The sequence below is a fragment of the Cucurbita pepo genome, chromosome LG11 (assembly GCF_002806865.2).
Source record: "Cucurbita pepo subsp. pepo cultivar mu-cu-16 chromosome LG11, ASM280686v2, whole genome shotgun sequence".
Classification (NCBI taxonomy): Eukaryota; Viridiplantae; Streptophyta; class Magnoliopsida; order Cucurbitales; family Cucurbitaceae; genus Cucurbita; species Cucurbita pepo.
In genome coordinates this window covers 9,103,844-9,173,795 of record NC_036648.1, presented here as the reverse complement: position 1 = coordinate 9,173,795, position 69,952 = coordinate 9,103,844, and the positions used below count along the sequence as shown (strand labels likewise).

Sequence of the window (69,952 nt, the reverse complement as noted above, 5' to 3'; positions counted from 1 at the left end):
CAAGTTTTGATGATTTGTTCGATATTTGTTAGGCATCTAAAGAGACGGATGCTTTCAATCTCGAACGCTCTATTGTTCATGCAATTAACCATATGTTAAAAACTTCAAATTTACTAATTTGCTTCAGTAATTGTATTCATTTACTCTCATCTTCTCTTGTTTTCCAGCTCAATTTTCCGGAAGAAATTCAAATTAATAAACTAAATTATAATTATTCAATTGTTTGATAGAAATTTTTTTTAGTACTAATAATAATTTTAATAAAATAATAATAATAATAATAAAGGAAACTCCCTTAATTTCAAGATTTGTAGGCCGATAATGGACGACAAATCTCTTAATTGAGAAGAAAAAGGCAAATCATTTTATACTCCAACCTAATCCGTTAGCCGCCATCCTTGTAAGGGACAAAATCCTGTTTCTTCTAGAATGCTCGACCATAGCCCTATTACTTTTTTTTTTTATTATTATTTTTAAGCTTAATTTAATAAAAATATCTTATATTTGTTTAAAAAAATATTCATATATTAAAAAAAAAAAAAAACAAAATTCAAGAGTATTTTTAGTAATTTCACCTTATTTTATTTTCATTATTTTTTTTCTTCCTTTTGCTTTATGGCTATAATCTTACGAAATTGATTATGATTTATCTACAATTTTTCTGAATGGATTAAATTAATATTGATTATTCTTTGAAGAATAAATTTTAATTTTAATTATTGTTTATTTTATCCGTAAATTATATCTTATTTATCAATTCAAGTTTATGCGTGGAACTAAAATTTAAGCAATTTCATATTGTAAACGTTTTATATCTTTAATATTTAAATTTGAAGAGGAATCTTTGAAATTTAAATTTTGGTATACATAAATTTTACATTAAATAGCAATAGTATAAATATAAATTTTCAAGCATAGGTAGAAACTCAATTTTTTAGCTCAATCAAAACTTAATTCATATTTGAAAAATAATTTAAAATGAAAAAATGTAAATTTTTTAAAAAGTGACTTTAAATTTTTTAACAAAAGTTAAAAATATTCTTATAAGAGTTGNAAATTTTCTTAAAAAAAAAAAAAAAAAAAAGAAAGATAATTTTGGATTTTAAAGGTTTTTTTTTTTACTAAAATATTAAGAGATTCTATTTTAAACTTTTATTTTTAGTTTAGGATATTTTTTATAAAAACTATGAAGATTTTGTTGGATTATGAAAGTCCCACGTCCGCTAACCGCTAATTTAGGGAAGGATCATAGGTTTATAAGTGAGAAATACTAACTCACAATATCATACCATTGCCGAGATTTGAGTATTTTTTTAAATTTATTAATTTAGCCTTATTAATATTAAAATTATTATTGTCTTTTGTTTTTTTTTTCCTAGTTTAAAGGTTGACTGATGTTGATGGTGGTTGGTGGTTAGAGAAATGTAGGTGAATAATTTTGACTGGCCACTCATATCATCCAACCAACTCCTGCCTGTTACACAAACAGGACTCTCCAGAGGTATGATATTGTCCACTGCATAAGCTCTCATGGCTTGTCAATGGAATAAGTATTCCTCACTTATAAATCAATGATCTAAAACATGTAATATAATAATAATAAATAGAACGCACGTGTCAGGGAAAAGTGTTTTGACAAGTCTTGCTCTGTGACCCCACGCTGATTCGACCCAATAACGAGGGGATAAGCGTTATAGTTTACCAGCCACGCCAGCAATTTTTTTCTCTCTTGTAGACTAGGTGGCACTCGCAAGCCGACAGTGGATGAAAATCCACGTGGTATAAATAAGGTCAAATGCCACGTTGGATGACAGCGAAAACCTTGTGAGATGGTGGGGCCTCCCCTCTCGATGTTGCCTTTCTACATGCTTCCTCTCTGCTCCCCACACTTTTTGTTACTTTTTTTTTGGGTCCAAAATACCCCTTTGCCTTCTATTTAATGGCCCCACTTCTTATTTTCTTCCAATTTAGGGCCTATTTGGTCTACAAATATTAACGATTAGAATGGAGTTGTAGGTGGTTAGAAATCACGACTCTCCACAATAGTATGATATTGTCTACTTTGAGTATAAGCTATCATGACTTTGTTTTGGGCTTTCTCAAAAGGACTTATAAACACATGATCTTTCACTAAATTAACCAATGTGGGACTCAACTCTGAACAATCCTCAACATAGATGTTGTAGAGTCTGTCTTTTTAGATCTAATCCAATTGTTCAGTAATAAATTTTTTCAATTCTAATAATTCCATTTTTTTTTTGTTGTGTTAGCTTAGGTTGTTTGGGTTATCTATACAAATTTTTATTTTTGATAGAAATAATGTTGTAAAACGTTAATTTTTAAATATTTAATTAAAATTTACAATTTGAATATATCATTTTAAATAGTCAAAATTATTTTTTTAATGGTATATATTGGAACCTTTGAAAGAATTAAGGCGTATTTGAAGGGATTATTATTTTTAATATTTGTAATTTAGTCTAATAAATAGGAAAAAGAAAATAAAATAATTTTATTAAAAAATTCAAATGGAAGGGTAATAATGTCAATTAGAGAATAGTTTCCTATCCACAAGCTGACATCACGACTATTTTAAGTAAAAAAAGAAAAGGCATTAAATAAATACGAGTGGCGACAGCGTAAACTTCAGGCCCATATGCTCTCTATAAATACGCCATTGTCGCAACCGCCATTCCCCCAATTCCGTCCTTCTTCGCTAATCCTTTTTTGTCTCTCTCTCTTTTCTTAAATCCCTCCGCCCTCTGGTCTCCGCCCTAATGCCCTCTGCTTTCTCCGCAGCACACGCTTCACAGTCGACACAACTCTGCCTCGGAAACCGCCGCAAAACCAGTTTTCGAACGCGGTGCTTGCTGATGATCAAGCAACAGAAAACCAGATTCTATATTCTTGCCCGTTGTATCTCCATGCTTCTGTGTTGGAACGATCGCGATATTCCTGATTAAAGCACCTATTCCACCGTCGATTGTTGTTTCTTACCTCCGAAATCGACGATCAACGTCCTGTTTAGTCCGCGTGAGTTTCTGATCGGAATTGAACTCCGATTTGAACGGATTGGAGTGGAGGAATGCGGTTTAGGTATGACGTTGGATCGAAGATATACGATTTAATTTCTCGACAGCCGGTAAAACGCATCGCCGTGGTTCGTCCGCTTGGAATAGATTTCTCCTGTTCGGCAGGGAAGAGATAAATTGAAGGCAAGAACAAGCGTTGTTTTGTTCATTTTTGCTAATTTTACTGTGATATTGAACTGTTGATGAACTTCACTGGACGGATACTTGTACATAAACTGCTGAGAAAATTAGGTTTTCTTTTGTTTTGATATTGGACTCTGTTTTCGAGATCGATGAATTGAATCTTATTTGTGAATTTTGTTTAGGCATTTTGTTGAGATATAAACCATGAGATACGTTCTTGTCAAGATGGATTCATTTGTAAGAAGTCTCAAATTCTGAAGGAAATCAACTTCTGTGTTCTCTGTACAGAGCTTAGAATTATAATCTTAATTTGATGATTGTGCGATGGAAATACGAACAGAAGATTACAGTTCTTTTTCCTTTTATGGCATTTGATTCTAGAACTATGCGACATTGGAATATACTGTTGTTGTTGAAGGCCTGTATTGTTTGCAATTGGAATTGTTGATTTGATTTGATTTAGTGTGCAAATATGAGTGCTGTACTCTGTTGAGATATCCTTTCCTGGCTGAGAAATTATTCAATGCTCATATGGTAAGTATTATATTATGAGGGCTTAGAAATGGGGTTTTGATAATGCTAACAAATCGGATCGAATGCTTAGCTTGTTTTATGATTTAGTTAGGACTTTGTTTGTCTCCTGTTCGTTATCTTTCACTCCCCTTGTATAGGTTGGGGAAGGGCCGAGTGGATTACCTTTGGGAGCTAAGTTGATGATCTCGGTGGTCTTGTTAGTTGTTGATAAACTACGATTGCAGTTTTCTTTAGTAAGTCCCGGCTTAAGATAAGAGACAAAGAAAATGGTTGAAAACCGATTTAGTTTTTAGAACTTTAGTGTGACCTCTTATAGCGGAAGTTAGTCTAAAATGGAATTTTGTGTCCATGGTAGCGACAAGGGAAGACTTTCAGAAAAAACCAAAATTATACCACCAAAAAGAATAGAAAAAAGGGGAAAACCGATTTTCGGTCCTCTAGGCATGGTTTATGCCATGATCAGTATAAATGATTTCTTATTTAGGCTCATCATATGTTTACTGTGGGCTTAGACGTTGATACCCGTGCTTGGGTATGCGCAAGAGCCCTTGACAGGCACTCCAAGACCTGGCAACGCTCATGAAAACCCGGGTCAAAAGTCTTAGTGAGTAGCCCTCTCCTATCTAAGACTATTTCCACTAGTCTCTTTATATTTTTTAATTTTGTAATAATTTAGTTTTTACCGTAATAAAACGTTCTAATTTTTAATTGTTACATATATTACATTAAATTAAAATAAATGATTATAGCTATCAATTTTAATAAGTTTATTTTTTTTAAAAATATCAATGAATATTGAAAATTTATCCGTATTTTGATGGATATTTTACTTCACAAAATTTCCGTTGGAATACTCCCAAAACGACGTCGTGTAATCCAGAAGAGGACTACTAGTATTAGCTTAAACCTTAGTCTTCACGCAGTCTCCGGCGACAGTTCGCTTGCATCTGAAGCTGTGGGCGAGGGACGTTTGTAAGGCCGCCATTAAAACACTGAACAGTTCTTTCTTCATTTTCCAGCTGAAGTAGATTGTTCTTGTTCAACATTTTCCAGCTGCTTAATTGATCATGTGATTATGAACCTCCCCCCTTCTGCCTTACATTTTCTTGGTACCAGTGGGCTTTTTCTTTTGAATTTCATTTCTATTATTCCCGTTGTCTTACCATATTTCTCGTAATTGTGAGATCCCGCATTGATTGGAGAGGAAAACGAAACATTTCTTATAAGAGTGGAAATTTCTCCCTACCATGTTTTAAAACTTTGAGAGGAAGCTGGGAAGCTCAAAGAGAACAATATCTACTAGCGGTGGGGTTAAGTTGTTACAAATGATATCAAAGCCAGACACTGTGCCAGTGATGCTGGCCCTCAAATGCGGTGGATTGTGAGATCCTTATACCGGTTTGAGAGGGGAACGAAGTCATTCCTTATAAGGGTGTAGAAACCTCCCCCGTTCAGACCCGCTTTAAAACTTTGTGGGAAAGTCCAAAGAAGGGAAAGCCCAAAGAAACAATTCTCATTAACAGACGTGCTTTAAAACTTTGAGGGAAATTCCAAAGAAGGGAAAGCTCATATTTTGGATGTCTTATTTCCTTCCTTCCAAATGGAATTCTTTATTCTAAGTTCTGTAGTCTTTCTCCCTTTCTTCATGGATACCAATGGCTCGGTTTTTTTCGAGGCGTAATAGCCAAAGTCTACCCGCTATCATATATTGTCCTTTTCGGGTTTAGGCTTTTTCTTTTGAGCTTCCTCTCATTCTCCTCTTCAACTGAAGGTGGATCTCACAATCCACCCACCGTCGAGGTCCAGCGTCCTCGTTGAAACTTGTTCCTCTCTTCAATCGATGTGGGATCTCACAATTCACTCCCCTTTGGGGTCCAACGTTCTCGCTAACACACCGCTATGTGTCTTGGTTTGATACCATTTGTTACAACCCAAACTCGTTGCTGTTGAGGATTATTGGACGTGGGTCCCACATTGGCTAATTTAGAAAATGATCATCGGTTTACGAGTGAGGAATACTATCTTTATTGGTACGAGGCATTTTGGGGAAGCCCAAAGCAAAGCCATGAGAGCGTATGTTCAAAGTGGACAATATCATACCATTGTGGTGATCCGTGATTCCTAACAGTTGTTAGCAGATATTGTTTTCTTTAGACTTTTCCTTTCGGGCTTCCCTTCAAGGTTTTTAAAACGAGTCTGTTAGAGATAGGCTTCCACACCCTTATAAAGAATGTTTCGTTCTCCTCCTCAACCGATGTGGGATCTCACAATCCACCTACTTTCGGACATTCTCCTCTCCAATCGATGTAGAATTTCTACGATGGTCTTTTATCTTTTTCCACTCAATTATCTTACTTTTTTCTGTATCCGTGACTATAATTTGTTCAGTTTAATTACATTTACGGGCTCAATCAAGAGGAAGTACGGGAAGGGCTCCCTCCCTGGATTCACTCTTATTGCTTCATGCCACCAAACAAAAATCGAACATTTTATTATTTCGGTATGTTTACGGTTCAGATTGTTGGGAGTAAGTCCCACATTGACTAATTTAAGAAATGATCATGAGTTTATAAGTAAAGGAATACATGTTCATTGGTACGAGGCTTGAGTCGTGATTCCTAACATTTACGCCACACATAACATCATACCAAGCTATTATATTCGTTTTTCTGATTCGCTCATGCAAGAATTTCTTAGTTCTCACGTCGTCGTCTCTTAGATATAGAAGCTAGACCTATAATATGATATGCCAGCACTTAGGTGTTCTGGTTTCAAAGGCAAGATCGGCTTAGCTGCCCGTCGTCGTCTCTTAGATATAGAAGCTAGACCTATAATATGATATGCCAGCACTTAGGTGTTCTGGTTTCAAAGGCAAGATCGGCTTAGCTGCCCGTCGTCGTCTCTTAGATATAGAAGCTAGACCTATAATATGATATGCCAGCACTTAGGTGTTCTGGTTTCAAAGGCGAGATCGGCTTAGCTGCCCGTCGTCGTCTCTTAGATATAGAAGCTAGACCTATAATATGATATGCCAGCACTTAGGTGTTCTGGTTTCAAAGGCGAGATCGGCTTAGCTGCCCGTCGTCGTCTCTTAGATATAGAAGCTAGACCTATAATATGATATGCCAGCACTTAGGTGTTCTGGTTTCAAAGGCGAGATCGGCTTAGCTGCCCGTCGTCGTCTCTTAGATATAGAAGCTAGACCTATAATATGATATGCCAGCACTTAGGTGTTCTGGTTTCAAAGGCAAGATCAGCTTAGCTGCCAAATATTTCGATTTAATTCCATTAGTAATAACTTAACTTTGTACAAAAACCAATTATATTCGACAAAATGAGCTTGTCATGTTTTCTTTTCGAGCATCAACTTTAGTCAACCATCTCGAGAGACATTCAACTTTTCTACAGAGAACCTCTCTTTCTAGCTAACTCGTGGAAAAACAATATTATTTATTTATTTATTATTATTATTTTGGTAATAAATGGAAAAAGAAAAAGTGGTTTTATTAATAACTTTTTGAGAAGATAACACCATTTTTTTTCCTTTTATAAAGAGATAAACTTTGGGAAAAAGAGCAATAGAGATTAGAAGAAAAAAAAAAAAAAAAAAAAAAAAAAACATTACACATAGACTTGGGCTGGAAAGTTGCCTATTTAGTGCTTTCTTTTTCAACCCTTCTTCGTAAAGTAGTAAATCAAATTTCATATATATATATATATATATATATATTGGAAACCATGTTACTCGATAATCATCGAGCATATAAAAATAAAAGTTGATACACTGATTTTGTGACGCCCGAATATAATATATGAATGAACCGAGACTACATTCAAATGAAAAAGATCATAAGAATATGACGATGATCATAGTAACTCTAAATCTTGATCAGATTCTCGAGGAACAAACATCATTTAATAATTTCTTAGTAAGTAAATGAATTAAAGTTTAAAAATTTAAAATTAAAAAATAATTTATTATAATGAAAAAAGAGTGACTTATGATTGGTCGATTTTCTTTTAAATGTATAATTGAATTAAAAAAGGTTATGATATGGAAATAAAATGTGATAAATATTCCTAAGATTCCACCACTTATGTAATCAACAATTAATTTATTTCTGGCATTACCTAAAAATCTACACCTTTATTTATTTCCACTTTGTAAGCAGCTTTTTTGAGTCCCTTTCACACACACATATATATATATTTTTTAATAAAAAACCTAAAAGAAAAAAAAATTATGACTTTTCTAAAAATTAAAATATTTGGGCGTGGAATTTGAGAGATTAAGGCTCTAAAAAAGATTTATCTTCGACTTTAAATAATATTTTTGAGTTATAAATACGACTTTAAAAGAAGTAAAAATCATGTTTTATCTAGCTGACGATGTAAAGTTGTGGTGTAAATAATCACGAAATTAGATTATTAACGAAATATTCTTTATAAGGGTATGAAAACCACTCCCCAATAGACGTGTTTTAAAATCATGAGGCTAAAAGGGATACGTACAGAGCTAAAGCGGACATTATTGACTTTCTCATCGAAATTTGGAAAAAAAAAATTAAACTACGAACACAACTCTCCACAATGATATGATATTGTCTACTTTGATCATAAGCTCTCATGGCTTTACTTTGAGCTTCCCCAAAAGGCCTCATACCAATGGAGTGAATATTCCTCACTTATAAACCCATGATCATTCCCTAAATTAGCTGATGTGGGACTTTCATTATGTCCAACCATAAGTACTAATTTCACCCTTCAAAATTCAAAAACTACAAAATAAAATAATAATAATAATAATAAATAAATAAATAAAAGATAAAATTTAACTAAATACAAGAAATAAACATAAATTTAAAAAGGAAATTGTGTTTTTTTATTATTTATTTTAATTTATACGTATCTGATTATTATTATTATTTATTTATTTATTTATTTTTGTAGGAAGCAGCTCACGAACAAAAAGTGGCATTAACTGAATAACTGAATTAAGTAACGATTTATGTATTTATTTATTTATTTATTTCATTCCTTCTTCTTTTTCTCTGTGAGGCTCCATTTTTTTTCCCTTCCTCATGAAGCTCTTCTAAATCCAACTCCAACCAACACTCCATTTCCAGAGTCCTCTGGTTTCTTACTCCTTCCTTCTCGATTCCATCTTTATCAAAAACATTCCGATTCAAAGATTCGAGCCAATCAGAGATCGAATCGGCAAAAAAAGAGGAAAAAAAAAGAAGAACAATGTCGGAATCTGTGTTACGATTCCACAGAAATTGGATATTCAGAGCTTTGATTTTGTTGTTGTTGACGGTTGTTCCAAATGGATTTAGTGTTGGAGTGAACTGGGGAACTATGGCTACTCACCAGCTTCCTCCAGAGAAAGTTGTTAAAATGCTTCAAGAAAATGGGTTTCGTAAGTTGAAGCTTTTTGAAGCTGAGGATCGGATTTTGGAAGCCCTAATTGGGACTGATATTGAGGTTATGTTGGCTATTCCTAATTCAATGTTGCAGGTTATGAGTGAAGATCCTGAGGCTGCAGCTCTTTGGGTGGATTCTAATGTTACTGCTTACACTTATCATGGTGGTGTTAAAATCAAGTTGAGTATTGATTTACTTTGGTTTTTGTTCTTCATTTTTTGTGCACTTAAGGTGTTCGATGAAATTCCCACTTCATGGTTTCTCTGTTTTGAATTGTTCTTTTCAAGCCTGGCTTTGAAACTTCACATGAAATCTTTAGAAAGCGATTGAATTAGCCAAAAATAAGTTTAGGTCATCTTTTGTTTTAGTTGGTTTGATCGATCACTTCATGAGGAAGGATTTTTTATCATTTGGTCATTGTTTTTCTTTTTTTTTTTTCATGAGAAAGTGACGTTAGATTTCAAAACTATGGAAAGTAACCAAATGCCACTCTCAAATGATGGTCATTCATTGGTCCGTTATTGGGTGTTGCATATGTAATAGCCCGAGCTCACCGCTAGCAGATATTGTCCTCTTTGGATTCTCCCTTCCGGGCTTTCCCTCAAAGTTTTTAAAACACATCTGCTAGGGAGAGGTTTCCACACTCCTATCAAGAATGTTTTGTTCTTCTCTCCAACCGATGTGGGATCTCACAATAATCCACCCCTTTGGGGCCTAGCGTCCTTTCCACACCGTTATAAAGCATATTTCGTTCCCCTCTCTAACCGATGTGGGATCTCACAATTATCCACCCCCTTCGGGGCCTAACGTCCTCTCCACACCGTTATAAAGAATGTTTCATTCCTCTCTCCAACCGATGAGGGATCTCACAATTATCCACCCCTTTTGGGACCTAACGTCCTTTCCACACCCTTATAAGGAATGTTTCGTTCCTCTCTCCAACCAATTTGGAAACTCACAATAATCCACCCCTTCAGGGCCCAGCATCCTCATTGGCACTCGTTCCTCTCTCCAATCGATGCGGGATCTCGTAGCAACCTTCTAGACCGAAAGAATTGAAATTTGTTAATGCATTTTTAGAAGTTTAAGAACCCGAGTTTACGAATGTGAAGTTAGCTTAACAAGCATATTGGTTCTCTCTGTCTCCTATAAACTTCCATTGGAAACTGATTTTGCAGGTATGTTGCTGTAGGCAATGAGCCCTTTCTTAAGTCCTACAACGGCATCTATCTTCAATCAACGTTACCTGCCCTGAGGAATATCCAGCAAGCCTTAAACGATGCAGGACTTGGATCAAAGGTCAAAGCTACTATTCCTTTCAATGCTGATACTTACAATTCCCCGGACTCAAACCCGGTTCCATCTGCAGGCGATTTTCGGCCAGACGTCCGAGACTTAACAATCGAGATCCTACACTTCCTATCCATAAACAATGCACCATTCACAGTCAACATCTACCCCTTCCTCTCCCTATATGGCAATGACTACTTCCCCATCGACTTCGCCTTCTTTGATGGAACATACAAGTCCATCAAAGACGGAGATCTAACATACACAAACGTGTTCGATGCAAATTTCGACACTCTCGTTTCAGCTCTAACAAAAGCAGGATACCCCAACATGAAAATCATAGTAGGAGAAGTCGGCTGGCCAACCGACGGCGACAAACACGCCAATATCCAAAACGCAAAACGATTCAACCAGGGATTATTGAGGCATGCTCTAAGTGGGGAGGGAACCCCAGCAAGGGTAGGCATAATTGACATCTATCTCTTCAGCTTAATCGATGAAAATGCCAAGAGCATAGAGCCAGGGAGCTTTGAAAGGCATTGGGGAATATTCGAGTTCGATGGTAAGCCAAAATATGAGCTAGATCTGTCTGGTATAGAAGCCCAAAAGGGGCTGATAGCAGTAGAGGGAGTGAGATATATGGTGAAAAGATGGTGTGTTTTGAACCCAAATGTGAAGGATTGGGAAGGCTTGGCTTATAGTGTTGATTATGCTTGTAGCCTATCAGATTGCACTGCTTTGGAGTATGGATCTTCTTGCAATCAGCTAAGTGCAGAAGGGAATGCCTCTTATGCGTTTAATATGTACTATCAAATGAACAGCCAGAAGAGCTGGAACTGTGATTTTTCTGGTATGGCTGTGGTGACTCAAGAGGATCCTTCTTATGGCAGCTGCCAGTTCCCTGTTATGATTGATTATACCTTTTCTTCTTCTTCTTCTTCTTCTTCTTCTTCATTTCTGGATCTTCTGGTTGCAGGTTTCATGGGCTTTTTGGTGTTTTTGTTTCTGGATTGATTCATAATGGATTTGAGAATGATTTTTGTGAATTTGGGAAAGAGAAGTATAAGTTAAGATTGAAGCTGTTCATCATGTTTTTTTTTTTTTTTCCATGATCCGATGAAATTTGCGTTGGATGCTCGTGAAAATTTGTTTCTATACACGAGCCTTCTATGTCTACGTAGATATAACATCACTACGTGTTTCTCGTTCAAGTTGGAATTTTTCGTTTAAACAGTGAATGAAGAGGAAGTGGGAGATATCCCAGTCTCGTCTCAAGTTACTTTTATACATAGTATATTATATTTTTAGTTATGAAATATTATTTGATTTAGTTCTAAATAATATATATGGTCCGTTTTGGCTCGTTACGTATCACCGTCAATCTCATAACATTCCACGCTATTGTAAATGTAATCTTTTAACCTTTTTTAGTTTCAAAGGTATTTTTTTTAGATTCTTTTTTTTATTTTTTTTTTATTTTTTTTTTATTTTTTATTTTTATTTTTTTTAAGTTTAAGGTATTATTGAAGCTTTCGGAAGTTTAACATTTTATTTATTTATAAATTTTATTTGAGCTCAAGAAGCTTCTAGTTGTACCCGTCGAACTCTTTCGGATAAGCAATATTAAACTGTCAAAGTTGTTGGTTTGCTTTCAATATTAAACCGTGAAATTTGCGTTGGATGCTCGTGAAAATTTGTTTCTATACACGAGTCTTCTATGTCTACATAGATATAACTGTTGGATGATGGAAGTCCCACATCGACTAATTTAGGGAATGATCATGGGTTTATAAGTGAGGAATGCTAACTCTATTGGTATGAGGTCTTTTGGGGAAACCCAAAGCAAAGCCATGAGAGCTTAGGCTCAAAGTGGACAATATCATACCATTGTGGAGAGTCGTGTTCGTCTAACAATAACATCACTACGTGTTTCTCGTTCAAGTTGGAATTTTTCGTTTAAACAATGAATGAAGAGGAAGTGGGAGATATCCCCGTCTCTCGCCTCACATTACTTTTGTTCATAATATATTATATTTTTATTTATGAAATATTATTTGATTTCGTTCTAAATAATATATATGGTCCGTTTTGGCTCATTTGACCGTCAACTTCATAACTTTCCTATGTATTTTTCTTTTAACCTTTTTTAGTTTAAAAGATATTTTTAAATTTTTTAAATTTTTTTTCTTTTAAAAGTTTAAAGGTATTATTGAAACTTTCGAAAGTTTCGCCTTTTATTTATATATAAATTTTATTTGAGCTCGAGAGGCTTCTAGTTGTACCCGTCGAACTCTTTCGGATAAGCCGTATTAAACCGTCGAAGTTGTTAGTTTGCTTTTAATGCAGATAATAATAATAATAATAAATAAATAAATAAATAAAAATAAAAGGTTCACCTCAAAATTCACATTCATAATATATGGTATGAAACTTAGATATGACCAATAATATTTATGGTGCCGAATTGTTAGATTTATAAAATATAATGGATTTATTGCTTCCATGAGTATACCATAATTAATTAATACAAAACTCGATTTTTTTTTTAAATATTTTCCTTTACATTTTCAATGTTCCATTAATATAATAAATAATAAATAAATAATTATTTTTAAAAAACAATCCTCAATTTTAATTTTTTTTAGTATAAAATGCTAAGTTCACTCTAACATTTTTAAAATAATTTCATTGGTAATTTAATTTATGAAATATTTTACTCCTCAAACCAATTTCTTGATGGAACGTTTATTTTTAATTAATTTTCAAGGAATAAAATGTTAATTAAAAAAAAAAAAAAAAAAAAAAAAAAAAAAAAAAAAAAAAAAAAAAAAAAAATCATAATTAACACGTCTACGTCACACCAAATTATTTAGCTTAACTAGAAAAAAGGAAAAAATTGATACCTAAACCTAAAATATCTATGCTGTTTACATCACCGTGTTATGTTTTGGTGGCGTTGGTAGAATTTTATTTAGGGGGTGGATTGTGAGATCTCACATCGATTGGAAATGGGAACGAAACATTTCTTGTAAACGTGTGGAAACCTCTCCCTAATAGACATGTTTCAAAACTGTGAGCCTAACGAGGATACGTAACGAGTCAAAATGGACACTTATTGCTACACAATTGTCCGCTTTGGACCATTACACAATTACTGCTAAACGATGCTCATGTTGCCTCGTACATATAATACTCGAATAAAGGAAGGGTATAGGACTGTGACTGTGATGTCCCACATTGGTTGTGGAGGAGAACAAACCACCATTTATAAGGGTGTGAAAACCTTCTACTAGCATATGCGTTTTAAAGCCTTGAGGGCAAGCCCGAAAGGGAAAGTTCAAAGAGGACAATATCTGCTAGCTGTGGATCTGGGTCATTACAAATGGTATCAGAGCCAGACACCGAACGATGTGCCAGCCTTCTCGCTGTTCCCCGAAGGGGAGTAGACACGAGGCGGTGTGCCAGTAAGGACGCTGGGCCCCAAAGGGGGGTGGATTTGGGGGTGGTTCCACATCGATTGGAGGAAGGAAAGAGTGCCAGCGAGGACACTGGGCCCCGAAGGGGGGTGGATTGTGATGTCCCACATTGGTTGAGGAGGAGAACAAACCACCATTCATAATGATGTGGAAACCTTCCCCTAGCAGATGGGTTTTAAAGCCCCTTGAGGGCGAGCCCAAAAGGGAAAACCCAGGACAATATCTACTAGTAGTGGATCTGGGTCGTTAGCGTTTTAAAGCCTTGAGGGCGAGCCCAAAAAGGAAAACTCAAATCTGGGTCGTTAGCGTTTTAAAGCCTTGAGGGCGAGCCCAAAAAGGAAAACTCAAAGAGGACAATATCTGCTAGCGGTGGATCTGGGTCGTTACAGTGACATGTACACCCAAAGAGGACAATATCTGCTAGTGGTGAATCTGGATCGTTACAGTGACAAGTGCACGTAATTCGATAGATATTTATAAATTTAATTTTAAAAAATAAAAAGCTAGACGGGTAGCGGATGAGGTTTTAATTATTTGAATTCTAAATAATATTTCAATACGTAATGTATTCCATTGATAGCGACTTTATCTATATATATATATATATATATATATATATATATATATATATATATATGTATTTTTGCATGCATTAAAATTCTACTATAGTTAGGCTATTGTCACTCCTAAGAATATAGCTCACGGTTAATGTATATTTAATGTGATTTAATGGGAATTTATTACTTTAAGAGATACGTGAAAAGTAACTTTGAAAATTTATCCATAGTAACAAATATAATTTCATATAAATTAATATAGATTATATTAATTTAAGCCTAATTTAACTAAATAGCTAAATTAATAAAAATAAAAATTTCTAAATTTTTAATAATTTTTTTAAATTTAAAAAAAGTTTAAGAATGCTCTTAATTTGAAAAAATGAAACTAAATTATTAAATTTTAAGATTTTGATTGTTATTTACTTTAATATCTGATTTTTTTTAAAAAAAATTAATGGTAACCAAATACCTATTTTGTCCTTCAACTTTCATAAAATTATAAGATTTTTAGCGGTAATAATTAAATTAATATAAATTTGAAATAAAAGAATAATATTACTCCAACTTTAATGGATTAAACTATTTTAAACTAAATTATTATAAATAGAGATGTCCACGTGGCAGGATAGAGATCGGGAAGCGTTTCCCATCCCTGTCCCTATTCCCGCCTCTTATTTCAATATCTATTTCTGCAAAAAAAAAAAATTATTTATTTTTTATGATGATCATTTGTAAGGATCGAGTTCCAGTAAAAAAACATTCATATATATATTTTTAAAAATATATTAATTAAATAATTTTTAATAGATAATTCTCATTATATATATTTATATAGAAAGTGAGCAAGGCGGACGCTAATCGGGAGATATCTCTCTACACTCCTTTATCTATTCTCAATTTATTCACTGAGCGTTAAATACAGTTCTCTAATTATAAATTAAAATTAATTTTTTTTTATAATTTTATTCGAATTTTCTAGTATATATATATAATAAAATGTCAATACAAAATTAATATTGTAATAAAGAAAAAAAAAAATCCAAGTCTCGAACGATAAATGCGAGCAATAATTCAAGTTGAGCAGGTTGTAAGAAAAGGACGAGAAGGGCAAAATGGTAAATAATGGAAAAGAGGTGGCTGAATTTGGAAATTTGAAAGAAAAGGCGGGACCGGGACAGGTGGTTCCTATAAATTTCGGGCAGGGACTGGGATCTCTCATTCGTTTCCGCATTGTTCTTCCTCTTTCTGTCTCTCTTGTGTTGTAATCGAATATCGAGGGGTAAAGATTGCAAACCCTAAAAATCGACGAGGACAAGGGTTTATTGATCTGTAATGACGCTGTAGCCATTTTGCTGCACTTTTCTGTTGCTGTGGATTTGGATTCTTCCGCCATCGTTACGAATCCTATTCGTTTCAGCATTTTCTTGTGTGTTCAAGGTATGCATTCGTTGTTGTATTCTCTTTTGAGATTGGCGTTTTATGTTGTTGCGGGAGGAAAGTTTGGTTTGAATCAGAGAATGTGAGGGATGTAGTGTTCATTTTGTTTGGGAGAATTGGAACTTGATATATTCTGGAATTATGATGTTGTCCTGGGACTTTTGGTTTTTGAGTTGAACTTATTCCATTTGTCTACTAATTTTTGGTTGTGTCTTTTCATTATATTGCGGAATAACTTCACATTCGTCGTTCTGGAAACTGTTTTCTTGCTGTCGACGTGTTTATGCGTAGTTTCGCATTTCTCGGTTGTAAGTACATTCGTCGTTTTGGAATGATTTTTGCTTGCTGTTGGCCGTTTAGGAGCCGTCCAATCACAAGGACCTTTAATTATTCGGTCAAGAATTTTGCTACACTTCAATCGTTAATTTTGCTTTCCATTTCTTCAATTCCTATCTAATTAGGTGCTAGTTTCACTTGATATGCACTCTATATCTTAAAGAATCTGTTATTTGCTTCCCGTTGTTCTTAATCTTTCACTGATTAGCAGCAAATCTTTCGTTCAAGCTTTTTATTGATATACTGAAGTGTTTGATTTTGTTTTTTGAAGTTCATCATGGTAGCAACTGCTGCTACATCCGCGTTTTATCCTATTTCTTCTTCGTCTTCGTCTTCTGACCCTAAAGTAAAGAACACCAAAATTGGAGGTGGCTCTGGGAATTTGGGGGGGTTCAAGTCTAAATCTGTGTCTTCTGGAAGTCTTCGGGTGAAGACTAATGCCCAAGCCCCTTCCAAAGTAACTGGAAGCTCAACTGGCTTCAAGGCTGGGGATGACTTCATATCATCTCACCCACGAACTTTTATTAATCAGCTGCCTGACTGGAGCATGCTCCTTGCTGCTATTACTACTATCTTTTTAGCAGCTGAGAAGCAATGGATGATGCTCGACTGGAAACCTAGACGGCCGGACATGCTTATAGATCCGTTTGGTTTGGGAAGGATCGTTCAGGATGGTTTTGTGTATACCCAAAATTTCTCTATTAGATCCTACGAAATTGGTGCTGATCGTACAGCTTCTATAGAGACTTTAATGAATCATTTACAGGTACAATTAGCTTGTTGCCTTCTTGTGTTTTTATGAATAGCTATTAGCTGTAATTCTATGTATGCTTATGAAATGGAGATAAGTTATTCCAGTCGATGACATTGTGTGCAGGAAACTGCCCTTAATCATGTTAAGACTGTTGGGCTACTTGGAGATGGATTTGGTTCTACGCCAGAAATGTGCAAAAAGAACCTGATATGGGTAGTTACCAAGATGCAGATTATGGTAGACCGTTACCCTACTTGGTAAATTTAAGTTCTTCCATATGATGTATACGCTTCTAAAGATTGATTCAATATGTCTCTAGTGATTTTACTTGGGTGCACGATAACAGAATTGAGTTAAATGCAATAGTTTACGTTTGTTTTATCCCCTTAAGTAACATTTCTAGTATGGCACTGTTCCTGTNACGTTTGTTTTATCCCCTTAAGTAACATTTCTAGTATGGCACTGTTCCAACTATGTAACCTATTCATCTCTCTTTCACCTTCCAAAATTAAGTGATAAAAAAAGCATTGAACTGTTCACAGTCTAACAAGTCACTGAAATGGCCTTCAATTTACATTTTTCTTTTTGAGGTGGAAGTTTTTGGAGCCTGGCTGTGTGTCTTCTGCCTTAGACGACTTTTGCTTTCTTCTTTTATACAGGGGTGATACTGTTCAAGTAGACACTTGGGTCAGTGCTTCTGGAAGGAATGGCATGCGCCGTGATTGGCTCGTGTATGATTGCAAAACTGGAGACAATTTAACAAGAGCCTCCAGGTTGGTTACTTCACCCCATTCTGATGAAAATGTGGTATCATCTTTCATCATGCCTGTTGTGAACTTTTTTTCTCAACCCATGAATTATAAAATTAACCAGCTGCGGTTGAACCCATGATTGAGGAATTCAGGTTATAGGTTATGAAAGTTCTTGAATAGCTTGTGAATTTCTAATGTGTGTTTCATAAAGAATAGAAACAAATTTCGGTAAACTACATAGACTTTTTTTTCAATCTTAATTCTAATTGATCTTTGCATTGAGATTGTGGATTATGGTTGCAATCAATTTTCTACTATCAAGCCATTTTACATTTAGTGACCATAATTTACTGATATTGTCTTGTAATTTGCAATGTGAAGTACCTGGGTTATGATGAATAAACAGACAAGAAAGTTATCAAAGATTCCTGAGGAAGTGAGGAGAGAAATAGAGCCTAACTTTATGAATACTGCTCCTGTTATCGAAGATGATGGCAGGAGACTTTCAAAAATCGATGACGATACAGCTGATTACGTTCGAATGGGTTTGACTGTAAGTTGTTTCTTTTAACTTACCGGATCTCTCTGTGTGTTTCATTGTTACTGTTAAAATTTGGTTCAATAATGTCGACATTTCCATACTACTGCAGCCTAAGTGGAGTGATTTAGATGTCAACCAGCATGTTAACAATGTGAAGTACATTGGGTGGATTCTGGAGGTACACAAAACTAACCTTTCCATTCCTTCTCATCTATTACTAGTGTTATCTTCTAAAGCTTGGTTATATATCTCTTCGATTGTTAAATTATACTGGTCGTCAACAGAGCGCCCCGCCACCGATATTAGAGAGTCATGAACTTTCATCCATCACGTTGGAATACCGGAGGGAATGTGGGAGGGACAGTGTGCTGCAGTCCCTCACTGCTGCCACTGGCACGGACAGTGCAACTTCGTCAACTGCTGGTGTCGTTGACTACAATCACTTGCTTCGGTTCGATGATGGGACCGAGGTTGTGAGAGGAAGAACACAGTGGCGACCCAAATTTGGCAACAAATTTACCATCCTAGACCATATTTCAGCCGACCATGGAATTTAAGCTGCCTCGCTAGACCTCTCAACAGACCACAATCCATGGTTTGTGCAAAATTCTGCTTTTAATCCTTACATATACATACATCCTTACATATACATACATACATACATATACATACATACATACATATACATACATACATACATATACATACATACATACATATACATACATACATACATATACATACATCCTTACATATACATACATACATACATATACATACATACATACATATACATACATACATACATATACATACATACATACATATACATACATACATACATATACATACATCCTTACATATACATACATACATACATATACATACATACATACATATACATACATACATACATATACATACATACATACATATACATACATACATACATATATATATATATACACACACACACAAAAGAAGGGGAAAAAGGTTTGATTTAATTGTGTACTTGGCTCTAATGTGTATTAATTTTCGCACTTGTCCCCAGAAGGCTAACTTTATATAATGTGGGTGTTGCTCAGCCTGGTCGGTTGCTATACAATCAATGTATACCAACTGCCGGCTGACTGTCTCAGAGCAGGTTGGAAAATATATGTTTGTTTGAAAATTGATTATATTTTTTTTATTTTTACTTTCAGGGGATGGGATGGGATCAGGTCGGGTTCGGGTTCTTCTTGGAGAATTTTTCGTTTCTACTGGAATTAATGAGACGAGTCTTAAGATATATAAATATTTTGACTTACTGTTTAGTTTTTAAATTTAATGTAATTATTGAAATCTTATACTTTTAACATTAACCACCGTTATATTTCTTAAATTTTTATCACAATATATATTGACGTATATTGTATGTCATTAGTGAACTTTAAAAAAAAAATGAGACAAGAATTAGTGTGAACATGACCAACTTTATTTTTTAAAAAAACAATTGTTTTTATTTTTAATTTATTATTTAAATGTTTTTATTAATTATATCCAGTTGCGTTTGTGGGAATGGGAAAAGTAGGGAGTCCTTATCAAATAAAAGGGAAAAAGAAAAAGGGTTGATTTGTGTAAATTCAACATCACTTTGTAAAAGCAATTTGGTCAAATTAAGACGAAATATTGCATTAATAATTGGCCTAAATTCAATGGAATCCTAGGCTTTATTGTACCTTAATATATATTTTTTAATAAACTTTTTGGGCATATTAAAATTATGTTTTAATTTTTTCCTAAATTAAATTATACTATTTTTTTAATTATTTTTTAACGTTGAAATTTGTTCAAAAAATATATTTGGAGGTCGGAGACAAAGTGACATTTAATTTCGTTAAAAAATTAGTTTAAATATAAGTCTAAGACAACAATTAAAATTTTACTTTTATAAGACAAAATTAAAAAAATTTAAAAATTTAATAAACATTTTATAAATTTTATAAACATGTCCGAGCAATTAAAATAGTCGGAATATTTCCTTTTTCAAATTAATCACTTCACTGGAGAGAACTCGAGACATGAGCGATCGACCTACCTCATTTTTACATTGGTTTACCCGTTTCATTTTGATGGGTAGGTGCTTGGAAATAAAACAAAGATGAGGGACCCAAATGAAAATAAAGGAGAAATGGGGGGCACATTGTCAATAAAACAAATAGAATATGATCATTCACTCTTTGTTTGTTTGGGTATGTTCCTTGGAAGTTTCCCTTTGTCATTTCACACCATATTTCTCCTCTCTTTTAGTTTCGTTTTCACCCGAGATTGAATCACCTGATTTATCATTTACAGATGTTGGATAATACTTTGTTTTGTTCGACGACAATTTAAGATAATACTTTCATAGAGTTAAGAACGAGGTTCAAACTGTCGAAGATATTACGGTTGTGGATATATACAATCGCAACGAGAAAATAAGGGAAGGAGATGATTAACAATAGATAAGAGTGTTTGTCGGTTGAGTTGAGTCGGGTCGTGACATTTTTTAGACTCAACCATAATTTTTTTTTGTTGGGTTAGTTCAAGTTGTTCACGTTATTTATTCAAATTTTTATTTTTAATAAAACTAAAATGTCAGTTCATAAAACATTTAATTAATATTTAAATTATTTATAATAAAAAAAATATTTATGAAATTAAATAAAAATAAAATAAATATATTTATATATAATTGTAGAGAGCAAAAATATATATTTTAAAAATTAACGTAAATTTAAATTGGTTTAGTTTAACGGAATCGGTGAATTAACTCAATTTATAAAAATTTCATTTATTTGAAGTTAATTAAACTCAAAAAGTTCAGGACCATCGAGTTTTTTGGACACCCGTAAAAAACGTTGCAACTTTTTAAAAAATTGTTGAACTTATGGATAGATAGGAGATGACGTGACAGACTAAAACATCTCGACAAAACGACTCTATCATAACTACTCGTTTCTTAATCATCACATTGACATAATCAACGTTCCGATTCATTCACGTAAGCTAACATTCAAAGAACCGAACTCTTAATTTGTATAAACGGATATAAATAATCGAAGAAAAAATAACATTTACTTCATTATTTTAGTTAGGCGCTACCAACCTTTGGTTGAGACTCTACACCTACAGGGTTGGTTTTCTATTATTACATATATATATATATATATATATATATAATTTATTAATTATACCTAAACTCCAACCATTATATATTAATAACCAAATGTTTTTGGTAGAGATTTGAGCGATTTAAGTAAAATGGTAATTAATTGACTTTTATGTCTTTTTTATTTTATTTTAATATTTAATATTTAATAGCATATGGTAAGTAAAATAGCAAATTATTTAATATGTATGCTCGAACAAAATAAAATTTTAATTTTAATAAAAAAAGTTGATATTAAAGGAAACCGATGTTAGACGCACGCCCGACATCATTTTAACCTTTCTAGTAATACATTACCCAGATGATTTTTTTTTACCTTTTTTTCGGTCGAACTTCTAACTTTATAGGTCCGAGAAATAAAACAAAATTATTAAAAAAAAAAAAAAAAGCAAAAAATTGGGTAAAAAGAAGAACAAGAACAAAGCTACTTTAGAATTAAGATTTGACTTTGAAATCACCTTTAATTGGGTTTTAACCATGCTTGTAATTATAACTTAGCATTATTAATCCCATTATCATTGAATTGGTAATCATAGTTAGATCTCGAGTTAGATTGTGAGATCCCACATCGGTTGGAGAGCAGAACAAAGCGTTCATAAGGGTGTAGAAATCTCTCACTAGTAGACAGCGTTTTAAAACGGTGAGACTAACGACAATACGTAAACGGGCCAAAACAGACAATATTTACTAGTGGTGGGCTTGATAAGAGCCAATGTGCCAGTGAGGAGAGAAGAACGAAACATTTTCTTATAAGTGTAGAAATCTCTCCAGAAGCGTTTTAAAACGGTGAGGCTGGATACTATATGTAACGAGTTAGTAGAGTTGTGTTGTAACTCTATTTTTAGGTTGATCGAGTTGACCCAACAACAAAAAAATGTTGACCCGAGAACCGACTCCAATTTTTTATTTTTTAAAAAATTCAACCCAACCAAAAAAAACTCTCCATTAATCCATACAAACAAAGAGGACAAAATAATAATAATAATAATAATCCAGCAATTATTTTTAATTATTATTTAAAAAATAATTAAACTAGCTTTTATATCCATGAGGAAAATTCCCAATTAGATCTAAAATAATACAACTCACACAGTCACAGAATATTCTGACTTCAATTTTTCATAGGTGGGACCAATTCCTTTATTTATTATTATTTATAACCTTATATAATTTTCTTTTACCTAAATTACATTATTAATTATTTAAAAAATAATTATATTCTTTATATTTACGAGATCCACGTTATAAAAAAAACCAAACATTTTAGATGCGTTTTAAAATCATGAGACTGATGATAATATCGGACCAAAATAAACCAAATCTATTAGCAATACAAAATGGTAGAATATATTTAACAGACTAAAGCGAATAATATCTTATATTTATATTATTTTTTTAGACGTAAATCTCGACGAAAATTTGTCAATTTTTTCATTTAATATTAAAAAGAATTGATAATGAAGGGTAATTTTGTAATGTAATTTTTAAAAGAGGATAATTATTTTTAAAAATAAATTCCAAATTATATAACTTATTTATTTATTTATTTATTTTTTAATTTTATAATTTAGGATTTATTTTTCTAAAATTTTTGGGAGTGGTTACCGGCGAACTGGTACTTGCCATTTTTTCTTTTTTGGAGGTGGGGAAGGGGCACAAAATGCCATACAAGTTATTCTCTTGATTCGAGGAGCTCAGTTTTTGCGACCATTTTCATGGAGCTTCATGTCCAGAGAGATCAGATTCAGATCGAAACCTACCGTCACAAGTTTCTTCTGGATTCACATCCATGGCGGACTCTGATCTTCTCAACAACTTCACGGATTCTCACTCAATAGCAACCTTTTCCTTTTTCTTTCCAGGTTTTTGAAGTTCAACTTCACTTTCTTGCTCTCCCGGTTTTCTTCCTTGCATTTTCATCTTCGGGAGTTTAGTTCATATTCCAGGTCTCTTTNTTTTTTTTTTTTTTTTTTTTTTTTTTTTTTTTTTTTTTTTTTTTTTTTTGTTGGAAATTGTAATTGGAAGCTTGTTATTTGCTTGTTTATGAAGATGATCGCAGATGTTGCTTGTGCTCTATGGTTGTTAAGTGTATCGACTTTGTTCTTCTGCTTCTATTTTGCTAAGTTTGGAAATTTTCTTCCACCAGATCTGTGATTCAGTCTGTCTTTTGATTGCTATTTCTGGCTTTGGACTTGTTTTGTGGCTTCGAATCTGGATTTTCCGATGCAATATGCTTGGATTTTATGAAAAGAGGCGTTTCTTCTTTTTGGAGGTTTTGGGGCAAATGCCTCTCGATCTTAACTTGGAGAATGGCTTCTGTTGTCTCTGGAACACTTTTTTGCTTGTCTTTTCGTGAATTCTTCTTGAACTTTCTTTGTTAATTCATGAATCTGCCTTTCCCAGTAGCTTCAGAATACTTATCTTGCTTTCGCACCTACACAAGTTTGCTAAACTGAGCTTCAACTCATAAGGATTTTCGATACAAGTTCTTGTACATAATGCCTTTGGAGCGTGAAACTATTCCCTTAATACTATTTTTAATAGCTAAGGTTTCAAAGTTATCTGGGTCCTCTTATCTTACTTTAATTCTGGTGTTCATAGTTTTAAGCTTCAATTTGTCGATGCCGGGTTCATAATTATGGTTTAAAGAGTTATATCTGAATTCCTTGAATGCTGCATGCTGAATAGTCGTTTCTAAAGAATTGCAGATACATCAGAAAGTTTGCTGAAGAGAAGTTTCCATTGTCTTGTGGATGCTAGGATAGATTTTTAAGCTAGAGCTCTTTCACATACCATGTTCTGAATTTATCCAGGCACCTTGATTCTAAGTGCTCGTCGTCCAGATCGTGAAGCATCTCGCCATGCTCAAGCAAATATTGAGCAAACTTCCTCGGAAGTTGCAGAAGTCGGAGACTGTGGATTCTGCAACAAACGATTCTGGCAATAATTCTTCCCGTCTTGGACATGTTTTCCAGTGTACAAATGTCGGGAGTGCTTTCTCGAGTAAATTAAATGTCGTCAAACGTGTTTCTTCAGCAGTTTTCCCTGCAAGCATTGCAGCAGAAGCAGTGGATCCTCATCTGTCATTCAAAGATGTTCCAAATCCACAGAAGCAAAACCTGTTTGTCAGTAAATTGAACTATTGCTGTGAGGTTTTCGATTTGAACAATATGGAGAAGCAGGATCTTAAACGTCAAATGTTGATAGACATTGTTGATTTTGTTACCTCTGGATCTGCAAAGTTCAACGAGACAACAATTTCAGCAGTGTGTAAGTTATGTGCTGCTAATCTTTTTCGCGTATTCCCACCCAAATCTCGCTCAACTTCGTCTGGTGGAGAAACGGAGGATGAAGAACCAATATTTGACCCAGCTTGGTCGCATATGCAAAATGTATATGATCTGCTGGTTCAGTTTGTCAGTAACAATTCTCTAGATGCAAAAGTGGCCAAAAAATATCTCGATCATTCTTTTATCTCAAGATTACTCGATCTCTTCGATTCTGATGATCCAAGAGAAAGAGATTGCTTGAAAACAATCCTTCACCGTGTCTATGGGAAGTTCATGATACACAGGCTTTTCATCAGGAAGGCTATTAGCAATGTCATATATCATTTTGTTTTCGAGACAGAGCGGCATAACGGAATTGCAGAGCTGTTGGAGATCTTTGGTAGCGTGATTACCGGGTTTGCATTGCCATTGAAGGAGGAACACAAGACATTTTTATGGAGGGTGCTCATTCCTCTTCACAAACCAAAATCGGTTGGAATTTATCATCAACAATTGACGTATTGTATTGTACAGTTCATAGACAAGGATCCCAAGTTGGCCAGTACAGTTATAAGGGGACTCTTGAGATATTGGCCTTTAACAAATAGCCAGAAAGAGCTGATGTTTTTAAGTGAAACAGAAGAGATTCTGGAAATGATCAGCATGGTCGAGTTCCAGAAGATCATGGTCTCTCTCTTTCGGCGAATCGGATATTGCTTGAATAGCTCTCATTACCAGGTAGCTATCTGTGATTATTTGCTGTTTTCTTCTTTGCAATTCACTAGATTTTGGCTTTTCATATATTATAGTGTATGCATATTTCACAAGCATTGAAGAGCTTCAAATGGATCAATTCCTTGATAAATATGAAGAATTAGGAGCTTTTCGATCTTTTAGTTGAGTTTTGGCTGGTACATTTGTTTATTTTTCCAATTCTTTTAGGTGGCAGAGAAAGCTCACTTGCTTTGGAACAACGAACACATCATCAATCTTGTTGCACACAACCGACAAGCGATCATTCCGATTATTATCCCAGCACTCGAACGAAATACACAAAAGCATTGGAGCAACGCGGTACTAAATCTAACTTTAAATGTGAAGAAGTTGGTTCTTGAGATGGACGAGGAGCTTGTGCTAGCTTGCGAGCTTGACTCGAAGGAGGAACAATCAAGGTCGATTGCAGCATCAGAGAAGAGGAGATTGACATGGGAGCGACTCGAGAATGCTGCAACTCCACAACCTGTATCTACTAACATTTCGTTTCTGGTAGAACCAGCAGNGGAGATTGACATGGGAGCGACTCGAGAATGCTGCAACTCCACAGCCTGTATCTACTAACATTTCGTTTCTGGTAGAACCAGCAGCATGTGCAGTTGCTGGCTAGTCACTTGAATTGGAAGATCAACTCAACAAAACGACGGTAGTTACGCAGTATCCCGGGATCTAGTTCTTTGATTCAACCGAGTTTTCGGTTCCATGCCGAGATGCAACAAACAAGCTATGGATGATCTGATCAGGTCCTGCTGAAACTATCTGTACAGGTGTGTGGGTAAAAGCAGCCTCTCTGGTTGCCATAGATTTGACGAAATCTGTATCCTTTATCAAACAGTGTGTTTCTTCACTGTTTTTCATATCTCATTCATGATGGGATTTTGTGCTTTTAAATTCCATTGGTAGCATATTGAAGCCTTCAGCTTTGAGCTTGTTTGTTCTTCTGAAAATTCCATGTCTTTTTCTCTTATCTTCTGAGTTTAAATTGCAGAAACTGAGGCGAATCCCCGTTTCTAGTTAAAACGGGGACGGAGATGAGGAACGCTTTTCCGGTTCTTACCTCCAACCCTATTTTCGATCTCGAAAATTATATAATAAAATGTAATACTTTTCTATATATACATATTTATATTTGAGTTTATGAAGATCGAACTATCAACTTTTAAATGGTAGTGGATGCTTTATACATTGAATTTGCTGGATTCGCGTAATCTTTTTGGGATATATGATGATCTATGATGTTTAAGATCAGAACCGTCTGATAGAAATGAATGGCTCTGATTGTGAGAGAGAAAGGGAAGTTGGCTACTCTGTGCAACAGAGGATGATTCAAGGTGGGTAACAAAACCAGCCAAATTCTGACCTCTGCATTGGCCTGACTGTAACTTTGGCTCTTTTTTTTTTACAAAGGACAATGGATTGTACAATAATTGTGTTCTTCTAGCTACCATTCGGCCGACAATATCATTTTCTTTCCTCACTCTCTTTCCTCCTCATGGATTCGGAGTTTCAGTTGGCCTTTTTCATCTCGTCTCGTAATGATCTGACGTGGATTTTCGATTGAAATATTAGCTCAGGTTTTGGGCGGCCCATCTAGTAGCAGCACCTATCACGGTTGGAAGCTCTGGCTGCATACTTCCCGTCTGCATATCTTGCACTCTTAAAGAGAAGCAAATTTTGGCTTCGTTTTCCGTGCATTTTTCTTTCGAGATATAATATTTCTTGACAAATGATTATATTTAGGTCAAATTATATGTCTTCGTGTCTATTTAGTTTCATGTATACATACACATGATTACATGCATATATACCTGACATATGCAAGTGTTAAAAAATATGAGTCGAGTCAATTGCACATCTTTTTTGGGCTTTAGTGGTTTAGGCTTGTCTCCATTGAGCATATGGACCCAAACCAAATCGAACCACTTGAATCAGATATCGGACCGCTTCTCCTACCTCACATGAACCAGCCTCCATCCGAGCATTCTCCAAAATCTTCCTCTATTTTCCTCCAACATTCCACGACAACAATGCTCTACAAAAAGGACGGATTCCACAAGCGCTACGACTTACATAGTTGATCACATCCACACCGATTGACTGATGCATTGACCTTATCATAATACAGTTGAGATATCTAATTCTTTGGACATGACAAAGTAAATTAATGTACGGTTTTTTTTTTATTAATTTCTCCTCCATTTCATTTAAAATTTTATTAAATATTTTTAGTCACCCTACCATTGAATTTGCCATTAATATTCTCACCTACAAACCAAACATGGTTTGGCAAGAAATAATACAAAGACTGGAATTTTGTGCATATTTCAAAACTTCTCTAGCCACCAATATAAGCTTTTCCTCACCCACTAATACCATCCCACTTCTCGGGTTTTGATCTTCAGTAAAATTCTCTATTTGTTCTTACCAGAATGGAGCGGAAATTTTATAATCTCCGTTCTCAGCCCTATTTAGCTAACCGAGGGAAATATATGTTCACTCCCTTCCCGTTTTCTGTTCAAATTGTATAATTTTTCACTATAAATCATCAATTTTCACCTCAAATTAAGTGTTGTAATTTTCCCCATCTAACACGTTTCTTTGTCGGAAAGCTCGTTAAAAAAATATTTTTGAGTAAAAATACGACGTGGGTTTGATCCTATTCATTTAATGATGGCCATGAATTATGTTCCCTACTTAATGTTACCTTTTACTCACTATTAGCTCTAAGTTGACTCATTTTATTTTTACTTTTTATAACATTTTGTCACACCTCATAAAACTATAATACAACATTTATTATACCTACCATTAATCTAATTTAACAACCATTTATTATTATTATTACTATTTATTAATTTCAAGTAACATTTATTGTACCTCGATTGTCCCTACTTAACCTCTCTTACTACCATGGTAGTCCTTAGGTGGTTGGCACCAATCGTGTTCGGGTCATGAACCTTACACTCATTCACATTGGTTCATCTAGCTATGCTCCGAGGTGGTCGACCATTCGTCGACACCTAGGAATCTGCTTGACATCTCAGTGGCAATTACTAGCATCCAACCAAAGTTCCATTTTAGTGCCCCCTAACATAAAGATATTGCTAGGACCAACGGATTACACAAAAGGTGCACGACTAACTTTGCACGCTCCATCTTTCAACCCTTTGTCTATCGGCTTGGCAGCAAGCTACCTTGATCCGTCTCTGATTCTGATTCGTTATGCTTAGCATATCCAACAAGCTCGGCCGCCTTGCGCGAATTTAGTTTTGGTTTGTTATGGTCTTATTTAGTCTTCACTGTCAGACGCTACCTTTTAAAAAAAAAATGGAAGAGAAGTCAATTGTAGAGTGTTGACCTACTCGGAGAGCACAATATCATATAATTATTATCGAGAGATTCGTTGACCTATTCAGAGAGAATGATATCATACTATTATTATCGAGAGCCGCATTGACCTACTCGAAGAGAATAATATCATACCGTTGTTACCATTTGAGTAGATGGTAAAAAAAAAAAAAGAAAAAAGTAACCATTGGGTAAAACGTGCTTGTTTATGAGGTCCACGTCAAAGCCTAACCCCACTTTCCTATTCTAACTTTCAAGTTTCCATTTTTACACTAAGCTACAAAAATGGGATATTTACCCGCCCTTTCTAAAACAACCATTCTTTCAGGGGTACAACAGTAACTTTTCCCAGTTCAACCGTTTTAATCAAAACATTGTCCGGATGTTCCAGTCCCACGCGCGCCATTGTCGTGCTTAATCAACAATCGCTTCAAAGGACCCTAACGTAATTTCACACTCAATTTCCCACTCTTTATATATAATAAATTTGGATATAAATTCAAAATATACTTTTCTTTTTTTTTTTTCCTCAATTTCTAATGATATATTAATTTTACTTCGCGCATTAATAAAGATAAAGGTAAGGGTGTTCAAAAAATTCAATGACCGAAAAATTCCGTTCAACCCAATTCAACCGGTATGATTTTAAATTGAGTTGAGTTATGAATTAAACTGGTTTATGGATTACCTTAAGACTAGATTGGAACTTAACCGAACAGATATGATTTTGAGTTGGTTAGCTCAATTATATGATAATTTTATGAATGGAGTGGTTTTATATATACCTATATTTATTTTATATTTATTTAATTTCATAAGTATTTTTTTATATTTAAAATAAGTTTTAAATGTTAAAAAATAAATTGATCATTTACTAAACTAAACAAGTGGACCCCACTACTGTTAGTATCCTTACCGGGCGAGTAATATCGATTTTCATACGCGCGAGAGTGGGATTGGGAATGCTTCAGGCATCACCCTCTCTTTTTGTCCTTCCCGCGGCCATTAAATGATCCTTCTCACCCACACTGCTCTTCCACTCTGCTCTTTCAGTTAGAGAGAGAGAGAGAGAGAGAGAGAGAGAGAGAGGAGGAGGAAGAAGCCATTAATGCAGAGCTCAACCACCCATTTCTAGGGCAATATTACTTCACTCACATTCCACAAAGAGATTAACGACGCCTCAGATTCACCAATGTGATACTCTCCTCTTCAAGCATTGCATTGTTTCTTAGTAACTTTCTCTCTCTTTTGGTGCTGGATTACTTGTCTGTTTCCTTTCTCTGGTTTAGCTCATAGATCGCGGTCCACCATGTGGAACACGGCAGAGAACGTGTTCGTTCGGACGGCGTCGTTCAGGGAGGAGGGGGAAGATGAGGAGGCGCTCCGGTGGGCGGCACTCGAGAGGCTACCGACGTATTCGCGTGTGCGGAGAGGAATTTTCAAGAACATTGTTGGACATACCAAGGAGGTTGATGTTACTGAGCTTGAGGCTCAAGAGCAGAAGCTTCTTATTGACAGATTGGTTAGTTCGGTTGATGATGATCCCGAGGTGTTCTTTCAACGAATGCGACGGCGCTTCGACGCGTAATTCCAATTCATCCTTTTTGTTAATTGCTTACTATTTGATGTGTTCATTACTGTTCTTGTTTCTTGGGAAAAAGTTTAGGAAAAACAAAAGGATAATGGCGATCTTCTTTTGGTTATATTCCTGTTTTGCTTCTTATTAATTAATGAACAACAGGACCTGTGATTATTGGGTAGAATGTCGTTTTCTTGCTTCACGGAGCTGTTTTTCACTAATTACTACCGTTAGAAGTTCGAGATTGTGTCAATTTGAGGGTCGTTAATCGTACAGCTACTAGCAATGCTTGCCAGTTCTTTTTCCTGCTGAATTTGGCTTGTGAATATGTAACTTTTATGATTATTGTACTACTGGAATAGCTAAATTGATTAACATTCTCTGACTTTTTAGAGTTGATTTGGAGTTCCCAAAGATTGAGGTTAGATTTCAACAGTTGACAGTAGAATCGTTTGTTCACATTGGAACCAGGGCTCTGCCGACTATTCCCAACTTCATGTGCAACATGATGGAGGTAGGGTAGCATTTACTCTGTATCTCGAACAGGGGTACGCCATTTTTCTGTTAATCAACCATGGAAAATTGCCTTCTTCATCTGTTCGTCTGAAGGTTACTTGATGTTCATATTTATTGTGGCAGACACTTCTTAGGAAACTGAAAATATACAGCAGTCAGAGAAGTAAGCTGACAATTTTAGACAATGTCAGTGGAATTATAAGACCTTCCAGGTAAACTTCCTAGTTCTTAGAATAGTAGAGGTTGAATCTTTGATTATGTTTCTATATTTTAACATGACAAGATCACGAGCTCTTTTGTAGATTGACTTTGTTACTGGGTCCCCCAAGCTCTGGAAAGACAACTTTTCTTCTAGCCCTTGCTGGTCTCCTTGGAAGTGATTTGCAGGTACTGAATAATTGAAACTTTGCACTTCACTGCAAAAACATTGTTCATATTAGCTATGAATTCTAACTTTATCGATTATTTAAACTATTTATTCTTAATTCTTTGGTCAGCAATCAGGGAGAATAACATATAATGGGCATGGCTTCAATGAGTTTGTTCCGCAGAGGACAGCAGCTTATGTTAGTCAGCAGGATCGACATATTGCTGAGATAACTGTTAGAGAAACCCTTGATTTTGCAGGCCGTTGTCAAGGCGTGGGGTTCAAATATGGTAAAGCTATGAAAAATCTTGCAGTGTGATAGCTAATACTTCTCCTAATACTTATTTGAACTGTGACAGACATGCTCATGGAACTAGCAAGAAGGGAAAAGATTGCAGGGATAAAACCTGATGAAGATCTTGATATATTTATGAAGGTATGTAATGTTTTTCGTTTTATTTCCTTTTGTTACCGTGTTGAATGTCAGATATATATTAAATGATTTGAATTTGACTGGTTGTAAATTACTGTAATTTTCTCTCCAGTCCTTGGCTCTAGGGGGTCAAGAGACAAGCCTTGTGGTGGAGTACATTATGAAGGTACATCCAAGTTGCTTTTCACATTTTGATATGTATTGAACTGCTAATAGAAGTTACAACCTTGGCCCTGTTAGATTTCACCTATTTTTGTTTTATTTGTCAGAATGTAAGATATGATTACTGAACTTCCATTATCCTTAAATAAATTGCTTTACTCTCCATGATCTTGATCTTGGCGTAAAAAGATACAATCAATATTTTGGTCAGTCCAGAATTTTCAATTATGAAGTTAAAGTTGTGGAAAGCAGGTGACTGTTTAGTGTTTGACGGTATATTTTCACAAATTGTTTGTATTGTATAACCTTATTTTCTAAAAATTATACTGTTGTGCGTTCTTTGGTTGTAATGCTTTGAAGTCATTGCTCCATACCTGAAGTATTGAAATCTGCGAAGATTTTAGGGTTGGACGTGTGTGCTGACACATTGGTAGGAGATGAAATGCTAAAAGGGATTTCTGGAGGTCAAAAAAAGCGTCTTACAACTGGTTTGCTACCATAAACCTCTTCTACACTGTTGAATGATATTAATATGGGTATTGATAATAACAACACGTGACTTCAGGTGAATTGCTCATTGGTCCGGCAAGAGTTTTATTCATGGACGAGATATCAACTGGGCTTGATAGTTCAACAGCCTATCAAATTATCAAATATCTTAGGCATTCTACCTGTGCACTTGACTCAACCACTGTAGTTTCTCTGCTGCAGCCTGCTCCTGAAACCTATGAGCTATTTGATGATGTTATACTTCTTTGTGAAGGCCAAATTGTATATCAAGGACCCAGAGAAGCTGTTCTTAATTTCTTCGCAGCTATGGGATTCACCTGTCCAGAGAGAAAGAATGTTGCAGACTTCTTGCAAGAAGTAAGCAAGCAGTGAAGAGATCTAACTGCAAATTCCCACTACATTTTTCTGATATTTTTGCTTACCCAATAATGACTATAGGTTATATCAAAGAAGGATCAGGAGCAGTACTGGTCAGTTCCTGATCGTCCTTACCAATTTATCCCCGCAGCAAAGTTTGCCAAAGCTTTTCGTTTGTATCACATCGGGAAGAGTTTATCTGAAGAATTGGAAGTTCCTTTTGATAGACGTTATAACCATCCAGCTTCCTTGTCATCTTCTCAATATGGCGTAAAAAGGCGTGAACTTCTTAAGACCAGCTTTTCATTGCTAAGGCTATTAATGAAGCGAAACTCATTTATCTACATTTTTAAATTTGTTCAGGTAGTAACGCAGTTCTTCTCTATCATTTTTTTTGTTTTGTTTTTGTTTTGCCTTTATGTTACTATCTTCAGAGGTTGAAATAAATCCATTTGTTGCTACTGCTTTGTCTGTAAGCTAGGATAGAAACAACTAATGCGACCATTATAAAAGCAACAATTGAAGGATGAAATTTATCTGTAATGTTGTCCTCATTGTTTCTATTATGCAGTTACTATTGGTTGCAATAATTACAATGAGTGTCTTTTTCCGGACAACAATGGATCATGACACAATTGATGGCGGAGGAATTTATCTTGGGGCACTCTACTTTTCTACTGTTATCATCCTTTTTAATGGATTTACAGAGGTGTCAATGCTGGTGGCCAAAATTCCTGTACTTTACAAGCACAGGGACTTGCACTTTTATCCAAGCTGGGTTTATACTCTTCCTTCTTGGATCTTGAGTATTCCAGTTTCACTCATGGAATCTGGTTTCTGGGTTGCAGTCACGTATTATGTGATTGGATATGATCCTGCTATCACTAGGTAAGTGGTAAAAATTGTGTATTCCTTTTGAATTTGGTGAGATAAGGATAAGTATGTTGACATTGATGGACTTGATAATGGATTCTTCATATGCAGATTCTTGCGGCAATTTTTGTTATTCTTTTCTCTGCATCAAATGTCTATAGCGCTCTTTCGCCTCATGGGATCATTGGGCCGTAACATGATTGTTGCCAATACCTTTGGATCCTTTACTATGTTAGTTGTTATGGCTCTCGGAGGATATATTATTTCAAGAGGTTAATAGTGCATGTTTTCTATATCAACGTCTTAACGTATGAAGTGTGCAAGTATCACATCTGTTCCTTCATTTNCAGCTTTGGGTAAAAGCCAAGCTGTAGTCTCCAAGGAAGAACTGCAAGAAAGAGAGAAAAGAAGGAAAGGAGAAACTACTGTCATTGAGTTGAGACAGTATTTGCAATACTCAGGATCATTGAATGGTCTGAATCTGATTAAGCTGTTTGAAAAAATTAGTACAGTTTTCCTTAGCTATTCGTGAAGTGCTTGCTGCCATTGGCAAACTAATTTATAATTTAACCATCTCAACTNCATTCTTGGGACAAGGTAATAATCTCACTTCTACGACTGTTAATTATCCCAGATGCACATAGCGTTTTCAATGATGTTGAACTTGTTTCTTTTTCTCTCTTCATTGTATAGAGTGTTGGGAAGAATACAAGCATGTNGGATGGTACTTCCCTTCCAACAACTTTCTATGTCTTTCAGCAACATTAATTACTATGTTGATGTTCCCATGGTGAGATATGAATCAATGTCATTTTTCATTATTTGGGCATTTCTTGGTTGGTTATTATCTGATTCNCGGTGTTGGTGCTTTGCTTGGATATACAGTGGTTTTGAATACGCTATTCACATTCTTCCTGGCGTACCTTAAACGTATGCAATCAGTTATAAGTTAATTATATTATTTTACTTCTGGCACTATTTTAGCACCTAAAGATTCTACGTGAGATTACACATTGGTTGGAGAGAGGAACGGAGNAGGACAAATTGCAACTGTTGGTTAATGTTAGTGGATCTTTCAGACCAGGTGTGCTTACAGCGCTACTAGGAGTCAGTGGAGCTGGTAAAACTACTCTCATGGANCTCTTCCTAGTAGACGCGTTTTAAAACCTTGAGGGGAAGCTTAAAAGGGAAAGCCCAAAGAGGATAATATCTCACAAATAGTATTAGAGCCAGACACCGGGCAGTGTGCCAGCGAAGACGTTTNACCATACATATATCTGGTTATCCCAAAAGGCAGGATACATTTGCTAGAGTTGCTGGTTACTGTGAACAGACAGATATTCACTCCCCATGTTTGACTATTATGGAATCACTTCTCTTTTCGGCTTGGCTGCGATTACCTTCAGATGTTGACTTGGAGACACAAAGGGTATAGCCCGATTGATGATTTATTTTAAAGTATGGTGTGTAAATAATGTATATTGATACTTGATAGCTTATANTAAAACCTTGAGGGGAAGCCTAGAAGGGAAAGCCCAAAGAGGATAATATCTGCTAGCGTTTGGCTTAGACTGTTACATATGGTATTAGAGCCAGACACCGGGCGGTATGCCAGCGAGGACGTTGGACCCCCAAAGGGGGTGGATTGTGAGATCCCATATCGGTTGGAGAGGAGAATGAAACATTCCTTATAAGGGTGTAGAAACCTCTTCCTAGTAGACGTATTTTAAAACCTTGAGGGGAAGTCCAAAAGGGAAAGCTCAAAGAGGATAATATCCGCTGGCGGTAGGCTTGGGGTGGAAGATGATTATTTTTAAATGTACATTTATGTTTCTAAATTATTATGACTGATTTGTTGCTTCACCTTTTCNTTGTCAATACCGGGCGTACAATAGTCTGCACAATCCATCAGCCTAGCATAGACATTTTTGAATCTTTTGACGAGGTAATCTCCATTTTTTTCTCATGAACTTGCTTGACTTTTGAGTTACCAAGTGCCATATATTGTGTTTTCTTTTATCAATTTTGATTATGATGATTATATGTGCATCCTTGTAAAAGCCCAAACCCACCGCTAGCCGATATTGTCCTATTTAGACTTTTCCTTTCAGGCTTCTTCTCAAGGTTTTTAAAATGCGTATGTTAGGGAGAGGTTTGTTCCCCTCTCCAACCGATGTGGGATCTCACAATCCACTTCTCTTTGGGGTCCAGCGTCCTCACTGGCACACCGCCTGGTGTCCACCCCCTCCGGGGCCTAGCGTCCTCGCTGGCGCACCACCCGATGTCCACCCCCCTTCGGCGTCCTCGCTGACACACTACCCGGTGTTTGTCTTTGATACCATTTGTAACTGTCGCCCACTGCTAGCAGATATTGTCCTCTTTGGGCTTTTATTTTCAAGCTTTCCTTCAAGGTTTTTAAAATGCGTCTACTAGGGGAGAAGTTTTCACACTCTTATAAAGAATGCTTTGTTCCCCTCTTCAACCAATGNCTGCTGCCATTGTCATGCGGACAGTGAGGAATATTGTCAATACCGGGCGTACAATAGTCTGCACAATCCATCAGCCCAGCATAGACATTTTTGAATCTTTTGACGAGGTAATCTCCATTTTTTTCTCCAGAACTTGCTTGACTTTTGAGTTACCAAGTGCCATATATTGTGTTTTCTTTTATCAATTTTGATTATATGTGCATACCCACCGCTAGTGGATATAGTTCTCTTTAGACTTTCCCTTCTCGGCTTCTCCTCAAGGTTTTTAAAACACGTTTGCTAGGGAGAAGTTTCCACACCCTTATAAAGAATGTTTCATTTCCCTCCCCAATCGATGTGGGATCTCACAATCCACCTCCATTCAAAGCCTTAGCGTCCTCGCTGGCACCCTGCTCAGTGTCCACCTCCCTTTTGGGTCTAGCATCCTCACTGGCACACTACCTGATGTCTACTCCCCTTCGGGGCTTAGCGTCATCGCTGACACACCACCAGGTGTATGGCTCTATTACCATTTGTAACAGTCCAAGCCCACAACTAACAAATATTATTTTCTTTGGGCTTTCCCTTTTGGGCTTCCCCTCAAAGTTTTTAAAAAGCGTCTACAAGGGAGAGGTTTCCACGCCCTTATAAAGAATGCTTTGTTCCCCTCTTCAACCGATATGGGATCTCACAATCCTCGTGTCTCTCTTTTATGCTATTATCATATCTTGTGTACTTTACAATTACCTACAACACTAACGTCTACAATATACACAATTACTTCTATTCATGTATCTTATATATTCCCAACTTGAGAAGAACGGCTTTCTTTCTTCTTCCCACTTATCTCTATATTACTTAATTATATGTAGAAGAGTAATGGAGACGTCATCGGATTGGAGTTTCTTATGCTTCTTTCATCTCAATAGTCTATTTTTATCTTTTTCTGTCACCGCTTGATGACTTCTTTTCTCTCCATTCATTAGTTTTGATGAAGTTCTTTCTAATGATGACATTCTATTCTGCAGCTTTTATTAATGAAGCGTGGAGGAGAACTCATCTATGCTGGTCCATTAGGGCCCAAGTCTCGTGAACTTATCAAGTACTTTGAGGTAAAATTATTTATAGCCGATTGCTAGATATTTTTATATGCACGAATCCTCAGATGTCCCATCCTTATGTTATGTAGGCAGTTGAAGGAGTGCCAAAGATCAAATCTGGCTATAATCCTGCTACATGGATGCTTGAGGTCACTTCTGCAGTTGAAGAAAATCGTCTTGGAGTCGATTTTGCTGAAGTTTACCGGAGATCATCTCTATTCCAGTATGCATCTGTTCATTCTTTTATTTTCATGCAGATGCCATCTGTTTTCTGACTAGTTTCACTTCTTTTTGTTTCAGACGAAATCTAGACTTGGTTGAAACCTTGAGCAGGCCCATCAGTAATTCAAAAGAACTAAACTTCCTAACAAAGTATTCTCAGTCATCTTTCAATCAGTTCTTAGCTTGCCTATGGAAACAGAATTTGTCTTACTGGCGGAATCCACAGTACACTGCAGTGAAATTCTTTTACACTGTTATTATCTCATTGATGCTTGGAACCATATGTTGGAGATTTGGTGCCAAAAGGTTTCTACCATAACTTTGATCTGTTTATCATTTCTATGAAACATTCGACCTTTTTCTCGCTTTTATTTCCATGCCATCACCATTATTTTTGCACACTATTGTTGAGGATGGTTATGAGGGACATTGGCTAATTTAGAGAATGATCGTGGGTTTATAAGTAAAGAATACATCTCCATTGGTGTGAGGCCTTTTGGGAAGTCCAATGCAAAGCCATGAGAGCTTATGGACAATATCATATCATTGTGGAGATCCGTGATTCCTGACATGGTATCAGAGTCATACCCTTAACTTAGTCATGTCAATAAAATCCTCAAATGTCGAACAAAGAAGTTGTGAGCCTCGAAGGTGAAGTCAAAAGTGACTCTAGTGTCGAACAAAGGTGCTTTGTTCAAGGACTCCAGAGAAGGAGTCAAGCCTCGATCAAGGGGAGGCTGTTCGAGGGCTCCATAGGCCTCAGGAGAGGCTGTATATTGTACTTTGTTTGAGGGGAGGATTGTTGGGAGGGAGTCTCATATTGGCTAATTTAGAAAATGATCATGGGTTTATAAGAAATACATCTTCATTGGTATGAGACCTTTTGGGGAAGCCCAAAGCAAAGCCACGAAAACTTATGCTCAAAGTGGACAATATCATACCACTATGAAAGATCCGTGATTCTTAACATCTACCTGGTTAATTATCATCTTATTGTTTTCTTCTCTCACAGGGAAACCCAACAAGACTTATTTAATGCTATGGGATCCCTCTATGCTGCTGTTCTTTTCATTGGAATCACCAATGCCACTGCCGTTCAACCAGTTGTTTCAATTGAGCGGTTTGTCTCGTATAGAGAAAGAGCTGCTGGATTGTATTCTGCATTACCATTTGCATTTGCTCAGGTACCGTCTTATTTGTACCCTGTAATTGGCTTCCTGAAAGTTGGCTAATGCATTGTTTTTATATATAGGTGGCTATCGAGTTCCCTTATGTGTTTGCACAGACAATTATTTATTGCGCCATTTTCTACTCCATGGCTGCATTTGACTGGACAGCTTTGAAGTTCATTTGGTATATTTTCTTTATGTATTTTACCTTGCTATACTTCACTTTCTACGGAATGATGACAACAGCTATCACACCAAATCATAATGTGGGTTCCATCATTGCTGCTCCCTTCTATATGCTTTGGAACCTCTTTAGTGGCTTCATGATTCCTCACAAGGTATTGCTATACTGTCTCTCTTGCATGTTTTTAAGTTGTTCAGCAACACAATTTTGCTTCATAATTCTGTGTTCTAGGAGGGTTAGTACTCTACGTTTCCCCTCCGTTGGAAAGAAACACAAAACATTGTCTCGTTTCTAACTTTCATAAATATAGATTATAATTGAAGTCATGCTAACTGTGAGATCCCACATTGGTTGGAGAGGGAAACGTTGCATTCCTTATAAGAGTGTGGAAACCTCTTCCTATTAGATGTGTTTTAAAATTGTGAGGCTGACGACGATACGTAACAGGCCAAAGCATATAGTGTCTGCTAGCGGTGAGTTTTGGTTGTTACAAATGGTATTATAGCTAGACACCGAGCGGTATGTCAGCAAGGATGCTAGACTCCCAAGGGGGGTGGATTGTGAGATTCCATATTGGTTGGAGAGAAGAACGAAACATTCTTATAAGAGTGTGGAAACCTCTCCCTATTAGACGCGTTTTAAAACTGTGGGGCTAACGTGGACAATATCCACTAAAGTTTTTGAGTTAATCAGTTATTTAGCAGTTCTCTTTGTCTCTCCCCACATACGCGTGAACGAGCGGAGGGTTCGTCCTACCATAACCGCTGTCAAATGACAATAGAAGCATGTTGTTGCTTTTGCTCATATTCATTTTTAGGTGACCTAAATTGTTGCTCTCCTGCTTATTTCAGCGAATCCCAATATGGTGGAGATGGTATTATTGGGCTAATCCTGTGGCTTGGAGTTTATATGGACTCCAAGTATCACAATATGGCGATGACAATAAGCTTGTAAAGCTATCAGATGGAATTAACTCGGTAGCGATCCACGACGTTCTCAAGCATGTTTTCGGGTTTAGACATGATTTCTTAGGCGTAGCTGCCATCATGGTCTTTGGTTTCTGCCTGTTTTTTGCCACCATCTTTGCTTTCGCCATAAAATCCTTCAACTTCCAAAGGAGATGAGAGGTTTGGTTCTTATAGATTCTGTATAGTATGTACCTAAGATCACTCATTGTACACTTCTAGCTCGAAGTTTTCTATATAGAAAGAAATAATAGTTTCTTCAGTTCCTCTTCTTTCTGGGTCACAGGTTTGGCTATTGAAAGTTGGTCGGTTCAACCTAGTCCTAAACAATGTCTAGATCTTTGGACTTGGTCGATCAGACTTGGACCTTCACTTTTTAAGATTGGGTTAGACAAAATCAATCCAATAATTAGAATGAATGAGACGTAAATTTATTCTATTTTTAATATTCTCTTATTTTAATTATATATATATATATATATACTCGTTCACTTTTCTGTTGTCTTTTCTAATTAGGAAAAAAAAAGCATTTAAAATTATTCAAAATAAAAGAAAAAATAAAAAAATCCAAAATTTGATCCTCTCCACATGTATCTTTGTCTCATTGCGTGGATGTGACACTAACACTTAATTTTATAAGGAAAATAAAAACATTATTCGTATAACTAATTGAATTAAGTTCAAATCAATACTTTAATACAAACATTCATGGTCAAGTGAAAAATCATGTGTAACATAGGCTTCTGATACTTAACGATAACCAATGACAATGACAAGAGAAAAACGAAGAAAAAGACGAAGGTAGAAAAGCGAGAATAAGGAGTTGCGCCATGAGTCTATGAAAATAAAAAAGTTATACCGTTTCACTCTTAAAAATTGCAGAATTGTCGGAGACACGTTTACNTTGGACCTTCACTTTTTAAGATTGGGTTAGACAAAATCAATCCAATAATTAGAATGAATGAGACGTAAATTTATTCTATTTTTAATATTCTCTTATTTTAATTATATATATATATATATATACTCGTTCACTTTTCTGTTGTCTTTTCTAATTAGGAAAAAAAAAGCATTTAAAATTATTCAAAATAAAAGAAAAAATAAAAAAATCCAAAATTTGATCCTCTCCACATGTATCTTTGTCTCATTGCGTGGATGTGACACTAACACTTAATTTTATAAGGAAAATAAAAACATTATTCGTATAACTAATTGAATTAAGTTCAAATCAATACTTTAATACAAACATTCATGGTCAAGTGAAAAATCATGTGTAACATAGGCTTCTGATACTTAACGATAACCAATGACAATGACAAGAGAAAAACGAAGAAAAAGACGAAGGTAGAAAAGCGAGAATAAGGAGTTGCGCCATGAGTCTATGAAAATAAAAAAGTTATACCGTTTCACTCTTAAAAATTGCAGAATTGTCGGAGACACGTTTACAACATAACCCAACTCTCTATTTTCAGGTTAAATTATTAGACAAATTATTTTTAAAAAAATCCTATACATTCACAGTAAAGTTTAAATTAATAACTAAAATCTCATAAAATTCAAATATCAATTATTCATCGGTAGCAATGCATCACTAACATTGGTTCGAGACGTTAAACGTCATTAAACATTTTGAAAATAGGGTTACAATCCAACCAATCCAATCAAATTGGATTAGATAGTCTCAATTGATCATACTATCGAGAGAATTTGAGTAGAGTTTAACGAGTATAATTTAAAAACAATAAACAATAAGAGAGAGAAAGAGAGCACAAATATATTCTTGTATGGTAAGACAATCATATGTGACCAAAATGCAACTCTTTTCATCATGTGTGGTCTTAAACTAAGTGGATAATAATTTTAAGTCCTTTTCCAATATCTTTAATAAATTAATAATTAATTTTTTTTTTTAATTCTGATCTAACTTTCACATTAAATAAGATATTAATCTAATTCTATGCTATTAAATTAAACCAGGGTAAATGGTTCGAGTTTTCACTATTAATATTTACTTTTGGTCTCTAGGGTTGACTTTTTCATTAATTAATTTAAATATTATGATATAGATTTTGTTTATTGTTACGTATTGTCATTAATTAAAACCATGTGGAATCTCACAGTTCACTCCCTTCGGGGTCTAGTGTCCTCGCTGACACACTATCTGCTGTCTGGCTCTAATACCATTTGTAACAAATATTGTCCGGTTTGGCTCGTTACATATCGTCGTCAACCTCATAGGTTTAAAACGCGTGTGATACACATATTTTTATACTTTTATAAGGAATGATGTGTTCTCCTTATCGGCCTCAAAGTTTTAATGTAATATTTTAAAACTTCGAGACTAAATAGAAATTACATTCTAACGTCGGAAAATGATAATTAAATATATATATATATATATTTTTTCAAAGAAAGTAATAATATGAAATAAATTAAGGCAAAATAAGGTCTTATCTTGTCCCAATGTGGTTAGTTATAGACAACAACAATAATGAATCCGACCTGTCACATTAACACATTTAATCAAGCTTATGTGGGTCCATTTAGTTAAATAATTATTTTTTTATTTTAAATTTGTAAAAGGGAATAATTAGTAATAATATTTATTAAAAAAAAAAAATACATTGATTCTATTACGAATTACGACCCTCCACAATGGTATGATATTGTCCACTTTTAACATAACCTCTCGTTATCATCGTACTTAAAATTACTCTAAACACACGTATTTAAGCTTAGTTTTACACCTTTAACGTGAATTTTCTGCATGTCGATTACCATTGACCTAGATCCACTTTTAACCTTATAAACGTAATTTTTACTCCGTCAAAATTAATTTTAAATAATTAAAAACTAATTAAAAAACACGTACGAAATCGTTAATACGTGTTAGAATCAAATCGCTTTGCTTATAAGTTGGGCATTGATGGGTGCCTTTCTCCTCTTACTTGAGTGTGTGATAAAAATAAAAATCATAACTTATAATTACCCTAAGGAAACTTCTTCATGAATCTCATACTATATAATATAATACAAAATATATAATCATAAAGTATTTCCAAAGAAGTTGAATATTAGAGATAAAATAATTGGCATTTGCAAACATTATAATAAGACAAATTGATGCCTCATTCTTCCATTTGGGATCATTTTATTTCATCAAAATATTATATATTATAGTTTTAATTATACTTTCTAACTATAGTTGTAATTATATATTATAGTTTTAATTATACTTCCATTTGTCACACTTAATTATCACATTTATTATTATTTTATTCACTAAGTAATTTCTGAAATAGATATTAAAGTTGAGTTATAAATTTTAATTAAATTTAACATTTTAATTTTATTAAAAATTTAAATTTAAATAATTCGAACAAATCCAACCCAAAAAAATTAATGATTGGGTTAAAAAATTTATAACTCGAATAATTAGAATGAATTTATAAAAATGTCATAATCCGACTCAATTCGACCCATAACGACCATATATAAAACGTAATTAAAATCGATAAGAAATTAAATTTTAGAAGAATATAAAATGCTATTTTTTTTAAAAAAAAGAAAATTGGTTCAACGAATCACTTATCTCTGAATGGAAAGAATTTAAAAATTATAAAATAATTAATTTAAAGTAAACATTTCATTAATGTTTCTTGAAATTTTATTTTTTATATATATATAAAAATATTAAAATTATTTAAAATTAATAAAGTTATCTTCAATTTGGATGCCCTCGACCGGCCGAGTGAGATTTTTTTCACAGACGGAATTTCGGTCCAAAGTCAAACCGGCCGTTAATTTTCCGTTTACGAAGAATCAAAGTTTCGATCCAACGGTTGGTGTAATTGGATTTAGCCCAAATTAGTACGTAAAAACGGGTTGGTGATCAGATTTATCAGACGAAACATTTGATGGGACAATCTGGACCGTCAAATCTTGATGGGCCCCACTGCCTTAACGACAAAACAATGTCGCCGTTTAACCCTCCGAGTTTTCACCCCCTTCTGTTGATATCCTAATCTCCAATCTCGGCGCGTTCGTTGCACTGCGTTAAACGTAGCCAGAAATTTTTATTTTATATATATATATATATATATATATTTTTTTCTAATTACTATTTAAAATTATTTTAAATTATTGGGCTATTTCTGATTACTATTTAAACTATTTTTTATTCACATAAAATTATTGGGCTAATTTTTTAAAAAAATTATTTTACATAAATTTATATAAAAAATGTTCAAACATAAAAAAAATAAAGTTTTTAAAAACATTTGTTAAAAATATTATTTTAAACCTTTTAATTTCTCTATTTTTAATAAATCTCAAAATTAGTTATAGCAATTACCTTATAACCTATTTTTTTCAAAAAAAAAAAAAATATATTAATCACTATTTATTTATTTTCTAAATTACAGGGGTACACGAGTATAATAAGATTGAGTTCAAAAAACGTTTTAGACCAATAAAAAATTGGGTTAGTGACCCGAGCAATTGGAGTAAAGTTCACACCTAATTCAACTCAACCCTCTATTCTCAAGTTGGGTTCCCGATTGTTTTTATTATTATTATTTACAAAGTTCTATTTATCTACCATATATATTACATTAATAACTAAAATTTCATACAATTCAATATCAAATATTTACGAGCACCACTAACATCTCTTACAAACGTTATATATTCTTAATTTTTTTTTAAAAGTAAGTAGGGTTAGAATGAATTATAACCCTATTTTTGAGTTGGTCTAGTTGACCTGAAAAAAGGTCAACCCACGAACCAAACCAATAAAAAATTCAACTCAACCCAATTTTATAGTTTGGGTTGACTAATTCACTCTTAATACATTGNGGGTTAGAATGAATTATAACCCTATTTTTGAGTTGGTCTAGTTGACCTGAAAAAAGGTCAACCCACGAACCAAACCAATAAAAAATTCAACTCAACCCAATTTTATAGTTTGGGTTGACTAATTCACTCAAAGAAAAGATTAATTTTAATATATTTTTTTAAAATATAGAAATTAAAATTAAGATTTATTATAATAAATAAAATAAAAGACATTTTAAAGAGAAAAAATTAAAGATGAATAATTGCAATAGTATTGGAGAGTGAAGTACAGGAGCGGAAGAAGCGCGTGGGGGATGGAAAAAGAAGCGTTGCATTTCTTTTTCTTCATCATCTTCTTCCTTTGATTTCACAGCGACAGTTTATAAAAAGATTAAAAAGAAAAGAAAGAGGAACGTTTCCAAATGCTCTCCGCCATTACTGCTCCTCTCTGTTTTCTCTTCTCCCTTTTTCTTTTTTTAACTTTCGTGGGCCATTCATCGTCCTCCTGAACCCTCTCTCTCTCTCTCTCTCTCTACAAAACCACCCTCTTCCCCTTTCTCTCACTATCCCCCATTTCTTCTCTCTCTCTCTCTCTCTCTCTCTCTCTCTCTCTCTCTCTCTCTCATGGCTTTTCGCCGGCAAACCATTTCTGGTTTTGCCAAATACCACCATTACATACCACTGTTCCAAACCGCCCTGTAGAAGACAACCAACATCTCTGTTCTCTAATTCCTCCTCTGTTTTGTCTCTGTAAAAACACAATGGCGGCGGCGATTTCTCTCTGCTCTGTTTTTCTTCTTCTTCTTCTTCTTCTTCTTCTGACTCAGTGGGTCAACTCGGAGCCGACTCAGGACAAACAAGCGCTTCTCGATTTCCTCTCTAAAACCCCTCATGCCAATCGGGTTCAATGGAATCCTTCCAATTCCGTCTGTACTTGGATCGGCGTCGAGTGCGATTCCAACCAGTCGTTTGTTTACTCTCTTCGTTTGCCCGGCGTTGGCCTCGTTGGTCCGATTCCGGCTAATACCATCGGGAAATTGACTCAGCTCCGAGTTCTTAGCCTCCGTTCCAACCGTCTCTCCGGTGGGATCCCATCGGATTTTTCCAATTTGATAATGCTGCGGAATCTGTATCTTCAGGATAATGCTTTCTCCGGCGAGTTTCCGCCGAGTTTGACTCAGCTAACTCGGCTGACTCGGCTCGATTTGTCGTCGAATAATATGTCCGGTCCGATTCCGCCGTCTGTTGACAATCTGACACATCTGAGTGGGCTTTTCTTGCAGAACAATGGGTTCTCCGGTTCACTCCCGAATATCTCCGCCGTGAATTTAACAAACTTCAATGTCTCTAACAACAAACTCAACGGCTCGATTCCGAAATCGTTAGCTAAATTCCCGGAATCCTCTTTCGCCGGAAACTTAGATCTCTGCGGTGGACCATTCCCATCCTGCAGCGGACCCTCTCCAACTCCGTCGCAAAACCCCCCACCGACCGACGGAATCAGAAAATCCAAGAAGCTCTCCACGGCGGCGATAATCGGAATAATCATCGGCGCTGTTTTCGTTGCCTTTCTCCTCCTCCTCTTCCTCATCCTCTGTCTTCGACGGCGGTCCAATAGGCAGCCGGCGAAGTCACAGAAACCACCATCGACAGTGGGAACAACGGCGAGAACAATCCCAATAGCGGAGGCGGGAACATCATCATCAAAAGACGACATTACCGGAGGGTCAATTGAGGCGACGGAGAGGAACAAGCTAGTGTTCTTCGAAGGAGGGATTTACAATTTCGATTTGGAGGATTTGTTGAGAGCATCGGCGGAGGTATTGGGGAAAGGAAGCGTGGGAACGTCGTACAAGGCGGTGCTGGAGGAAGGGACGACGGTGGTGGTGAAGCGGCTGAAGGATGTGGTGGTGACGAAGAAGGAATTCGAGACACAAATGGAGATTTTAGGGAAAATCAAACACGAAAATGTGGTTCCGCTCAGAGCTTTCTACTTCTCCAAAGACGAAAAACTGCTCGTTTATGATTACATCTCCACCGGCAGCTTCTCCGCCAGTCTCCACGGTCAGTTCCCTTCCTCCTCCGTCGTCATTTTTTTTAATTTTTTTAATTTTTTTAATTTTATTTTATTCCATCGCTTGCATTGTTCTTAGTGAGGTTGACTACATATTGGGAAGTGTGTTTAATTATTTTTTAAAAAATTAATTTTATGGTCAATTAAAAGTTAATTATTTTTTTAAATAAAAAATTTAGTATATTATGTTTTATAAAAATTTAATGTTAAAAATTAATAATTTTGTTTTAATGTATATGGGTAGATTGGAAATGCTATGTTTTATAAAAATTTAATAATTAATATATGTATATAAAAGTTGAACTATGCTCATATTGGTATATTAAAATATATATAAATGAGCGAGTTATTATCCTATANATGGGTAGATTGGAAATGCTATGTTTTATAAAAATTTAATAATGCTCATATTCGTATATTAAAATATATATAAATAAGCGAGTTATTATCCTATGTTTTATAAAAAAATTAATATTGAAAATTAATAATTTTGAATAAAAGATATTTCGTTAAATAAATAATATATATATATATATATGAATAAGTGGACTTTATATGGAAAATAAAAAAAATATTTTGAAATTTTTTTAGTTTATTTAAAAAAGAAATGATAATTAGAGAGAATTGGGAAGATGGGTGACAGCGCATGGGGGTGGCTTTTTGTTCAAGAGATCACATTATGAGCATGTAGTGATTGAAAAAAATATAATTAAATTTATTTATTTAATTTTTAATATTTATTATTATTANAAAAAAGAAATGATAATTAGAGAGAATTGGGAAGATGGGTGACAGCGCATGGGGGTGGCTTTTTGTTCAAGAGATCACATTATGAGCATGTAGTGATTGAAAAAAATATAATTAAATTAATTTATTTAATTTTTAATATTTATTATTTTTTTTTTTTTAATTTGGTATAAATTTAATGCCGACCAGCTCAAAAGTGTACTTGCTTTAATTCCTCACTGTCTAGAGACATTCTTAGTTTTTGCTCAGACATTATTCATCATTATTTCATGTTTTTATTAATTTCTGTTTGTTTTCTCAAATCTACCCTCTTTCACTGTCTTAATTACTGTTTTACCCCTAATTTTTCTAAAAAAATTTGTATTATTAGGTCCTAATGTTTGGATGGTTCGGATCATCAACCCAATTAATCTAAAATTTTGATNACCCTCTTTCACTGTCTTAATTACTGTTTTACCCCTAATTTTTTCTAAAAAAATTTGTAATATTAGGTCGGAATGTTCGGATTGTTCGGATCATGGACCCAATTAATCTAAAATTTTGATTTGGTTCAAATGATCTTTCTAGGAATTATGCCCCGGTAATATAGCAATGACCTGAAATGGTGTAGTAGTGTTCGGATTCCAAGTTACTACTATATAGGAGTGTTAATATGACCTAAGAGTCTGGCTAACTTGGATTACCCAACCCAAACCATAAAAGTTAGGTTGTGTTAGATTTTTGTCGGTTAGGGTGAGGTTAACTCTATTGATTGAATGTTAGTGATGTGTTGTGACTTGTGAATATTTGATATTTGAGTTTTATGAGATTTTAATTACTAGTGTAACATGTATGGTAGACAAGTATAATTTTTTAAAAATAATTATATAAAAATAACCCGACCCAACCCCAAAATAGAGAAGTTGGGTTGGGTTGGGTTGTGAAGTCTGTTCGGGAGGTGGATTCTTCAGGTCACCAACCCAACCAATATTAAATTTTAGGTTGATTTTCCCAATCCGTATACACTTTTAGAAATTATGACCTAGTAGTGTAGCATCGACCCGAGACTTTGTGGTAATGTTCGGATTCCAATTTTCATTCCAAGCCACTACGGTCAAACCCGACCTCGTAAGACACCGAAAAAGTTCGAGAGAGAGAAAAAAAAAGATGGCTTGTGAATAAAGAAAGATGGGTCACTCAATGGAGTGTTGAATTTTTGTAGCTCAAAGTTGGTGGCATGTTTTTTTTGGTTGCTTTAAGCTTATAATTGAAGCCTTAGCTTTAGGCTTTTATCACATTGCCTCACTTTACTTCTTCGAGTTTGGAAACAATATTTACCAAAATACCCTTTTACAGAAAAGTCCCTACTTGGCTTTTCTTTCAAAATATTACGGAAATAAAATAATTTGAATAGGATCGACTCAACGAGCGCGAGCTTAGAAGGCTCGAATATAAGGTTTTAGATCGAGTAGTGGTAGGTTTTTTAATTTCTTAACTTTGTAAGCCCTTAAATGTAAATATGAGAAATTGTAAAGAAATATATAATTTTTAAAAAAATTAAAAATTAAATAGTTAATTCGATGTCACAGGAAGCAGAGGCTCCGGCAGGACGCCGCTGGATTGGGATTCAAGAATGAGAATAGCAGTAAGCGTCGGCCGGGGACTAACCCATCTCCACGTCGTCGGCAAGGTGGTTCACGGCAACATTAAATCCTCCAACATTCTTCTCCGGCCGGACCACGACGCCTGCATTTCCGATTTCGGCCTGAACTCCCTCTTCGGCACCGCCACGCCGCCGAATCGCGTCGCCGGCTACAGAGCACCCGAGGTCGTCGAGACCCGAAAAGTCACATTCAAATCGGACGTTTACAGCTACGGCGTTCTCCTCCTCGAGCTTCTGACCGGAAAAGCCCCCAATCAGCAATCCCTTGGCGAAGACGGAATCGACCTTCCACGGTGGGTCCAATCCGTCGTCCGGGAGGAATGGACGGCGGAGGTTTTCGACGCAGAGCTAATGCGGTTCCACAATATCGAAGAAGAAATGGTTCAATTGCTTCAAATTGCAATGTCCTGTGTTTCGACTGTCCCCGATCAACGGCCGACGATGCCGGAAGTTGTACGGATGATCGAAGATATGAACAGTCATAGAAGCGAGACCGATGATGGGTTGCGTCAGTCTTCCGATGACCCATCGAAAGGATCGGACGTGAACACGCCGCCGGCGGAGTCTAGAACTCCGCCGCGAGTGACGCCGTAGAAAGGGCAAAAACCAAAACGAATCTTATTCCGTTAAATCCATATTTTCTCGGGAAACAAACAGGGTAAGAACATGGTGGGGCCTCCTTCAAAATGTGCATAAAAAGGAGCTAAATGGTGGGTTTGATTGAAGGAGAAATTATCCAATTCTTCCATTTCTATTTCTTCATGTTATTTTATTTTTAGTTTGTAATCATTTTAATTGAATTTCTCGTTCTTATTAATCAAAGTTCGATTTGTTAGACGAACACGACTCTCCATATCGATATGATATTGTCCACTTTGAGCAAAAGCTAGAGCTTTTGCGCTTCCCCAAATTAGCCCATGATCATTCCCTAAATTAGCCGATGTGAGACTTTCATCATCCAACGCCTCCTCTCGAACAAAGTACGTCTCCCCTTAATCGAGGCTCGACTCTTTTGGAGTCTTAGTCATTTTTTACTATGCCTTCGAGGAGACTTGACTCTTTTTCTTTTAGAGTCATTTGTTCGACATTTGAGGATTTACCAATCTATTGGCACGACTAAGTTTAGGGCACGACTCGAATACCATGTTAGGTTGAATGGCACTGTGACCTATATGGGTCACGACCTCATGTACTTATAGATGTGTATAATAAAGATTACATTGTAAATCATAGATTTGATAACAAACGAGTAAATCACTAGATTATCTTACTATGTACAGATATGATTTATTCTACGTTTAACACGACTCACTTACAAGTGACCCTTTAACCGTTAGAGCTATTACGTGTTGAATCCACATTCAATACATGACGGTCTTAACATTCCCCTCACATGAATCTTAATTTTTTAAAATCAAAATTTCACGAGAATTACGATGGGTACCCTAGGCTAAAGATTCTAGCTATACAAACGAACACAAAAGTTTACGTACCCAAAATACCCTTTTTCCAGTTTTAGAGATATTTTTTAAAGTTCGGGTTTACTTTTTATCGTATTGTAAGTGAGAAGCAATGCTTTAATTTCTTACATACAAGCTGGCAATGAGACCAAATAACAAATCAGGACATTATTTGTACCCAAAAATTTGACTTTGAAAAGATAAAATGTTTACTTTTTTCTATCAACAGGCACATGGGCATGTAACCTAGCTTCTTCAATCAATTCATCCAAATTATTTCAATATATATATATATTATATTATATTTATCTTATAGATATTAGGTCAAATCAATGAAAAATATGAAATTGTACTGATAAAGATAATACCCTTAAACTTTAGAGTGCAGTTCAGTCATGCGAAATTGTACTGATAAACATAATACCCTTAAACTTTAGAGTGCAGTTCAGTCATGCTCGACTTTGAACTTTATTGGAGTTATTGGCACGACTAAGTTTAGGACATGACTCTGATATCATGATAGACGAACACGACTCTCCACAATGGTATGATATTGTCCACTTTAAACACAAGCTCTCATGGTTTTGATCTGTGCTTCTCCAAAACGCCACATACCAATGGAGAGAGTATTATTTGTTTATAAACCATGATCATTTTCTAAATCAGTCAATGTGGGACTTTTATCATTCAACATTATCTATACAAATAAGGTGCAGTTTCTTTTCCAGTGATTTATTCATAGAATCTAAAAAGTTAAAACGTGTTTTACTATAAAAGTTAAAGTTAAAAGAGTATATATTCCAAAGTTATTTTTAACTTTTTTTAATAAGAAAAAAGAAAGATAATTTTCTATTATTGGAGAAACTTGGAGTTGAGTGAAAGGAAAAAGGGCAATGAAAGGCTGCCACGTGGTGAGAAAATGATTTTGATGATTAGGGGTAGTGGACCGGACGACAGGCTGGGGCTGGTGGGCTGACTATTTGTGAACCCAATGGTTGTGTGTCAGCCTTTGGTTCCGGCCACCGTGGACCACCCCGCTGCCTCCCCCGGTGTCCCTTCACCTCCTAACTATGTCTAATCAAATGAAATTCTATCCATTTTAATCTTAAACTTTTAATTAATTAATTAATTACAACTCAAATTTAAATAAATATATAACATTTCTTTAAAATTATTAGTTTTTTAATAAAATTTAAATTCAATTTGATTTATTATTGAATTAATTTGATGGACGTCTTAAATAAATTACTTTATAATTGTCACTTTCAACATAGTACATCAGTTTCTTTTTAAACATTATTCCTACGTGTTTTATCATGGCCTTAGATTCCAGAAGTAACTAAATTAAATAAAATTCCTTTAAAATTATTTTTATTTTTTAAATATAATTGGGATATTTTAAAATAATAATGAAAAAAAGGTCGTAAGGGGAGTATTTATATATATATATATAAAAAGAAAAAAGAAAATTATTGTAATAATAATGTATTTGAATATAGATTTTTTTTTTTTTTTTAGAAATAATAATAATAAAAAAAAAAAAAAGCTTATAGCCTATTTTCCATATGCGAAGGCGACCTGACGCGCGGTGCATGCTGGCCGTTGATTCTTGCTTTTGCACGCGCGCTTTTGGTTGGATCCCACAATTGACCTTTCCTTCACTATATTATCAAAATTCTTTTACGAAAAGATTTTATCTCAAGGAAATTACAATTATGCCCCTAATTGAACGGAGGAATCTCTGGTTAAACGAAAAATTGAGGAAGGAGTGGAGAGGGATTTTTTCCGTTAGCTAAACACGAATTTTCTGTTATAAAATTTTCCCACGACCCGTGTAAAAATAAATAAAAAATCTCACAAAAATGGGGATTGAAATAGGAAGCGGAGATGGGGAAGAGAACAGTTTTTCCGTCCCCGCCCCTCCCTGTAAACATCTTTAGTCTTAATTAAATGAAGTACGTTTCTGTAATTAATTAGCTTTTCCGTCGTTATCCCATTCCGAAAAAAAAAAGTACTTCTAAAATGATTAGGATGATTATGACGGTGAAAATGATAACAATTAAATTAATTATATATATATACCTAACTTAAGTTGTGGTCCAATTATATTTAAAATATGCCAATTCACAATTATTTTGATTTGGAAATTTTTTATTTTTTTTTTAATGCTTTTTATGATTTTTTTCATTTAAAATAAAAAAATAAATAATATTAAGTTATTTTGTAAAATTATTTATATAACTAAAATGATGGTCCATTTTTGAAGCAATCTATGTCCTACAAGAGTACTATAGTGTATAGTTTGATATTATTATGGACCTTATTGTAAAAGTTGCATCTAATTTTATTAAATAATTTCCTTCTAAAGTAGCTGCCCTTAGCCTGTCACAACTTTTGTACCCTAAATTGCACAAACATTGTGACAAGCATCTTGTACTAACACCTTTTATAGAAACCAACCCTTAAAGCATAGGGTCACTTTTAGACCTCGGTGTCCCACGTATTTTCTTTTATAATTTTTTAACTGTTCAAGCCTATAGGTAACAGATATCGTTCATTTTGGCCCGTTATGTATCACCGTCAGCCTTATGATTTTAAAATGCGTCTACTAGGGATATGTTTTCACACCCTTATAAGTAATACTTCGTTCCCTTTCCAACCAATGTGGGATCTTACAATCCACTCCGTTGGGAGCCAGCATTCTCGCTGGCACACCACTCGGTGTCTGGTGTCACAATCGCACTTTTGATGGCAGCGGACTTGCGATTGTGCAGAACTCACTTTCCAACGACAAGTGAACTAAGCCAATTCGTTCTTACTTTGCCTACGGCCAAACGACGTATGCTCGAGCCTCTGGCCTCGGTCTTAAGAGAAGGTTTTAGAAAATGAGGGCAGAAAGAGATTTTTGAAAGAGACGTTATATAAGCAAGCAAGAGAGAAATAACAACGGCTCACAGTATATAACCTTGGGCAGGGAGAAGTTGACAACTAGTCATATTCCCTATAGTACATTTTGAGGCATTTCATGTAGTCTTAGACATGATATTTATGAAACATCATACTTCCTAAAAATACAAAAGTAAAATACTAGAATATGAAAAGACAAAAAGGGTTTGGCTTGTCATGGGCAACGCCTTGGACGAGCATGACCGTGACATTTGGCTCTTATACTATTTGTAATAGTCCAAGCTTACTGCTAAGTAGATATTGTCTGCTTTGGCCCGTTACATATTGTTATCAGCCTCACGACTTTAAAACACATATGCTAGGGATAGGTTTCCACACCCTTATAAGAAATACTTCGTTCCCTCTCTAACTGATGTGGGATCTCACAATTCTGTTTTATAATTGTCGAACATAACTCAATTGATTGGTGTTATATTTCTTTTTGATATAGAGGTCAGTTATTTGATTCATTCATACTCGGTCGTTAATTTATTAAATTACAAATTTGATCCCTCAACTTTGAAGTTGTGTCAAAGAAACTCGTGAACTTTAAAAAATTTATAATATATCTTTAAACATTTAATTATTATTAATATTATTTTTGTGTAAAATATGATGGACCTATTAAACAAAAATTATTTAAAAAATTTAAACATCAAATTTCTTTTTAAAAGCCTAAAAAAATGAAACAAAATTATTTTTTATTCAATTTTACTCAAATTATTGAAGTAGAAACTTATCTAATAATTTCATCATGAATTATTAAACCCTAATCATATTCAAAGATTTATTATTATAATATTTCTTAGCCAATGAAATGAAGCCACGTGGAAAAAAAGTAAGTTTCTTTCCTTGAAAGTAAATTTCAATAATTTGAGATGGGTACTTTATTTCTTCCAAATTTACCAAAGTTCCCGGCAATAATTAATGGATTTATTTATTTAGTTACATTATTTTTTGTTGAAAAAAACATTATTAAAACCTACGCTACAAGTTATGTTTGGTCGGCCATCAGAATCCCGGCCCAGGCCCAGGCCCATATGTGACTCATCTCTTTGATATGGCCCAGGCCCATATGTGTCTCATCTCTTTGATATGGCCCAGCCCATTTGTGGGCCTTTTCATCTTACTTGATTTCCTATTGTAACTTGACCAACAATTTTAGTCTATTTTCTTTTTAAAAATAAATTAATATAAAATCCACGTTGAAATAAATATATTATCAAAAAAAGATTTTAAAGTAATTAATGTAAAATATGTCTTGAAATTTTGTGTCAAATAGGTCGGTGTATCAAATTCGTGAACTAGGCTGGTGTTCATCTGTTGAGTCGAGCTTGGGGGTCCAAGGTAGTGCTTTGAAATCGACGCGAAATCGTTAGATGTCGTTACAAATGTTTGAAAGAAAGTATTGTATGTTTATCTTAAGAGATTCAAAATGAATATCGTCCCAAGGTGGTCGGGTCAGGAGAGAGTTTCTTCCGACACAATCACACTTTTTTCGACATAAATGCACTTCTCGTAATGCAAGTCCTTATCGAGAGAAACTTTATCCCGATGCTAGGTCTTGCATCGGTAGAATTGCACTTCTACTTATATAAAATTATTTATATATTTTTTTTCATACAATACAACATTTGATTTCTAAAGAAATATTACATGTCAATTACTGAGCTATGTTCATTTTGGTAATGATGTTCAACTAAACTGATTGAACATCAACACAATCCAACACTTCGTCAACGATCACTTTGGAAAGGGCGTGACAACAAAATGTAGGTTTTCTCGATCGAAAAAATTGAAAAATCATGTAGTGAAAGTCCCGAACGTTGATTAAACAAGTAGAAAAGATCATCGTTTATAAAAGCTTCATTAAAATATCAAGAGATTTTTCAACTCTAAAAGTAAATCCATATCCGTTTCTGTCCAAAATAGACAACATCCTACGAGATCGGGAAAGCTTGATGTCTTAACGAAGAAACAACGAATCTCGTATTAATCCCGAACAAAGCATTTAGAGAATATTTTCTTTTTTTGCATAACACAATTGGGTTCAAAGCTTAAGAATATGTTCCACTAATTAAGCATATATTATACATTAAGTATAAAGTATAAACTATTTTTTCCTATACTATATTACTTATTATACTCTTAATGTGATGATGTTTTATATCCATTCTCTCTACCTTTTCAATTTTCCAACCAAAGCTTAGCTTAAAAGAAAACCCTTTTCCCGAAAACGGGTCGGGATTGAAGCAATTGCAAGATAGACCTGTTGTACCATTGGCATCCCCGAATTAAGTTGGCTGACTTTCTCAAAGGTGAAAGCAGGTGCTGCACAATTGCTTTACAAGTTTTCGAGATTGTGATTGTTGGAATTTTATCAGAAAAGATCGAACCCTCGACTTTGATATGGATTTTGAAAACATTTGTCAACCCCCCCCACCCCCCCAAAAAAAAAACCCATATACGATTATCAAACTAGACTGCAGCTCAAACCCACTGTTAACATATATTGTCCGCTTTAACCTGTTATGTATCATCATCAACCTCATGGTTTTAAAAAGCGCATGTTAGTGATAGTGAGAGGTTTTTACATCCTTATAAAAAATGTTTCGTTCCCCTCTTCCACTGATGTGGAATATAACCGTAAAACACTGTTCTAAGTGAGTTTCGATCTCCGAATTAGGGTTTCCAAAAGAATTCAGAACTTTGAATAAAATCAACTCGGTCTCGAATTTGAGATAGTAAAGTAAAGTAGAGAAGAACAAAAGGGGGAAAATGTTGCATACAAGAAGAAAGAGATTTGAAAACAAATAAAGGGTTAAAGGTGTGCAATTTGGGTAAAATATAGGGGTCTGATGGATAATAAACAAAGTTAAAAAAGAGAAAAAAATATAAATAAATGAAAAATATGGGGTCTGAGTGCAAGAATATTCTTTACTGCATAATATAATGTATTTCATCCAGACAGAGAGGATATTCTGAAGGACAATTTTGAAAGAATAACTGGACACGTGTCATCACAAGGAAGAGCCTCTCTTCTTCATCTCTCTCCCACAAACCCTAAAAGAGAGAGAGAGAGAGAGAGAGAGAGAATGTGCAGAAAAGTTGAGAGTTGGAAGCTTATAGCTGAAGGGATGGCTGAGTACTCACTTGTGGCCAACTTTTCAATTTTCCCATACAAAATTTTACTTCTTTTTCTCCATCAAAATTCGGACATATCTCGTACGTTCTAATTTGGACGGGTGTATCACGAGCTTGGTTGGATTGGAAGATCTTTTGGACCCATTTGAAATCTCGAGTCGGTTGAGTTAGTGACCAGAATAACTCGAAAACTGTTCAAAACTCAATCAGATTTGATTGTCTATAATATATGTTACACCTGAAATTTCGAGTTGGTTGAGTTAGTGACTAGAATAACTCGAAAACTGTTCACAACCCAATCAGTTTGATTGTCTATAATATATGTTACATTAATAACATATATTATAGACATCTGAAATTTCGAGTCGGTTGAGTTAGTGACCAGAATAACTCGAAAACTGTTCCCAACCCAATTAGATTTGGTTGTCTATAATATATGTTACATCAATAACTAAAATCTCATCAATTTCAAATATCAAACGTTTACAAATCACAACGCATCACTAACTCGATTATAAACGTCAATTTAGGGCAAGGTTGAGTTGGATTGTAATCTTATTTTCGGGTTGATTGGGTTAACTCGACTAAAAAAACGTTACCCAACAAACCGACTTAAATTTTTCGATTTTTCAAAAATTCAACCGAACCCATCTAATTGAAATAAAAAATAAAGGGAATATAACATAAATGTGAATGAGAATCTTGTTACCTTCTTACTCCCACTTTCGTAATAAGAAAGTAGTAGCAAACGATTTTTTATTTTATTTTATTTTTAAACGCTTTTGAGTTGAGTTGTGTTTCGTTTAGAGTCGTAGAATTGGAATTAAGATATTCCTTTCTTAGGGGAATATATATATTTTTATTTTGGTTGAAATTTTCGGTAAAGATATCAGATATTCGAGAATAACTAAAGTATCAGGTAAGTTGGTTCGTGAAGTAAAAAATAGTGTTTGAAATTTTTTTAATAGTTTTTATATTGATATTTAATCTATAATTTATTATAATATGTTTGTGGATTAGAAATTAAATATAAAAAATTACCTACATGTTTATCCCAATTTCTTAATTGTTGTTCCAATCTTGGCTTTAGAAAAAACGAATTTATGTCGTGAATCATACGTTCATGTTATGATTTAAAATCATGGAGATTTCATGTATTTTTGTATGTTACATGCATTAGGATACTTTCTCGATATGATGAGTACGGACGAGCGCATTACGATATATATGTATACCATGATATTATGTGGGCTTCTTTCCCTTCGTGGTTCTGGTAGTGTGAGTGTGCACTAGCTGAAGAGCAGGCTTAGGGGTACGTATACGCTCGTTTGATGGGTCCATGTGCGTATTTTTCCTAGACGGAAAAACAGAGTTCAAGACCAAGATATGTTTTTATGAAAAGATAAGTCTCACCATGATTGCTTGTGTACGCATTTCCCAACCCCTAATAGTGAGGTTTCTTACTTAAAATACTCGTCATGTGCTATTCTTAATTTTCAAGCAAAGGTAAAGCACCCCTTATATGAATGACAACGTCGCAGTGGAGGTCATGGGACCAAAGATAGGATAGTTGTGTTTATGTCTAAATTAGAACCCTTAGGTTAAATCAGAGCCTTCTCGTTCCTTTGATGATTATTTTTATTTGAAATGGATTTTTTGAACATTTAAGTCCATGACATCATTTACGAAATGTTTTAAATGAATTTTTGCGCGCATATTAGACATGTTATACATACAGTGATAACCTTATTCTTACTAAGAAAAATAGAGTCGTTACAGAAAGTGACAGATCCTTAGCAAAATCAAATCTAGAACTATTATATCTATTCTTATCCGCTCTCGTACGTTCGAGTAAATTGAAAAGTGATTTTAAGACGTTGAAGATTCTACCCTAATCGCACAAACAATCCCAAATGGAGCCATAATCTAAAAGCAAACTCATATTGACTTAAGCTTCAAGTAATTGGATTGACTAAATGGCATACAAATATAGATATACCATACACAAAAGCTTTAGAAGAATGATGCAACTTTTGAAATCGAAAAGAAAGTAGGGTAACCAAAATGTATATTTTATAATAAGTTCATAACCCAACTCAAACCGTACGGATTCAGTTGAGTTGATCAGATTTTTTGGGTCATCGAGTTTTATGAACTACCCATAAAATAAAGTTAGCATGAATGGGTTGGATATTATCCTCTTTGGGCAGCTCTTTCGGGCTTATTCTCAAGGTTTTAAAATACGTTGGCTAAGGAAAGATTTTCACTTTCTTACAGAGAGTGTTTCATTTTTCTCTCCCCAACTGATGTGGAATTTGAGATTTAATAAACTTGATACAAAGCTCTTCCATTCACTAGAATTCTAAACTCGGGTTAAAAAAATTGTAGATAAGTTTGTAGATATGTATTAGAAAATGACAACTTGAAACTTCGGGTGAAAAAGAGAGAAAAAGAGCATGAGAGAGTGTAACGATGGAGGTCCATTGCTAGCGGATCTTGTCCTCTTTGGGCTTTTCCCAAGACTTTAAAACACGTTTGCTCGGGAAAGGTTTCCACACTCTTACAAAGGATGTTTCGTTCTCCTCTTCCACCAACTACGATATCAGAGAGAGAGAGAGAGAGAGAGAGAGANGAGAGAGAGAGAGAGAGAGAGAGAGAGAGAGAGAGAGAGAGAGAGAGAGAGAGTTGAAACTAAAGGAGAGAACAAAAAAAAAAAAAAAAGAAGAAGAATTTCCAAAATTTGCCTTGATTCCTTGATTCCTCTCTCTCTCTCTCTTTCTCTTTTGCCTTTATTTGCCTTTGTTCTTTGCAAGAACTTACCCTTCTTCTTCTTTATTCCCTCTTCATTGAACAAAAAACCAGACACCCTCTTTAGTTAAGGTTTGTTTGGACATGAAATCTTGAGCTGTTTTCCTTAAATAATCCGAAGTTGAGAGAAGCAAAGAGTATGGATTGCAAGGCTGAGAGGTACTTTATGTTGTTGAAGTCTTTTGTTTGTGTTGAAGAAGATCATTCACATTCCCAAACACAACTTCAAGATTTGCTGTCTTGTCTTCAAGGTGAAAGACTCAAAATTGATGCTTTCAAACGTGAACTTCCTCTTTGCATGCACCTTTTAAACAATGGTAATTACCCTTTTGTTTCCGCTATTTTCGTGTTAAGTTTTAGCATACGAGAGATGTTCATGTAGTGGGACGGGGACGTGGACGTGGACGTGGACGGGAAGCCTTCCCTCTTTCTGTCCCTGTTCCCGCTTCTTATTTTAATCCGTATCTCTATGAAATTCTTCATCTATTTTTGTGGGGATTGGAGCTGGGACGGGAAGCCTTTTCTGTTTCTGTCCCTGTCCCCTCGCTTCTTATTTCGATTCTTATCTCTGTGAAATTCTTCATCTATTTTTGTGGGAATTGGAGCATGGATTCTTTGATGAGGAATTGTCCGTAATCGAGTTCCCACGAATTCTCTAATGGATAATTTTCCGTTTATAATATAATATAATCTTATCTTCTCTCGAGCTTTGTTTAGATAACATGGAGAAATCTTTTCCTATTCTCTGCCTATTTTCCGTTTAAACAGGGATTCCTCATCCATTTCAAGATGGGTTCCGTGAGTTAAATGAACATCTCTAGTTTTGATTATCTCTACCGGTTATCCATTTAAATGGGGATTCCTCGTCCAGTTCAAGATGAGTCCCGTGAGTTAAATAAACATCTCTAGTTTTGATTCTCTTTGCCTATTTTTCGTTTAAATGGAGATTTTCTATCCAGTTCAAGATGAGTCCCGTGAGTTAAATGAACATCTCTAGTTTTGATTCTCTCTGCCTATTTCCCGTTTAAACGGGGATTCCCCATCCAATTCAAAATGGGTCCCGTGAATTAAATGAACATCTCTAATTTTAATTCTCTCTACCTATTTTTTGTTTAAACGGGGATTCCCCATCCAATTCAAAATGGGTCCAGTGAATTAAATGAACATCTCTAATTTCGATTCTTTCTACCTATTTTCCGTTTAAACGGGGATTCCCCATCGAGTTCAAGATGGGTCCCGTGAATTAAACGAACATCTCAACTGAATTAGGTTATTTTTTTGGGTTTGGTTTTATAGCTTTGGAGAGTTGTAGACAACAGCTACAAGCATGGAGAGTAAACAGCAAAATCCATCAACAAAATGGGGAAAAACCAGTTCTTGAAGAGTTCATTCCACTCAAACAATCAACCTCGCAACCCTCACAAACCCTATCAAACATTTCTGATAGGGCAAACTGGATGACGTCAGCCCAACTTTGGAGCCAAACAACAAATGATGAATCAAAACCAATTCTTTCCTCTTCCAAACAACAACAACAACAACAACAACCCATTGACCATCAACTTGGATTCATCCAAAAGCTTCATACAAACTCCAATAATCGTGGAGCTTTTCTTCCCTTCTCAAAAGATTCAATTTTGAGCCATACCCACTATTCTACTCCTCCTCAGCTTCCCGATTTGGCCCTCGCCGCTGCCCCCGCCACCGGTGGTGGTAATCGGCAAGAGGTTGATGGAAATAAATGTGGTAATTCCGATCACCACCAGCCGGAAAATGGTAATATGGTCACCGGGAAAGTGAATTTGGGCGGCGAGGGAGAAGTTATTACAAGTAATAATGCGAATAGTAATAACAATACTAACAACTCTACCACTCAGAATGGTCACCGGAAAGCTAGAAGGTGCTGGTCGCCGGATTTGCACCGGCGGTTCGTTAATGCTCTTCAAATGCTTGGTGGTTCACAAGGTGAGTGACAAAGGTTTGAGCTTTTTATTCTTTCAATTTGGATATGAAATCTCTTCTTTTTAGGATGAAATTGAAGTCCCAATGAATGCCAAGTTCGTGTCTTTTTTAGGAAATTAATGATTTTTTTTTATGAATTTTGATTTATTGTGGAAGAAAATGAAAAGGGTTTTTTTTTTTTTCTTTTATTTTTAAAATATAGTTTATTACTAATTTTCACCTATTTAATTGGCAATATTTTACTTATTTTTTTTAATATATAGTTGCCACACCAAAGCAAATCAGGGAGCTGATGAAGGTCGACGGTNATTGGCAATATTTTACTTATTTTTTTTAATATATAGTTGCCACGCCAAAGCAAATCAGGGAGCTGATGAAGGTCGACGGGNAGAGAGAGAGAGAGAGAGAGAGAGAGAGAGAGCCCTTTGTTATTATTATTATTATTTTAAAAAAAATATATGCAAGTCACTTTAATTTAGAATTAATTAATTTTGAACCNGGTTGACCAATGATGAGGTCAAAAGCCATCTACAGGTTTTTTTTTATCTCTCTCTCTTCGAGACAAACAAGATACTGTTTTTTTATTTTTCGGGTAACCCCGCTTCTTTCATATCTTTCTTTCACTATTCTCGTCTCGGGGTTGCTTGGTCGGTCTTGAACCAACTCTGCGTAAGCTAGGTCAAGGCACCTAGTATAGGTTGGAGCTTCAAAACAGNGTTTGACCAATGATGAGGTCAAAAGCCATCTACAGGTTTTTTTCTCTCTCTCTCTCTCTATATTCGAGACAAACAACATACTATTTTTTTTTTTTTTCGGGTAACCCCGCTTCTATTCTTATCTTTCTTTCACTATTCTCGTCTCGGGGTTGCTTGGTCGGTCTTGAACCAACTCTTAGTAAGCTAGGTCAAGGCACTTGGTATAGGTTGGAGCTTCAAAACATACTAGATTATTCATTTTTAGCATCTCGTCTTCTTTAGAGAAGCCTAACTTGAACATCTCGAACTAATGGTCCAACTAAATTTTAGATTTAATAAATTATTTTTTCAAGATTTATTTAATAATCATTGGTTTTTTTTTTTTGTCTTTTTATGAAAAATGTGCTTGTTTAATCCCATTTTTTTTTTATCATTAAGTTTAGAAACCAAGTTGGATTCGATAAAACAAAATAGATAACAAACAAGATGATATTTATAAGTTCAATTTTTAAAAATAAAAAGAAAATAAAACAGTTATCAAACGAGACCTTAAAAGATCAAAACATATTAATATTTTCTTTAAATTCCATCAATAACTCAACTTATTAAAAAATTTAAACAAAAATAAGAAATAAATCCGAAAATATTGAACTTTGTGATTTATTATAGTTTTAAAATTTTCGTTTAGATCAAAAAGAAAGAAATTAACCTAAAGAATAAAAGCTTTTATTTTATTTTTTGTTTTTTTTATGCGCATAGAAATACAGGCTGCACACGAGACGGCCCAGTCCAAGCCCACAAGCGGCAGGAGCTCCTGCGCCGCAGCTGGTGGTCTTAGGAGGCATCTGGGTTCCACCGGATTACGCCGCGCATGGCGGAGCACCAGCCCTCTACGGACCACACCCAACAACCTACTGTGGACCGCCGGTGAACCAAGATTTCTATCCGCCGCTACCGCACCACCAGCACATGCTACAAATGTACAAGGGCGCCGCCACTGCTCAGCCCCAAATCTCGCCACATTCAGATGAAGGAGGCAACGGCGACCGGTCAGAGAGCATAGAGGACGGCGGAAAGTCGGAGAGCGGCAGCTGGAAGGTGGAGAGCGGCGGAGAGGGAAAGGGGAAGTTGGCGGCGCTAAGGCAAGAGGGCGGAGAAGCGAGCAATGGGAGTGAAATCACACTCAAGTTCTAGAGTGTAATTAAGCGATTAATTAAGATGTGATTAGGGGGTTTAGACTAATTAATTTTAAGAGTTAGAAATATGAATATATTAGAGAGAGAGAGAGAGAGAGAGAGAGAGAGAGCCCTTTGTTATTATTATTATTATTTTAAAAAAAATATATGCAAGTCACTTTAATTTAGAATTAATTAATTTTGAACCAAAAGATATTTAAGGAGGGCATAATATATATAAAAATAAAAGTGCCCAAATCCTTATGTGCTTTTCTTTTTCTTTTATCTTTATACATTAAATTTGTTACTAACTTCACTTANTTGGTCGGTCTTGAACCAACTCTGCGTAAGCTAGGTCAAGGCACCTAGTATAGGTTGGAGCTTCAAAACAGACTAGATTATTCATTTTTAGCATCTCGTCTTCTTTAGAGAAGCCTAACTTGAACATCTCGAACTAATGGTCCAACTAAATTTTAGATTTAATAAATTATTTTTTCAAGATTTATTTAATAATCATTGGTTTTTTTTTTTGTCTTTTTATGAAAAATGTGCTTGTTTAATCCCATTTTTTTTTTTATCATTAAGTTTAGAAACCAAGTTGGATTCGATAAAACAAAATAGATAACAAACAAGATGATATTTATAAGTTCAATTTTTAAAAATAAAAAGAAAATAAAACAGTTATCAAACGAGACCTTAAAAGATCAAAACATATTAATATTTTCTTTAAATTCCATCAATAACTCAACTTATTAAAAAATTTAAACAAAAATAAGAAATAAATCCGAAAATATTGAACTTTGTGATTTATTATAGTTTTAAAATTTTCGTTTAGATCAAAAAGAAAGAAATTAACCTAAAGAATAAAAGCTTTTATTTTATTTTTTGTTTTTTTTATGCGCATAGAAATACAGGCTGCACACGAGACGGCCCAGTCCAAGCCCACAAGCGGCAGGAGCTCCTGCGCCGCAGCTGGTGGTCTTAGGAGGCATCTGGGTTCCACCGGATTACGCCGCGCATGGCGGAGCACCAGCCCTCTACGGACCACACCCAACAACCTACTGTGGACCGCCGGTGAACCAAGATTTCTATCCGCCGCTACCGCACCACCAGCACATGCTACAAATGTACAAGGGCGCCGCCACTGCTCAGCCCCAAATCTCGCCACATTCAGATGAAGGAGGCAACGGCGACCGGTCAGAGAGCATAGAGGACGGCGGAAAGTCGGAGAGCGGCAGCTGGAAGGTGGAGAGCGGCGGAGAGGGAAAGGGGAAGTTGGCGGCGCTAAGGCAAGAGGGCGGAGAAGCGAGCAATGGGAGTGAAATCACACTCAAGTTCTAGAGTGTAATTAAGCGATTAATTAAGATGTGATTAGGGGGTTTAGACTAATTAATTTTAAGAGTTAGAAATATGAATATATTAGAGAGAGAGAGAGAGAGAGAGAGAGAGAGAGAGCCCTTTGTTATTATTATTATTATTTTAAAAAAAATATATGCAAGTCACTTTAATTTAGAATTAATTAATTTTGAACCAAAAGATATTTAAGGAGGGCATAATATATATAAAAATAAAAGTGCCCAAATCCTTATGTGCTTTTCTTTTTCTTTTATCTTTATACATTAAATTTGTTACTAACTTCACTTATTTTCCCTAAACTATATTTCATAAATATTATTAAAAAAAATAAATATTTGTTGATAATATTTAGTGAAATTAATATAATAGGAAATCATTGGTAGAAAGAAAAAGAAAAAGAAAAAAGAAAAAAGAATAAAAGAATAAAAAAAAGAAAGAAAGTGAATGTTTGTTTTCTTTTTACCCGTCTATATATAAATTGTCTAATAAGTCTTCAATGTACCTAATAGATCTTTGAAAAATTTTAAAAAAAAATGTCTAAAGGAACCTAGAACTTTCAGTTTTGTGTCTGATAGATCTGTGTTTAAGGACCAAATATATACAAATCTCGAAGACTAAATCTATAATAGAACTCCATAGAAAACACGACACAATATCAATAAAACACAACACATAATCAATTTCTATGAATATAAAGAAAGGGAAAAAAACAAGAAAAAATCCTCTTACTTCGGGAGCTAGATGGAACCATTGAAAGGATTATATAAAGCAATCAAAGTTCAAGGACTAAATAGATACAAATCTCAAAATTCGAAAACTAAATCTGTAATAGAATTCTATAGAAAACACGACGCAGTATCAAGAAAGCACGACACAAGAAAAAATCCTAGACTAAATCTGTAATAGAATTCTATAGAAAACACGATGCAGTATCAATAAAGCACGACACAAGAAAAAATCCTAATATAATAGAATTCTATAGAAAACACGATGCAGTATCAATAAAGCACGACACAAGAAAAAATCCTAGACTAAATCTGTAATAGAATTCTATAGAAAACACGATGCAGTATCAATAAAGCACGACACAAGAAAAAATCCTAATATAATAGAATTCTATAGAAAACACGATGCAGTATCAATAAAGCACGACACAAGAAAAAATCCTAGACTAAATCTGTAATAGAATTCTATAGAAAACACGATGCAGTATCAATAAAGCACGACACAAGAAAAAATCCTAATATAATAGAATTCTATAGAAAACACGATGCAGTATCAATAAAGCACGACACAAGAAAAAATCCTAGACTAAATCTGTAATAGAATTCTATAGAAAATACGATGCAGTATCAATAAAGCACGACACAAGAAAAAATCCTAGCTAGATGGAGCCATTGAGAAGTTGAAGGATTATATGAAGCAATCAAAGGTAAAAGGAAAAGAGAAAATGGGATAGGGATAGGGATAGGGTGGCTGAAGCTTTGCCTCTCATTTGTTTAAGCAAATCTGAAGCTCTTTAAGCAGAGAACTTTCCACCTTGGGCTTAGCCTCTCTTTGCTTTCACTTTTCTCTCTTTTAAGTTTTGCTATTGACGAGAAAGGCCTGTTTGGACCATTCCCATTCCCATCCCCACACATTCTCTGTTACTTTTTACTTCATTATTTATCTCATCTTCTGTCAGGCTTCAAAGATAAAAGGTCACAAAGGGGATTCTAAAACTAACAGATCAACATCAACAACAAATATAATACACCACCCTCCACAACAAAAATGTTTCAGTATAAAATTCTATAATGTCTTTTCAAGTGTACCTTTTGATGCATTTCGACACTTTTTCCTCCACGACCGTATTATGCCAATCAAAACCGAAAGCATATCCTCGTCCTCTTCAGTCTCGAACCCGAAGTTCGCATCCTGTTATGTCTTTTTGCAGTAAATCCTGTCCAGGATTCACTTTCCAAGGAGAATTTACCAAAGTTTGCTATTCAGATGAGCTAAATTGTAAGTAAAAGATAAAGAGGGGTAGAAATTTAATGATATAACAATACGGAAGTCTGTTTGAAATATGTCATAATGTTCTTAGAAAAGGATTACAACCTAAACTTCAAATTTGCATTCATGGGAAGGAACTTCAGGCAAGCTGGAAAAACACTATTTGGAAGTTAGAATTAATTTTCAGCATATATCTTTACCTACCTAACTTGACAACAGTGAAGCAATGAACCTCTGAAGATGCCAATGGCAAGTAAAAACATGTTCATAGTTGATTGTGAACGTACCATGAAAGAGAGGGACAGCTTAATCTTGGGAGAAATTAAGTTACAAACAAATTCTACATCACAACTTGTCATCAGTATCAACAGAAGACGACGACTACCCCGACCAGTGCATCCTTTTCAGCTTATGACTGGAACTGCAATTAGCTGGAACTTCATACTTCATCCAACATCACTTTCTATTGCAGTTGATTCAACTAGAGCCTGTAAAGCAAGCAAATGGTAATGGTGTTTTATTCATTCATGGGCAATGTCAAAAGAATGAATTACAAGCATCCTTGGAGAAGAGTAATCGGATACAGAGACGGTCAAACGTAAGGCAATAGCAAAAAGGGAGATTTAGGAAATGTTTATGCATGCTTACATAGGTATAATATGTGATAAATCTCTGAGAACTATATACATAAAATATATATACATAAATCTCTTCATATCATATAATAGCATATGAGATTCCCTACAAAATATTGAAACATAGTACAATTTTTCTAATAAAATCCTGTCCAACAATTTCATCCATGAGCACATTTTTTCTATTGCCTTCGAGAGAAGAGAATGAAGGTGTTTTAATGTTGAAACACAAACCTGAAGTTCTTGTTCACTGATTTTAAGTCTCTCAGAATAATCCTTCACTAGAAGAAAGCTTTTATGGAGCTGCAGTTAATTGCACAACGAAACCAAAATCATCATTTCCGTTATAGTTTCTAGACAACGTAAAATATTAAACAGGTAGTTACCTTGGTCAGCTGCATCTGACGGAATGAAGAGCGCTTCTTTGCACTGATCAACGCATCTTCCAGTTTCTGCATCCAAGTCAGTCGGGCATGAACTGGATATCAGTTATAAAGCTCGAAGGACAGGATAACAATGAGAACACAACAAATGCCTCATGGTTGCAAGTTATAAAGTAACTTTTTACCTTGGCTTTCTTTTGCAACTCAACCACAAGTTTACCCTTCTCTCCAGTCCTCTCCTCTATTTGAGAAATCTGAAAAGGAAAACTTCCAAGGCATTAAATTCAAGTGCAATCAAGATATTTACAAGAATGATCCAAAACAAGTACAAAACATTGCACAAAAACTGTAATTAGATTCAAATGGAAGTATGAACTGCAGCTAAATATAATACATTGGCTTAGTTTCTCCGCGAGCATGGGTCTTATATTTGTTTGGGACCTATATGTATACATATATATTCTGAGATTGAGAGCGTTAAATTATGTCAATCCACATTATAACTTCTCTGAAAATTTTGCCAACCATTTCCATAGAAACAGACCTCTTGGTCAATATACATAGAAACAGACCTCTTTTCTAAGTTCTTCAAATCTTTCTGTTGATATCTCCAGTTGTTCCTTTAACTACAATGCAAACAATAGGTGCAAAAGTTTCATTAGATGCTTACTAGTCAGTTGTAATCTTTTAAAGGAGAAAATCTAAAAGGTGAAAAATGTTAAGCATACTTCATGGATATAATCATCACTAGAATCAGATGAAAGTTCCCGAGCAGTTCGACCTTCAATCGCAAGACTGAAAACAGAAGCCATAATAGCAATCATATAATCATGGCCAAAAAGTTACTCCACTTCCTCCATCAAAGACAAAAAGAAATTTATATAAGATAACTTAACATTGGTTTCAATAAGTTTGATGACTCACCCGTTATCTCTCCTAGAGAGTTGATCTCTATCACTCCCAAGGCTTTTATCATAATCATCAGTGTTGTCAATGCCTCCACCTCCATTCCAATCTGCATCGTGATCCTTTTCCCAATCTTGACCATGGCTCAACTTCAAATCACGTTCCTGCTCATTAGCCTTTGGAATTTTTTCCAACTCAGGATTCCTATCTAACAATATATCCTTTGGTAGATCACGATCTTGTGAATGCTCATATGCTCTTTCCTTGTCCAGATCATGTTCTCGAGACCGATCACGCTCTCTAGACCAGTCATTATTTCTACCTCTACGACGATATCTGTCATGCTCATAATCCCTCCCTCGATCTCTATCCCTCTCCCAATTCACATCCCTCTCTACATCGAACCGATTACTTTCTCTACCAAACCTTCCACCACCTCTAGTATTCACTCCATTAACTCTGACAACTCGCCCTTCAATAGTCTAATTCAAAGCCTTACAATGTTAGGAGCCAATACTAAAAAACATAATGAAAAATATATAAACAACCAACACCTAAAGATTCGTTTCCAGCAATAAATTAACATACCCTTCCATCCATGTCTTTGATGGCATCAATAGCAGATCGAGGGTTTGTAAAGGTAACAAACCCATAGCACTTTCCTCTAGTACTACGATCATTGATAATCTGATGACAAGATCAAAGTGTCCAACTAGAATTACATTTTGAATGGAAAACACATTAAACAAAGCCATTCAAACACATAAAAAGTTCGACAAGCCTAACTGAAGCATTTTAGCAAATACATAGCAGACACAAATCATGGAAGCATTTTACTGAAACAAAAGTAAACTAACAACTGAAAATCTTCACCACAAATCCAGTTTTTTCCACCATGTCACAACTCAGACCAGGTATAAACCGTTGATACATTTTTAGAAGGCATGCTTTATTCTCCAAGAAACCTACTACCAACGTCTTAACTCCTAAAAAAACGTCATAAGCCAGAAATTTTGGTTTGAATTACTCTCTGAACTTGAAGAAGCCTTGAAAAAAAAAAAAGAAAGGCAAGAAAACCACTCACAAACTTATATCCAAACAATTAAATATTCCATCAGAAAGACCTAAACAGCTTCATAATTCTGAAGTATACAAGAAGCAACAACGCCATTATCTACAGTCGTAAAAGAATAATCGTCACACAAGAAGATGGAAACAGCGAACACGGTTGGTGGAGGAATTAACCTTAACAGCGACGACGGCGCCGTACAAATCGAAGATTCTGCGCAAGCTATCCTCGGTTGCGTCATAAGGAAGGCCACCGACGTATATCGAGCTATCGTCGTCCACCGTCATGACCACCGCGAAAATCCAATCTCAGGG

General features: G+C 35.1%; 7 protein-coding genes across 20 annotated transcripts in view; 6 read left to right on the top strand and 1 right to left on the bottom strand.

Moving 5' to 3' along the window:
- Nucleotides 1–8,818: 8,818 nt before the first annotated feature.
- On the top strand, nt 8,819–11,509 carry LOC111805827 (glucan endo-1,3-beta-glucosidase 8-like). 2 transcript variants are annotated; one of them, XM_023691069.1, is made up of 3 exons: nt 9,078–9,168; nt 9,267–9,352; nt 10,352–11,509. In XM_023691069.1, the coding sequence occupies exons 1-3, from the start codon at nt 9,160–9,162 to the stop codon at nt 11,475–11,477; spliced, it is 1,221 nt and encodes a 406-aa protein (XP_023546837.1). In that variant the 5' UTR covers nt 9,078–9,159; the 3' UTR covers nt 11,478–11,509. The 2 variants fall into 2 exon arrangements, with proteins under 2 accessions (XP_023546836.1, XP_023546837.1); XM_023691068.1 differs by having other exon boundaries at nt 8,819–9,352.
- Nucleotides 11,510–15,724: 4,215 nt separating this feature from the next.
- LOC111806062 (palmitoyl-acyl carrier protein thioesterase, chloroplastic-like) lies at nt 15,725–19,700 on the top strand. Of its 3 annotated transcripts, none has more exons than XR_002816734.1 (9): nt 15,725–15,936; nt 16,544–17,038; nt 17,150–17,283; nt 17,686–17,799; nt 18,160–18,331; nt 18,429–18,497; nt 18,604–18,914; nt 19,405–19,463; nt 19,522–19,640. XR_002816734.1 is itself a non-coding variant. In XM_023691409.1 (8 exons), exons 2-7 carry the CDS (start codon nt 16,550–16,552, stop codon nt 18,874–18,876), a joined length of 1,251 nt encoding a protein of 416 aa, XP_023547177.1. In that variant the 5' UTR covers nt 15,725–15,936; nt 16,544–16,549; the 3' UTR covers nt 18,877–18,914; nt 19,522–19,700. The 3 variants fall into 3 exon arrangements, 1 of the variants encoding a protein (XP_023547177.1); XR_002816733.1 differs by having other exon boundaries at nt 19,371–19,463; XM_023691409.1 differs by lacking the exon at nt 19,405–19,463 and having other exon boundaries at nt 19,522–19,700.
- Nucleotides 19,701–23,103: 3,403 nt separating this feature from the next.
- On the top strand, nt 23,104–26,516 carry LOC111805662 (serine/threonine protein phosphatase 2A 57 kDa regulatory subunit B' kappa isoform-like). 7 transcript variants are annotated; one of them, XM_023690817.1, is made up of 4 exons: nt 23,104–23,371; nt 24,323–25,516; nt 25,721–25,983; nt 26,069–26,516. In XM_023690817.1, the coding sequence occupies exons 2-4, from the start codon at nt 24,371–24,373 to the stop codon at nt 26,160–26,162; spliced, it is 1,503 nt and encodes a 500-aa protein (XP_023546585.1). In that variant the 5' UTR covers nt 23,104–23,371; nt 24,323–24,370; the 3' UTR covers nt 26,163–26,516. The 7 variants fall into 7 exon arrangements, with proteins under 7 accessions (XP_023546585.1, XP_023546583.1, XP_023546584.1 ...); XM_023690815.1 differs by having other exon boundaries at nt 24,218–25,516; XM_023690816.1 differs by having other exon boundaries at nt 24,210–25,516.
- Nucleotides 26,517–29,961: 3,445 nt separating this feature from the next.
- On the top strand, nt 29,962–40,067 carry LOC111804841 (ABC transporter G family member 32-like). Its single transcript, XM_023689638.1, has 23 exons — nt 29,962–30,484; nt 30,873–30,993; nt 31,119–31,207; nt 31,298–31,382; nt 31,493–31,652; nt 31,722–31,798; nt 31,908–31,961; nt 32,355–32,445; nt 32,523–32,824; nt 32,906–33,187; nt 33,396–33,712; nt 33,809–33,969; nt 34,048–34,189; nt 34,391–34,487; nt 34,682–34,846; nt 34,995–35,126; nt 36,177–36,293; nt 37,194–37,277; nt 37,355–37,488; nt 37,566–37,793; nt 38,500–38,671; nt 38,740–38,994; nt 39,692–40,067. The coding sequence occupies exons 1-23, from the start codon at nt 30,210–30,212 to the stop codon at nt 39,962–39,964; spliced, it is 3,813 nt and encodes a 1,270-aa protein (XP_023545406.1). The 5' UTR covers nt 29,962–30,209; the 3' UTR covers nt 39,965–40,067.
- Nucleotides 40,068–45,020: 4,953 nt separating this feature from the next.
- Nucleotides 45,021–49,945, top strand: LOC111805380 (probable inactive receptor kinase At2g26730). Its single transcript, XM_023690446.1, has 2 exons — nt 45,021–46,705; nt 49,031–49,945. The coding sequence occupies exons 1-2, from the start codon at nt 45,403–45,405 to the stop codon at nt 49,696–49,698; spliced, it is 1,971 nt and encodes a 656-aa protein (XP_023546214.1). The 5' UTR covers nt 45,021–45,402; the 3' UTR covers nt 49,699–49,945.
- A 9,545-nt stretch (nt 49,946–59,490) lies between these two features.
- LOC111805381 (myb family transcription factor EFM-like) lies at nt 59,491–63,433 on the top strand. 5 transcript variants are annotated; one of them, XM_023690452.1, is made up of 6 exons: nt 59,491–59,621; nt 59,714–59,779; nt 60,759–61,427; nt 61,688–61,731; nt 61,926–61,958; nt 62,879–63,433. In XM_023690452.1, the coding sequence occupies exons 2-6, from the start codon at nt 59,761–59,763 to the stop codon at nt 63,311–63,313; spliced, it is 1,200 nt and encodes a 399-aa protein (XP_023546220.1). In that variant the 5' UTR covers nt 59,491–59,621; nt 59,714–59,760; the 3' UTR covers nt 63,314–63,433. The 5 variants fall into 5 exon arrangements, with proteins under 5 accessions (XP_023546220.1, XP_023546219.1, XP_023546216.1 ...); XM_023690451.1 differs by lacking the exons at nt 61,688–61,731; nt 61,926–61,958 and adding exons at nt 61,769–61,810; nt 62,141–62,175 and having other exon boundaries at nt 59,491–59,779; XM_023690448.1 differs by lacking the exon at nt 61,688–61,731 and adding an exon at nt 61,769–61,810 and having other exon boundaries at nt 59,491–59,779; nt 61,924–61,958.
- A 3,254-nt stretch (nt 63,434–66,687) lies between these two features.
- The window catches only part of LOC111806093 (U1 small nuclear ribonucleoprotein 70 kDa), a 3,298-nt gene continuing 33 nt past the window's right edge, over nt 66,688–69,952 (bottom strand). Inside the window, exons 1-9 of the mRNA XM_023691448.1 lie at nt 69,815–69,952; nt 69,158–69,256; nt 68,588–69,051; nt 68,392–68,458; nt 68,236–68,289; nt 67,849–67,917; nt 67,667–67,732; nt 67,515–67,583; nt 66,688–67,133 (exon numbers count right to left, since the gene is read on the bottom strand). The exon at nt 69,815–69,952 is cut by the window's right edge and continues 33 nt beyond it. Of these exons, the coding sequence (XP_023547216.1) occupies nt 67,092–67,133; nt 67,515–67,583; nt 67,667–67,732; nt 67,849–67,917; nt 68,236–68,289; nt 68,392–68,458; nt 68,588–69,051; nt 69,158–69,256; nt 69,815–69,925 (1,041 nt within the window). The 5' untranslated portion in view covers nt 69,926–69,952 and the 3' untranslated portion in view covers nt 66,688–67,091. The remainder of the gene's footprint in view (nt 67,134–67,514; nt 67,584–67,666; nt 67,733–67,848; nt 67,918–68,235; nt 68,290–68,391; nt 68,459–68,587; nt 69,052–69,157; nt 69,257–69,814) is intronic.

What these genes read in the sequence shown, in the direction of transcription:
- LOC111805380 (XM_023690446.1), top strand. Translation starts at nt 45,403, where the DNA reads ATGGCGGCGGCGATTTCTCTCTGCTCTGTTTTTCTTCTTCTTCTTCTT. An exon ending in CTTCTCCGCCAGTCTCCACG is followed by an intron (nt 46,706 to 49,030) that starts GTCAGTTCCCTT and finishes TCGATGTCACAG; the next exon opens with GAAGCAGAGGCTCCGGCAGG.
- LOC111805827 (XM_023691068.1), top strand. Translation starts at nt 8,997, where the DNA reads ATGTCGGAATCTGTGTTACGATTCCACAGAAATTGGATATTCAGAGCT. An exon ending in CATGGTGGTGTTAAAATCAA is followed by an intron (nt 9,353 to 10,351) that starts GTTGAGTATTGA and finishes CTGATTTTGCAG; the next exon opens with GTATGTTGCTGTAGGCAATG.
- LOC111805381 (XM_023690451.1), top strand. Translation starts at nt 59,602, where the DNA reads ATGGATTGCAAGGCTGAGAGGTACTTTATGTTGTTGAAGTCTTTTGTT. An exon ending in CATGCACCTTTTAAACAATG is followed by an intron (nt 59,780 to 60,758) that starts GTAATTACCCTT and finishes TTGGTTTTATAG; the next exon opens with CTTTGGAGAGTTGTAGACAA. An exon ending in AATGCTTGGTGGTTCACAAG is followed by an intron (nt 61,428 to 61,768) that starts GTGAGTGACAAA and finishes TTTAATATATAG; the next exon opens with TTGCCACGCCAAAGCAAATC.
- LOC111806062 (XM_023691409.1), top strand. Translation starts at nt 16,550, where the DNA reads ATGGTAGCAACTGCTGCTACATCCGCGTTTTATCCTATTTCTTCTTCG. An exon ending in CTTTAATGAATCATTTACAG is followed by an intron (nt 17,039 to 17,149) that starts GTACAATTAGCT and finishes CATTGTGTGCAG; the next exon opens with GAAACTGCCCTTAATCATGT. An exon ending in ACGTTCGAATGGGTTTGACT is followed by an intron (nt 18,332 to 18,428) that starts GTAAGTTGTTTC and finishes ATACTACTGCAG; the next exon opens with CCTAAGTGGAGTGATTTAGA.
- LOC111805662 (XM_023690817.1), top strand. Translation starts at nt 24,371, where the DNA reads ATGCTCAAGCAAATATTGAGCAAACTTCCTCGGAAGTTGCAGAAGTCG. An exon ending in TGAATAGCTCTCATTACCAG is followed by an intron (nt 25,517 to 25,720) that starts GTAGCTATCTGT and finishes CAATTCTTTTAG; the next exon opens with GTGGCAGAGAAAGCTCACTT.